Raw genomic sequence first — 72,089 nt, 5'->3', positions numbered from 1 at the left:
CAGGCAGAATAATTCAGAAATACCAGCCGAAAAGGCTGTTCCTTTGTGTGAATTCTAGCGGAATTCGTTGCCTCCAAGGACTAGTAATTCATTTGAACGTTGACTCAGAGATGACATTATGGGCCTGTCCTTCACAATTGCTTCAAGCGTAATTTTGGCCTCAACAGTTTCTTTAATTGAATCTGATTTAGATGGGAGTCCACCAGCACTTCATTTTTATTTTATTTTTATGATTCGATTTAGCATTTAGTTTCAGTTGCAATCTGATTTTATTATAGTTGTTGCTAGCGGAAAACGTATCCACCTATTACTAACACTACATAAATTCACATGCTGTCTGAAGAAACATTCTCACACGTATGAGTGCTAACATTTCATATATAATATGCCTACTCGTTGATAAGGCTTGCTGCATGACTCAGTGCCATGACCTTTCCAGAGGAAGTATTGTTTCAATGCATAATATGTCACAAAGGCAAAGAAATGCAACCTTTCCTATTGCTGTAACGCATGCTATCTTTGGGGTGTATCCTCAGAGAGCTGAAGATGATTCAACCATGCACTGTGCACTTGCTCCAGCAGGAGTGTCGATTTGAGAATATATTCCTTCACCAAGGAACTGGTATTCACATGTCTTGAGGACTTTTTTTTGTATGAATAAAGGGCTCTGTTTCACAGATCTAATTTCCCTTCCCGTGTATATTGTAGATACTGAAATAGCGTTGCACCCTAGAAGCAGCAGTTGCACTGCACTATTTGCTACTAAAGGCAGTCAGAAGAGGTGTAATATTCCTGGAAGACCTGAGTATTCCTGCTGCAACATCATCACATCCACTGTAGTTTCAATAGTAAGTAGAAGTGAAGTTTCAATAGCGTAGAAGTAAACTGAAGCCAGAAAGGCTGTGATTATACCTCGGAGGAAACTTTCTAGGCAGTGAGGATAGTACAGGATTGCATCGGACAGCCTGAGTAGGCTGCGGTGTCTCCATCACCAGCTGTGAGCCAGGACTGATGTGGGTAGAGTTGGTCTAACTCCACAGCTGAGAGAAGGAGGAGGTGACTTTTCAGGAGGGCTTTTCTAGCCCTGTGATTTTACACTTACACCCAGGATTTGAGTTTTGGGATCTACCTGCAGGAAGCACGAGTTATCAGGCACATCTACATTGCTGTATACCAACAGCAACTACTGCGTGAGCTGCCTTACCCGATGTACCGTCTGGTTTTCCATGCCACGTTAAGCTCCACACAGCTGTGGTTAGACTGCTATCTATCTAGTGCAAAACTGCCTGGTTTCAAATCGGATTCACTGCAATAGAAAGTGAGTAGATCAGGCCAGATTCAAAGGCCCGCAAGGCAGATCACTTTTGAACACAAACAAATCTAGAAGAAATTTAGATTTAATTAATTCTTTTTTTCTGATCTAAGCTAAGAGCTTTTGTAACATCTGAAACTTTTATCAGAATTGACAATGGTATAAATACCATCCTGCCAGCTCCTAGAGTACTAGCAAACAATCTTTCATCAACCAAATGAACTCTTACAGACAGAGCAAGATATAAACACCCATATGTAATGCACATTCTCTGGACTGGGTCCACCACTAGCAAAACCCTCCTGCTTCCCTGGAACCAGCAACACAAACTCCTTTTATATGTCTTAAGTGTCCACAGTACAAACAATAACACATTAGCATGCTCTGGACACTGCTGTCAAAATAAACAGCTATTTATTAACATCCTACAAGGCATTATTTTTAAAATAAATCAATCGAGCACTAATGTCAGAAAAAAATATATATCCCTCTGCCCCAGAAAACAGCATCTCCCTTTTACTTAAGACAACATCTGGTCCAGATAACAGCTGCCAAGGGCTAGAGCTAAGAGGCATAGTGATTGCTGTTGCTTGGTGGTTGCTCGAGTATTTTTGAGAACAGCATTTTTTCGCTGTATGGTATCACTGCCAACTATTCCCTGGGATCCCAGGAGGACAATGCATTCCGTTTCTGCTCTTACTGGGTAAAGAGAATAAAGGCTGAACATGATGCTTGCTCTCACCAGTCAAACCTGCACTAAATACAAAAAGATATTAAAAACTGCCTCCCCCACTCTCTTTCTGAGGTGAAAACCTCCCCATCTTCACACAGGGAGACTTCTGCTGCCTTTTGTTCCTGTGGTTAAAGCAAATTTAAAGATATCAAGGAACCTCTTGAGAAAACCAAGAGAGGAAGCTTGAATGCAAAGTGAACTTACAAACAAAAAGCTATTTTTAGCGTTGGGGGAAACTCTTAGCATTGAACAAACAATACAAGGAAGTTTCAGACACTGACTGCTAGGGAGAGCTAATATCCCCTTGTCGCTGCCCCACCTAGTCTGGATACAGGAACGCTGCTATATTCTCAGGCTTCTCACAACCCCCAAATTATCCACCTTCCCCTCAGCATGGTGCAAAAGTTCAGGGCTTAGGCGGAGAGCCACCTGGTTGGCTCATACACACAACCTCACCCTCCCGCTGGCATAGGTGATTTGAGGTCACAGCGTGGCCCTGATGGGACCATGGGCTCCATGGTGTAGGTGGGGATGGGTGGTGGGACTTCCATTTGCAGTACCACCAGATGTGGTGGCAGAGCACAGCTGGAAGCACGCAACAGGGCTGAGGCCAAAGAGCAAAGGAAGAGTCTTGTGTACCCCAGGCACAGAATTAGGACAGAGCAGCTGGGCAGAAGCAGAAGGAAAGACGTGAATGGCCTTGGGACAACCCAAAAAGGACCCTCCTAAACAGAGAGCAAAATACCTACCTGTGCTTCTGCCCTTCATACATTGCTGGACCCTGGGACATTGTCTGCAGTTAGTCAATGGAGTCACACTGGTGCTCAGCAGCTGGGGTCTGGCTGTAGATTCAGGACACACCAATAATGCTTTGGCAGTCCCCATTGACACTTCTTTTCCTCCTAGCAATTCAGCTTTCCAACCCCCCAGGCAAAACAAATATATATTTTTCAAGCGTTTATCAATATGCATGTTCTTTGGGGTGGAAAGCTTTTACACAGGAGTTTTTCTAGCTTATTCACTTCTTGCTCTAGCTGCATTCCTGTTTATTCATTTGCAACTAGAGTGAGTACTAGGAATAGTAGCAGCTAAGAACAGTCTGTCTTCCGAGATCAGTGAAATAGGACTAGACGTGAAGGACACTGTTTCCCTTGAAACCTCTCCCAGACCTTTGTATTGCCCAGAGACCTGAACCAGTGTTCAGGGAGCGGAAGGTCCTGGGCAAGTAATTTCATGGAGCAAACACATTTCTGCTTTTGTTGCTGCTTTTGCTATGAGCTTACAAGCACTTAAAGCAAGGCTTTGATGGACAGAGTGAATCAGAAACTGGATGCAAGGTGGAACGGTACAAAAAACAGAAGCTATACAGGATTGCTCAAGTCCTTATCTGGCCCTGTTGCCTCTATAGACTCACGAGAGGTTAGTCAGGGACATTTTGTAGATCTGCCTGCCAGTGGAAGAGAAGGATATTTATTACTTTGCAGCAAGCTGAGCCTCAGTCAGCAATGTGCCCTTCCAGGGACAAAGTCCAACTCTGTACTGGGCTGCAACAGCAAGAGCGTAACCAGCAGGTTGAAGGAAATGGTTCTTCCCCTGCATTCAGCACTTGTGAGCCCAAGTCTGGATACTGCATCCAGCTTTGGGCTCCCCAGGACACGACACTGACTAAGGGGAGTGAGCCAGTGAGCCCGGCTTTGCCCATCAAGATGGTCCGGGGGCCAAAGCACATGGCGTGAGAGGAGGGAACTGGGCTTGTTCAGGCTGGGGCAGAGACAGCGACGGGGAATCGCAGCTTCCAGTACATAATGAGTGGTAACAGAGAAGATGAAGCCCAGCCTCTCAAAGATGCACAGCGAAAGGACAAGTTGCAGCGAGGGAGATTCAGATCAGTTACAAGGAAAAAGACTTTTGCCCTGAGAGTGGTCAATCGCTTGGACAAGAACTCAGAAACCTTATATCCATGTAGTTTTTCAGTGAGTCTTTAAGTTAGATAGGGAAAGGCCTCTACACCCATCAAGCACTCAACTCTCTTTGACCTGCTCAGGGACACTAGAACATGCCCGCACCTGAACACCTTTGTCTAGTCTGCTCCAGAAGGTCTGCTAATTTTTTTCAAATGGCACTTATGGCACTGCATCAGTCAATTTTCAAAGAAAGTCACCTTTAATTTTGGATTCTGAGCCTCTCCTACAGGCTTTTTCAAATCGCTTTGTTCCACAGATACTTTGTCCTTGTCTTGCTAAATATCTCCTGGGTGAGAGGACAGGGTTGTTGGTTGTTGCTTCTTTCTAAATAATTTCCATATGGGTTTTGGTTTTTTTTTTTTTGGGGGGGGGGGGGGCACTCATTGCAAAAAGCCTCCAAAGAACGAATAGGAAGAATTTATTTCTGATCTGGCTCTTGGTTCCAACACAGGGTTGGTCTGTATCTGCAAAGGGTTAAGGATTAGCTGATGGAAAACATTTGAGAGGCTCTGATAACAGAGCATATGCAAACAGTGGGATCAGGCTCACAACACTGCTGGTTACACATTGCAAATCACCTGCTTTAGCACAGGCAGTACCAGCCTCGTACCCTGCACAACGTTTCTGCTTCTGGGGTGCACCAACTCCTGCAATAACTCACCTGTCACTCCCGAGAATACTTTGGGATCTCTTTCTTTCACCCACCAGCCGACAGGTCTGTAGACATGCACCCCAATGTCCCCCCAAACTGGTATCATACAAACCAGGGGAACATGCTGTTTCAGAGCAGGCACTCGAAAGTCCAGCACAGCCGAGATGATGTTTAATGGAAAATGTGCACTGACTCTGAAACACTTGGCTGCAGATTTGTTCAGCTTTTTGAGAAGAGAGATTGCTTGATAGGGCAGCATGAGTGAGCTCTCTAAGTATGCTAGGGAGTGGTGCACGGTTATAGCCGAGCACAAAGATGCTGCAGCTTAAAAACTAAAATACACTGTGAAAGACAAGACACTCGCTGTTTTCTGCCTGAGTCCCCAGCTCTGTAATGTAGCACTGGCTTGAGACACAGCAATGTTCCTCATGTGGCACCTGGGACTGCTACATGCACAAGCATCTTTGCACAGCCAGGACCAGCCTCGCACCCGGGGGAGCCCAGATGTGGGCACAGCTGGCACCCACATTAAGAAAGGCTCTTGAAGTAGCTGGGGAATTTGACCAACATCAAAGTCAAGAGTGGAGTGGACTTCCACTCTGTCTTATGCTTAAATACTGAGACTGCACCTCACTCCTCTCTGTTCCTAAAAGAAGTAACAGTGCCACAGTCATAATTAAATGCAGCCATTATTAAACAGTGCTGGGGATATGGTAAAAACTGGTGTTATTATGTACACATACTTCACCTCTGGGATTAAACTGCCTTGTTTCCTTCCACTAACATTCAAAACTTACTCTTTCCCATCTTCCTCCAAAGATGAGCACAGCTAATGGTTCAGGTAAAAAGCAACCTAATGACATCATTGACGTCAGTGGGAAAATCCTGACCCCCACAGCACTGTGCTGATTCACAGTGGTTCACTAAAAGTTGAGGATCAACCCCAAGAGCGTACAGAGCCCCTCTAACACAGACCTGACACCTGATCTCCCGTGACATTATTTGCTTCTTAGCCCAAATGGTACCTCCAGAGCCCACGGGTCCGTGCCTACAGAAGGTGACGAGGCGGTAGCAGTCGTTGCCTCCCAGGGTAAGGAAGCAGGAATTGTTAGTGTGGATCAGGTCCACAGCTCGTCTAGCCCAATATCCTGTCTCAGATGGTGGCCAGCACCAGATGCGTCAGAGGAAGGTGTGAGGGACCCCATGTAAGGCAGATGTCATGCCTCACTGCAGCCTGCCCGACTTAGGAAAAGATGAAAACAAATGAGTTTATAACCTTTGTCAGCCTGTCCCAAGGATGTAACTTCACAAATATTTAGGTCAAATGGGGCACACCCTGTGCTGCACAGAAAGAGAAAAGAAGAAAACCCAGTGCTTCAAGTCTTGGATGCCATGCTCTGTGTGCTAGATAAGATAAACTAGTGACAGTCACTTGCTATCGCTGTGGACGCTGGTCTGCTGGCTCAGCCCAGAAGCTGAAGGTGGCTTAGGACACAAGTGAAGTGAGTACTGCAGTCTCAGTGCAAGCCATCATTTTCCACATGACAGTCACAAAAAAAATTTAGTTAATCAAAGAAAAACAAGGATGAAGCTAAGCTAAACTAGGCTTCTCTCTGTAGATTTTTTAAAACTCAATCCAGTTTATACAAAGGATTCACCAAACTGAAAATCTTTCCTCGACGCATGGGAGTGCACCCACTTTAGCCATCGGTTCCCAAAAGGTCATGAAGAAGTCCCCACAAGCATGCTGTAAATGTGAAGACCAGCTATAGATGCATGTGGCTCCTGTCTTCTCCCAGTCTGCTCCTCCTTGGTGGGACCAGGAGCTGGTGACTTCTGCCAGGTCCCCAGCCAGAGCCCAGAAAAACTGACAGCCACAGACCGGTTCTTATTAAGAAGTCATAACAGGTTTTCTCAGGTATCACAAAAAGTATCAGTAAGGTTCCTAATCAGCCTGGGACTTTGTTTCCTCATGGCAAAGCCTGATTGAGATGAACCTTCTCATTTCTGTCTTGGCAGTGCCTGGGGCTCTCATCCTGCTTGTGGAAATGGATCTCCACTGCCCATTCCAGTGCAACACGATGGAGGGTGGATATCACCTGGCCCACAGGGATTTTGTCCAGGGCTGTCCTGAGGGCAGGGATTCAGTCTGGCTGCAGCTTCCCCAGTGCTGGTCCCTGCTGGTACAAACCCCAAACACTGCAAATGCTGGTCTAAATACTGGGCAGGGCAGAAACTTGCCCTCACTCCAAGGCTGGGTGTCCTGGCAAGGCAGGACGGAGGCAAAAGCAGATGAAAGCTACTGCCTGCCCCAGCCTGAGTGAGGGGAGAGGGAAATCTGTTCTGCGGTTTGGCACAGAAGGGTCTCCCATGTCCTTGGTATCCCCGGGGTGGCATCACTGATGGCATGCGAGCAAGGCAGAGACATCGCCCAGCTCTGTGAAGGGGGCAAGGGCCAGCTCAGAAGCACCCCTGAGAGCAGGCAGCCTTGCCCACAGCTCTTTTCCTCCATCAGCTGTTAATCATTTGCCTCGGCTGTGTTAATTCACAAATTTCTTTCTCCCAGCTCTGCTCCCATTGTTTCCAAGCAGGGCATTGTCATGAGGCCAGTTCTATATTTACAACAGGATGTCAGCCTACGCTTACAGTCACCTTCTTTGAACTGGATACTTTTACCTTCTATGTTGGCAATGATGCAATTCAACAGAAAGGTAGAAAAATAAACAAGTGTTTATTTAAGACATGCTTGGTTGTATCAAAACACACAAGTGGCACTTCTTCCTATTGGCTCTTCCATGCTCCCGGCCAGGAGAGCACAGGTTTTTTCATGGCATAAACAAAGGATTATTTCCTAAGAAGATTGAGAGTTTCCTTTAAAGGAAAACAAAAAAAGAAAGGAGGAAGGAATCTGCAGAATAGCCCTTAGGAAGTTACAACTCTGGAGGCCCTTTAGTCCCTCACCAGCAAAATGTATTTAAATATAGCATGGCCTGCCCAGAGCGCAGCCTGAGAAATGCCATATACCCAGCAAAGAAACAACTCTGCAGCCAAAGCCAGAGGGTGCCAGGCTTCAGGCACATGCCCCTTAATCAGGATCTGCAACCAGGCCTAAGAGCTGCATCTTTGACTTGAGTTGGCTGCTTCAAAAGGTTTGATTCTGCTTTACTATGTTTTAATTTCCACACACAGCCTAACTTTTTGTTTGTGCAGCAAAGCAGCCTGCAACCTTTGTCAGAGCAGGCATGCAAAAGCCCTTATCCACTGAAGGATGCCGCCAACTTCAAACGAGACTTGAGACTTGAAGCACCCACCTCCTCTGCTCCTCACCCAAGGACCACCAGGCTCTCTCCATGCTCTTCACGAACAGGAGACAATCCCAGGTGGACTACATTTCCCACTTCCCATGGTCTCCCCTACCAGTGAAAAGGGTGATGCTCCAGTGACATGAATGGCTGGGAGTTTACCCGGGGAGCCTGGCCACTGGTGGGAACAGGGACATGTGCAGTCAGGACTGGAAGACCCATGAATGGGAATTTCAGGACACAAATGTTTCCTCTTGGTCAAGATTACAGTCATAGTTTTGGTTGGGGTCATTCTACTTCCTGGCTAAAATTTACATCTTTCCTCTTCATCTCCCTGGAAAGCAGATCACTTTGTGATGGAGGAATAAGCCAAAACTCAGTCTTCTAGGCAGAACGCAGATAAGTGTGTTTTGTCCAATGTTAGTTTGGAGCCATCCCCTGTCACCGCAGCCTCCGTTCGATGCTGTACCTGCTCTGGAGCTACACAGTGACCTTGTGCTCCAGGACACTCTGACCTGTCTCCCACACACTCTTTCCAGAGCACAACAGAGTAGCTATTAATTGCATTCAGCTGTAATGAGAAGTCTGAAATAGCTCAGGCTCTCTGGCAAGAGACTTCTGTTGTAACAACAGGCTTTGGCTGTGGATTTATCTGCCATGGATCCTGCTTCCCATACAGCACAGGGTAACTGCAGCAGGATGAACCCTAGAATGTAATAATATAAGCAGGAAGGGCTGTAATTTGAGGACCTTCCCACATCAAGTAAGTAAAACAATCTCCTCTTTCAGAATGCAACATAATTCTTGCATAAGGGTCCTTTAAAATAATATACAGCGCTGCTGAACGGGAGCCGTGGGGGGACTCTCTGATCCTCAGTTCGTTCTCAGATTGAGCTGATAGTTTTGCTCTGACTGCTCTAATTCATACAGAGGAGCTCTAAGTTTTTCTTTCAAATGCAGAAAAGGCTGCACAGACCACTGGCTGTTTCCTGAGCCTTTTGCAAGAATAAAGGTACTGACATACAACATGTGAGTTCACCCCTTGCTTCCAAATAATCAGTGTCCTGGTACCTCAATTTCCCCTCCCCAGATGGTAGCAGGTTCTGCTCGTGCTGCATTTCCCACCCAGAAGGACTCTTTGGGGGACTCTCTTCAGATACCAAAGATCAAAGTTAGAATAAGCTGTAGCTGTATCAGGTGAGCTTCAATAAATGGTACAGCACATTCGGACAGAAATGATCATTTCCTCTTTTCACTGTGCAGGATTCATATTTGGGATCCAAAGTTAACTCTGGAAAAGGCAGAAAGCCACCTTATATTATTGTTATGTCAGACTAGCTATTATCCCTGGATTCAGGGCAAGTAGACATACTTTATGGAAGGAAACAGTACTCTCGGCCCTCACTGCTGTTTGCTCCCCATTTCCTTCTGTCTTAAGACCTGGCCATTTTTTAGGCATCCTAAAAAATCTGGGAGGTAACAGGAGACTAGAAGACCATGAAAAAACTGATGAATAATGAAATAATCTAGATATAAAGACACACCAGGGAACAGCTATATGTATTTTGCAATTATGTTCGTAAGGCAAGATCTAATATCAGTGCCCTGCTTCTAATTTTAGAAGAAGGCTTTCATAGTGCAAGAAGCCCTTGTTACCTCTCGCCCTGAGGAAATCACTGCCGGTCTTCAGAGAGATACATTACACAGAAAACCCTCTTTGGATTATATGTCACAAGAGCTATCAAAATTTCCATTACAACCACTGGGAGACCTAGCCCAGCGACAGTGAGAAAAACCTGCCTTTGTTTGCTGCCAAAGTCCTAAATATTGTTAGTCTACTTCAACAGCCAGAGATGTTGCAGGTCATGACAGAACAAGGAAGACCCAGGGCTTCGCAAATGGGAACACAGTGTCCACAAAAACCTCATGGCCCCATCCAGATGGAGTCTGACCATGTTAACTCTGTGCAGCGTGGCTCGGGGAAGGGATTGCTTGTTCAGGCACAGCACTAGGCTAGAGATGGTTTGACTGTCCACAGGCGAGCCAGTTCACATGCCGTAAACTGGGGTGTCTTTACATATGCTCTCCAGCAGCTCCAGCTCCACGTTAGCACAAGTTTGCATCTGCTAGCACCTACCATTCTCAGCCATAATACCTGTCACTGAAGGGGCTGTTGAACAATGACTTGTATTGCACAGATCATCAGATCAGAAGATTGCAGAAAAAAATATCTCACCCACTTATCTTTAATAGGGACTAAAAAATCATAATTCTTGGCAGAGTCCAAGCAGCACCAACATAGTGAAACTGTGTAACAGAAACAGAGCAGAAGAAAAAGGACCAGCACTTCTACAGGGCTATATTTCATTGCAGTACACCAAGTTTGGAACAGTGGAAACAATACAAGCTGTGCAGCAGAAATCACTCCCCATGGGCGCTCCTATTTCAGCAAGTGCTTCAGAGAAATCTATGGCTAATCAGGAACATGACATTATTAACGCACTTTGTACCCAGTCAAGTGCAGATGTGTGCTTGCATAAACATTTCCTTATCATTATTAAAAGCGATGTGCTGCAGTCTGTCACTGTTCAATAAACAATTCCATGTCCAAGATCTCAAACGTTGCCGCATTGCGTTCTGATGATCTGAGCTTTCCTTATAGGGTGTCAGACACAATAACAAATACATGACCACAGCCCCTTTGGGCTGATGTGTTTCCAAGAAGGGGCAAATGTTGATTACTCTTGTGTGTTATTTTGCCTACATAGTTAAGAGTCATCCAAAGTCTAAAGAAGCCAGTGGAAAACCTCCCACTGGCTTCACTGGGCTTTGCATCTAGCCATTAGTTATTCGAGTACGTTAGCCAAATTTATGCCTTTAGCGTAAGACAGCCCCTAAACTACTATCCAAGTGTAGCCTACGTTTTGGGGAAAGACAGACAGCTAGAAAACATTCTAATTCACAAGTCTGGTGATTTTGCTTTGTATTTTTGTTAACAACTTCTCTCAATTATTAAAAAAAAAAAAGATTGACCAACAAAATTTCTTGTGAATACCGCCACCCCAGTTTCCTCTCCATTTTGCAAAAAAAGAGTTGCAGGGCTGCAGGTGCATTGCCTTTCCAGCCATTTTTCCTGTTTAAAGTTACATTTGTTTTGGTTTTATTCACATTTCTTCAAGCCCTTGTTTTCCCCATCCCTCATGCCTGGCTGGTCAGCAGGCTGGCTTTTCTAGGATGCCGCAGTGAACGTTGCCCATTTAAATGCAGGGAGGGGCTGGAGAAGACATCTGGCCTGGATTCTGGTGATTTTCTTCCTGCAGATGTAAACACGAAAAGGGAATTGGGAAAAGAAAAGGTAGCCTTTCTCAGGCCATATCCTGCAGCAGCCAGGGACCCACCTGGTCCCTAGAGAGCATTAGAAAATCCTCAACATTTTGCTAACTGGTCATCTGCCTCACATGGCCCCTGAACAACAGAGAAGAGCCAGAACACAGTTAACTTTAGCTACACCCTAACCCTCACAATACCAAAGGTCTGCTCCAGGCACAGGCAGAGTAGGCAGCTGCCTGGGGCAGCCATCAGCTTGGGGCAGGCAGTAGAACCAGATCTTCCTTCTTCGCAGTGCTAGAGCTTGAACTGACTGGAGGGGAGGCTGATGGAGCCACAGTGCACCTCCACCCGCTGTTCATGTGCTCAGAGATCAAGGAGATGGAGGCAGGGGGAGCAGGGTCAGGCCAGGAGTGCAGGCAGGGTAGTCCTGGGAGGATGGGTGCAGAAGTGCTTCTGGTGTGCTAACCCCATCTAACTGAACCTATCTGGAAACTACTCCATCACTATCAATAAACTGCATTTTCTTGCCAGAAATGACCCGAACAAAATAATTTCTTTTTGCCATCTCCAGAATGAGGGACAAACTCAACTGTTATGGGGCTTGGATCTCTTTCTACCCTTTCCTTGATAGACAAAGGACCTTCACTGCATACGTGATCTGGAAGCCTTTTGTGGATGATTTCAGAGAATCAATCTGGAGAAAATTAGAGCTCTATTAGAAAAATTTCTCGTCCCTGGAAGTTTATTCAGCTGTAACTCTGAAAGTTATGTAAGGAAACTAGATAAAATTAGAGTATTGGATAAAAATAGCACTAAAAGAAATCTTCATCTTACTATAGCATTTTGAGACCACTTTGGGATCTTTCCTGCTTCTTCCCCTGCTGGCACAGGAAAGCAGCCTTTGCCCTAAGCTGGCCTCTGGTTGAACGCCATGGCATTTGCACTGCCAAGGAAAAAGTCACCTAGGATGGTAACAGTCTGGTTTCACATCCATTTGTGGCAATGTCGATGGCTGTACTTCCCAGGCAGCAGTCCTCACTGCTTTACTACAGAGCAACAGCAAGGCATAAACACAGGTCCTGACAGTGAGTCAGCACTGAGCTGTCAAACCAAGCTGAAATCTCCAGGAAGCAAAATGTTCTTTCTGCATATTTTTTGTACCACTCAGTATGTTACATAAACTCCCAATGGGTAGAACCATAGCAAGGGTTTGGAAGGATAAATTTATTACAGCAGTAATTCTAGCATTTAAACTTTCTGACAGCTGCTGTGGACAAATATGCAATAAAAATCAAAGCCAATTCAAAGCTAATATTCAGAGGTGGGAGACTGCATAAGCATTTGGGTTCTGGGCCATGTCGTGCTTTGTTTAGCATTCAGATGGTATGGAGGACTGCATCATCCCTTCTCCACACTCAAGTCAAGCTCAAGTCACTTTGGCTTCATTTTCCAAGCTTGGCTGCGTAAAGTTAGAGCTCTGTCTCCCATTATCTGAGCAATTGGCTGCCATGGTGTAAAACATGACTGGCCCATGACACACAGCTTGTAGGAACAAACAATTTGAGCATCCTCAGCTGCTCCAGTTCACACCTTCCCTCCTGCTGCTACAAGCATGATATCCTCTGTCAGAGACACAGGCCGATAGCTGAGGACAGTAAAAGCTCAGTTCACTGCCAGGGCTTGTCTGTCAGGGCCTTTGGGTACCCACACAATGTGCCTATTCACGTTAGGTAGAAATAAAAGTAGCCTGTGCTGCAGAGGTCCTGAGCTCGCTACCATTCACTCCTGGAATCACAGAAAAATGTAGGTCGGGAGAGACCCCTGGAGGTCACCTAATCCAATCTTCCGCTGGAAGCAAGGATGACCTGAAATTATTTCAGATGAGCTCACGATGACGCACTATTCCAAACATGAGTTAGGCCTTACACGAGGCCAGGAGAGAGACGCTACAACTGCTATATGGATTCCTGTTGGGAAGCCACAGGCTCCCTCCGCAAATTGCCCCACTGATGCCCAAAAGAAAGATGGCAGCAGAACTGCGTCTGTTCAAAGCTTTCGGAGGAGGTCAGGATATTTGCCAGTAAGCAACCTGCCCACAGTGCGAAGCAGTAAAAGGGACCCCACACTCGAAGGAGCCTTATCGATTTTAGCGTGCGGCATCCGTTGTAGTTACATGTGACTGACTCACTTAGCGAGGTTACATCGAACTACAGCTGTTCACAGTACTCAGAAGGGAATTCAAGTGATTTCTCCCGCAAAAGAGCTAGAAGTGTGGTACTTCTTCAGCCAGCAGAGTTGTTGTCAAAGCAATCATCTGTCCATGACTCTGCACTATACCCTTCCTGATCTATGAAAGCAAAATGACTGCTGTTTCTACTCTCAGAGGCACATAACGCTATAAAGACATTCACTGAGGAGAATGGAAGATCTCTGAAGTGACAAGCTTTTCACAGCATCAGCCAACACGTTAATTGTTGACTGTGTAGAGAAGGCTGTGTCTACACAGCAGGAGCTCTTTTGCACGAGGCGTGCACACTTTTTCTGTTCACACTGCTCCAGTTCAGGCTCAAATCAACCATCTTAGGCTAAGGAACAGCTAGTTTCAGGACATCTGTTGACATTCTTGCCTGCCTATGCTAGATCTGTCCAGTTTGAAAGAATTTAGTTCTCTTCTAAAGACATTTTGAGTCTCACTCTGCCACCCCTTCCAAGCGTACCATACCTGAGCCTGGTTTTCATGCCTATCTTAGCACTTTCTCTACAAAACTAAGCAATGTGCACAGGAGGCAAATCTGAATTGGGGAATGAGCCACAGCCCAAATTCACCTAAACGTACCCTAAAAGCCAAACCTAAATTCAAGGTCTGCACTTGCAACACAGGTGAAGAGCAAATGCCCAGGCCCACAGAGGAGTGTGGAATAACAATGACTCCATTGCCCACAAGATCCCAAGACTAGTTATGGTTGATAAAACAGATATTCCTGCTGGGCGTGCATTCAGGGAAGAATTACCCTAAGGAATGATTTCAGGAACTCAGCCTGTTACAGCCAATTCCCACTGAAATTTAGGAGAGTCTTTTGAGGGTCTGTGTTGTCTGCAGGGGTAAATAAGAACTCATACACAGAAGGTCTGGGCATTTTGTTAAGTAACAGGAGGTTTGTACCATATAGCCACGGAGATGAACGATCCAACCCATTGCTTTCATTCAAGCCCTTCTTTAACAGCAAGCAAGTCAGCGTTATCATGCTAGCTATGCCAGTATTCAAGCTAATTGGTTCTCTGGAGAGAACTATAAAAATGTTGGTTTCAGGACCTGCCAGGACAAATGCCCTGCAGTTGGTCTGCTGTGGAAATATTTTATTATCTTTGACAGAAAATGCCATTTTTATCTGTAATCTTCTGTTACAGTATGTCTCAACAACCTGTGAAGGAAATAAAAATTTGTACAAGATCTCTTACTGTTCTGAGCTGCCTTGCCAGTTTTCAGTACTTTTGCTGAGTTGGTTGAAAGAAAAATATACACGGCAGAAAAAGATCCGTCAGTAGAATGGGGAGGAAATTGCATCCTGGAGGAGAGAAGGCTTTGAGTGATGTTGTCTTCAGAGTCTCCTGTGAAGCCAGGAAATTCATGACCCCTTCCAAGCACACACTTTACCCACCTGAGCTATCAGACCATATTATAGTTGCCAAAGTTGTTCACTTTTTCCCTTGATCTGGTTCTTCCCACAATGCTTATCAGCTCTCCCTGCCATCTTTGCCTCCACTTGGATTCCCAGTTTTTGAGACCTGGCCCATTTTATCTTTACAATGCATACTAGCAGAATCAAATAATGATACCAAGAAATCTGAAAACCCACTAAGACAGCTGACTTATCTCCTGTGTTAGATTTCAAAATTCTCTGCAATTTAAAGAACAAAGGTCCTTGCTGAAATGTTCACACTGGTAGGTCTTCTGGGACCTACTTTATTTCAGAAGCTTCTGGAGGAACTGGATTCATCTGTGGTTAAGGACAAGATAACCACAGCAGGTGTATTCCCTTTCTCCAGCATCCTGGATCGTCTCCAAGCTGATTTCCATCCTCCCCATTCCAACAAAACAGTGTTCACAAGGGTCACTGATGACGTTTTCTTGGCCAGCTCTCTATTCTCTTCCACTTCGGCCTCTGTGTTTATGACACCCTTACATCTTGTCTCAGCTTTCATGATCCTGTCCTCCAGCATTTCTCTCCTGAGAATGCTTTCCATATTGAGCAAACCAAAGGGCCCTTCCATTGGCAATTTGATTCAAATCAAATCAAAAGGGGGTGGCAGGGGGGTGGGGGGTGTTAGTTTGTAATTTTCTATTTATTTTGAACCAAACTGACCTAGGAACTTCTAGCAGTGTATTCTGGATTATCAGACTGAAGACAACAGAGTGTTTCACAGACCCACGTTCTACCTGTGGTTAAGCTGCAGTACAGAATACAGCAGCACTGGAGGTACAGTTCACATCTCCGTATTTGCTGTCCTTTGCCCAACTCCAGGGAACCACCAGGCTGAGCCAGACTATTGATCAGAGGGAAAGTCCTTCAGAAGGTGAGCTTACACAGTCCGTTCTCATGCAGGAATGCAGGTTTTCCACTCACTGCAGGTTCCAGAGCCCCATCTTTGATCAAATGAGATAGCTCAGAGAAAAGTCTAGCAGATAGCAGCCAGATAGATAATCTTAAGGGGACTCCCAACTACCCCTAAAACTGCAAGGTAAGATTGTAAAGAAACTAGATAATAGAGCAATGACATGCAAACAGCACAGATTCACTTGTGGCAAGAACTGAAGGACAGCAGTTGACCACCTCTGATGAGAAAACATTACACACCCAGCCAACCAATATGTTGATGATCATACAATCACAGAACAGCCCAGGTTGGAAAGGACCTCGAAAGATCATCTGGTCCAACCTTTCATGGGAAAGGGAGCCTAGATGAGATTATCTAGCACCCTGTCCAATCATATCTTGAAAGCCTCCAGTGATGGGGAGTTTACCACATCCCTGGGGAGGTTTGATTGATTATCCTAGTGATTGACTGTTCTCACTGTAAAAAATTTCTTTCTTATATCAAGATGATGGGATCACCCTACCGACAAGAAAGGCCTTTTCCACTCCGATTTATTACTGACAATCCAAACAATGTGAGGGATTTTCTCATTTTTCTGCTGCTTTTTCCTACTGTCCATTTCAAGGTTGTGGAGCAAGATACACCCGGGTGCAGATTTCAAAAGCAGTATTAAGAAGGTCAGCTCTGGTCACAGTCGGCTCTAATTGCCAGTTGTAGCGGGATGCAGTCTTTTCCTTAGTCACAAAGCACAGCACTTGAAATATCCTGTAAGATGAAAACAATGCCTGCTACAGCATTTCTCTCCTGATTTTTGGGAAGAGGGCCAGACAAGCACCACAATTAGTTATACGTTCCAAATGCAGTCCCCATTCTTAGTTCCAACCTCTTGCCTGTCCTTATGCTAAGAATGAGGCTACGATCTCCACCCCGGAGAGGGTCTTTGCCTCAGAGTCACACACTATCAATCAGTCTGCTCCCAGTAATGAGGAAAGATGCTTTCCTTCCTTCCACCTTCTATTTGGACCTTCGCCTTCCTGGTGGGATCATTTTACTGGGTAAAGGAGGACGGAAATAGACGGAAAGAAACATGTCAATATGTGCATTGAAGAGGAATTAAAAACAAAACATAATGAAATATCTGAAAGCACATGGGAATTTGCTGGAAACTAGAGGAGAGAGGAAGAGAAGCAGCTATCAAGCCTTTTACTGCTGCACATGGAGTCAGTTTTGAAAAGTTCCTTCTCCCTGTCCTACCTCCCTCCCCCTGCTCGCCCCTCCCCTGGGGAGGGGAAGGTAGCAAAGGCATCATTACAAAATTAATCACCTTGAAAAGGGTAGAAACCCAAGATTCTAAAATCACTGCAAGAGGCAGAAGCGTCTTTGGGGGAAAGTTCAAACAGCTTCTTTTGCCTGACAACTGCTGGAAACAATATGGCAATCATTAGTTTTTCTCTCTCCAGTTCAGGGTAGTCCATTTAATTTACACATGATGAACAACAGACATACACATAGGTCCAATAGCAATATTAAGGTTGCCTCTCTTGCCAAGAATTATGCCACTAAAAAGCACATGTGCAAACCCATGTGAGTCTGGAAAGGGTTAATGGGCTGCTCGGGGCTCATGCTTCTTGAAGAGAGGTAAAAGGAGGGAGAGTAGCTCAGCTGGAGAACATACTTCACTCTCACTGTGTGACTATCCACGGGTATGGCGGGACGCATTGTCCGAGAGGGTGGACAACCCTCTCATCTTCAGCTGAGCCAACTGCGCTCACTATGGGTTTGGCAAAAGCCACCTGGAATGCATCTGAAAGGACAGCATCCGACCTGGTGTGGAGGTGCAATGATCTATGAGTCCTGCCTGATTTTTTGGGTAAACCCTGAAGCCCATAAGAATGCCTAGCTTAGGCATCAGTCCATTGCCCATTCCCGAATAACTCCAGGAAAACTGGGTCATTTTTTACCCTTTATGTGAGAATATCTCTGGTGACAACCAACAACACCTTTGCTCACCTCGGGCAAGGTAGATTTCCAGAACGACAGCTCCCTTTCTACATGGACCACCAAATACTTGGGACAGTCAACAGGGTCTTCAAGAAAACCCTGACTGCCAGAAGCCAGCTCTGTACTCTGCATTATCATGAAAAAGAAGCATGTCATCCAGCCAAAGAGTCTCCTGTTCTCTGGCATCAGACAGATCACTACAAAAACAGGAGCTGCTGTATGACCTGAATTCTTTTTTACATCTTCCCAGTGCCATGTGCTTGTTCTCCACATAAACAGTCCATGCCACTGAATTCTTGGTGTTATGCTGACCTGGAGCAATGAGCTCTGTAGCATAAAAGTAATTTGATTTTAACCAGAAGCCACTGCACAGTGTAGCAGGATATTTTCCACTCTGACTCTGGCATTGTCTGCTTGGTGACCTTGAACAGGTAGTGTTATCTTTCTTCGTCTCTTTGTTAAACAGACATACTGGTACTGACCACTCTTGTAAAGTACTTTGACGTCTACCGACGATAAAAAGCCAGGTGTTGACATTATTGTGCAGCAAGTATTTACCCTCATCTGCTTTAAATCTCTCCTTCCTTCATTTCATTGAATAACCCCTTTGTTCCTATATTATGAAACACTGTAAGTAGACTCACAACTGCTCACAGAAGTGAAAACGGATGGACACAGACTGACGGAGAGCCCCTCCTGCAGAGCAGGACTTCCAGGGGTGAAACCCTGGCTCCATTGACCTCAGTGGGAATGCTGCCAATGGGGTGACCACTTTATTGCTGATTCACAGTAAATGATAGTAAGAAAAGCATTTCGTAACATTTTCTAATCTGCTTCTTGAGGGTTTAGTCATCCCAAAAGTCAGTATGAATAAGGATTACTCTTCCTTTCAACAAATGGAGCCCTCATGTAAAAGTCTGCCCAGATAACAATTCCTTCACTGTATGGGGTTTTTTTTTGTTTTTCTGGTGAAGTTACCACCATCTGTGGCCAAACAACACACTCAAGCCCAGTAACCTTTCGGAAAAATGACAGATGATGTCTGCTGCTCATTTCATGTGTTTTTTGCCCAGTACGGTCTCTGAGGAAAGGAAGAAGGTGCCAAAACTGAAATAAGAAAGATAACATTGGTAAATGTCAGAGCTCCCTGGTGAGTGCAGAGGTCTCAAAGACTTGAGAATGCTGAACAGATGACTCACTGGGAAGGGTTGCCGCACGTCCTGTTTTCGACAGATGGGACACTAACTTATTTTATCTAGGATCCTACATTTTTATGGTATTATAGTAGCATCTAGAGGCCTTAATAGTGAAGGCAATGGCTTCTGGGACTGCGTGGGGTAGAAACTACCATGCAGGACAAGGGAACTGGATTTAACGTAAAACTTTGAGGCCAAATCTTTGTATGAAAATTTTGGAGCTGCTTACAGCCAGGGTCTGGTTTACAGGTGCAGAGGGGCATCTTCCTTACTGAAAAGACAGATTCTGTCATGGTTATACATATATACCTGTTCTCCATAGAAATACTAGATATATGCATCAAGTTTCTCATGGAGCCTGCTACATCTCCTAATCGTCTGGATCCTTCACACATTTCACACCTGTTCTCAGAGCTTAACTGGACAATGCAGAGATTTTGCCTTAGTCCCATGGACAGGTTTCAGAATTATTTCCGTTCAGGTCAGCCCAAAAGCAAAATTTTTTTATGTTTCTGGCATTGAAAAAAATGTCACATTAAAAACTAAACATCATTTTCAAGTGAATAGGCGATGTATTCTGTATTTGAAATGTTGAAATCACAGACTGACTTTCCCATATTTCCCTCTGCATTTTCAGCCAAAGCCACTGGCTGAACGCAAAAGTACATGAACAGCCCTAAATCCCACATTATTTGTAATTGAGTTTACTATTCAACAAATAAATAAAGCCACACAGCTCTAATGTAATGATGCTTGTGATGACATTTTCCACATCCTGCTCCAGATCTCCATGTCATTTGTCCCACCACAAGCTAGTGCAACATACCCTACAGCAGGATGAAGAGTTTGGAGTCTGCTACTGTCTGTGAACTAAAACAGACCTGGAGTGAAATCCTGACCTCAGACAATAGCAGCTTTGCCACCAACATAAGTGGGACCAGTTTATTAGCCCAGGATTTCTAACTCAGGCATTAGAGGCTTGTATTTTTGACAGTTTTAATCCAGAAGCCCTGAGCTCACTACCATCATCTGTGGATGTGATTACATGAGTAGACAGGATAAAGCTGGAGTACTCAGAGTATTTCTGCTCCACTTCTGCTTCCAAATTTGAAGCTGTCACTCAACCAGTCCTGTCCAGCCAACTAATTGTTCTTCTGGGGACAAAGTCCTGTGGCTAACGTGCCCCCATGGTCTCCTATTTAACATGCTGCTGAAGGAATACAAATTTGTCCACTCCCCCCTCCCCTTCTTATCCAGTTGAAATAATAAATATTTTACTCATGATTTATTGGATTTCAGTTTGTTGAAAAGATCCTCCAAACAAATGAAGTTTTAATGGCAACAAACGCCAGCCGCAGCGCATTAGAAAATATAAACAGCAGCGGAGACCGTTAAACAAAAACCACTTCGGATACAGCTGACATAGTGCTCAGCAATCTTCACCTCCTGAGGCCAGGGCCCTCGAGAGAGGGTCACAGCAAGTCCCTCACTGGAAAAAGAAATCTGGAAGTATCACAGATTTGAGTCCTTTGAATGCTGAGGGCTGCAAGAAAGACTTTTGAAGTGATCAGTCCAGGCTTTGGGCTATTCAGGACCACAGGCAAGACTTCGATGAAGGGATTCATTTCTAAAGAGGAAGAGCCGAGGCAGCCCCCACTCGTTGGTCCCTTCCCGCTGCCTTCCCCACTGCACACCACTTTTTGCCAGCCCAGTCCAGCCCTCCAGCTCCCCACCGCTGTCCTGTGCTCTCCTCCTAACAAACGGGCTCAGAGTTGAGCTCCATCACTGCACAGGGCACGTGCACAGCACCTGTGTTGGAGCCACCCAGCACTGTCCCACAGATGAGCAAGTTGCCCTGAATGACCCTTACTGGAAGAAGGGCTGATGTGCACGTCTTTGCAGCCCAGGGGAAGTCATTTAGGTCATTTTGCTGTGCTATGGAAGATGGATGTGCTACCTGTGCACAGGTCACAGGAGTCACTGCATGGCTGGGTACCACAGAGCAATTGTCACCCACTCCAGGAAGCATCCAGTGTGCTCAAGGCCCATGTCGGTCTCCTTCACACATCTGTCTTTGCATGGGTAGAAGCAAGTGAGTTCTGTTTGCCTGGGCTTATTCTCAGTACATCCCCCGGTACTCCTCTGCCCTCCCATCAGACCTGCCAGCACAAGTGATTGTGCAATCACTCTTAAAGCCAATGCTGTCAAAACAACCAGATCCCTCAACTACTTCTAGTAGAATGATTTTTTCTGACTGGTTTTGACAGTATCAGAGTAGAGAGCGAGTACCTATACAGCTATATCTGCATGCTTGAGGCTGGGGCATGTAGAGATCAGGTGGAGATCAGGTGGATGTGGCTGGGAGCCAGTAACCTCTTCAGTGAGCTCATCTTCAGCCAGAACAAGATGCTTCAGCATCGTCTCAGGACCAAATGACCCTAAACAAACACTCTAGTTACAGATACCCCACCCTATTGTGTGGGGAATGGATTTACATCTATTAACAGACCATCTAGAAAAGAAGTTATTTAGTTCAATGTACTGCAGGGGAAAAAAAGAGAGTATTTGACATATGAGGCAATCATGGTTGCTGCCATTGCTCATTTAACATGAATTCCTTTATCCTTTCTCTAGATACGATGATGAGGCAGGTAAATTATCCTCCAAGAAGTCCTTGTCCACTTACTGCAACTTTGGGATCTGCTACTGGACCCATCATAAAATATGAACAGAGGAAGAATCTTGCCCCTCTATTTTTGTTAGCTAACAATTTCCCTGAGGTCTCCTGCAGCTTGCCTGAGAAAGATGCAGGTGAGACATGCCTTTGAGAAGATGGTACACAGCTACAGTCCTAGATGAGGCTAACTGTTGTAGCTGTACTGAGGAGTCAGTGGATATCAGCTGATGCTCTGTCCTGCAGAAGTCTGACCAGTCCCCTCTATCCAGTATATTAGCTGGACTTAAGGCTTGTTTGAGGTTTTTATTTTAAACTTTGGGGCTCATCTGTCAAGGTAACAGACAGACTGAACGCTTATCAGGAGTCATTTGAGCCAACAGTGGCCTTCTTGAGCCTGAGCAGCAGTTTCTAGACCAGAGCAAAGACTCAATCTCAGAAGATTTTGATGGTTGAACACCAACCAGTAGCACACTGTCACCCACCAGGCAACCCTCCTGTACTCACCAAGCCAACACAGAGGTGAACACCCGCAGCACACCCAGACAGGCCTACTGTGAAGGGTCTCAGGCTGGCTCCCCTTTGCAGTGGTGTGACACAATGGAAACCTTCAGGGAAGCTCTTCAAGCCATGGAAGCTTAACTAGGCCATATAAGAGACTGGAGGCTCCTGCTTGAGAGATAAAACACTCTATTCCTTCACAGCAACCACATCAAAGTCTAAGTAGAAAGGGACTAAGAAGAGCTATCCAACAGCACAACTCCCTTTTGTCAAGCCCAGTTCAAGGAGGTTTTCTGCTGCACAAATCCTAGGGTCTCATCTGTCCGCAGCATTTTCTTAACTCATAGATGCTACCTAAAACAGCCTTGACGAGTGCACAGCCAGGATTGCCACCTTTTATTCAAACAGGGGAAGCATGGACAAGTAATGTGTTCCAGAGACTGGAAATCAGGATGTTTTGATTTGAGATAAAGTACAAAACATGTGTGAGTGACCAAAGACACCCTGCCTGAGCCTTTCAGGAAGTAAGTGATTTAAGATATTTTACCATAAGAGCAAGAGTTTACTGTCAATAAACCATTGTTTACTGTCTGCACAAGAGCTGTGGCTACTACTTTATTCAAACATTCATATTTTGTCTACTTAATCCATTCCAAGTCACTGCAAACAATTTCCCTTTCATCAGTCATGGATGCCTGGGAAAGGGCCCTGTCTGTCTATATGGAATCCAAACTGCATCTTGACATCCCAGCATGTCCAGGGCTCCTATGTGCACCTCCAGCCCTGCATGTGCACTGACCTGAGCAGACACCTCTTCCCTGCTCCCTTCCCAGTTCCAAGGGCAATCAGCAGGCTTCATACAGCACTTTGCTGAGGCCATGACATGAAGGCTACCTTCCAGGAGCATGGCCCCTGCCAGTACAGCTCATACAGACTTCACACTTGAGCTCATCTCTGGAGGCCCCAAGCTAAGGCCGTGGAGTACCAGCATGGTTCAGACAGATGCTAAGTATCTGGAAAACACTGAGTTTCATTTTAAAAAAACAACCATAAAGGCCACAACAATCTACATCAAAAAGTTAGTTCTACTCCAACCTGTGGGCTCATCATAAAAAGACTGACTGCACTGGGAAAAGTCATAATTCAGTTGATTGTAAACCACATACCGAATACTCACAATCAATCATCAGATTTATTTCATGATTTAGAAAATCACTAAATCATCACTACAAGCACCACGCTGTGTTGTATACTGAAAGACACCATAATTAAACTGCAGCAGACCATAATCGTCCAGGAATGAACAATGTCAGGAACACGAAGTGGCCAATGTGCATTTGCAAGAGATCATGCAACAATTGTTGCAGGGTAAAAAACATTTGTTTGTCTGAATCCTGAGCATTTTAATTTCATTTTTAACTGAAGATCAGGATAGGATTCAGGTTAAGGAGAAGGCAGCAAGCAAGGAGGATGATGTAGGTAAATGAGGTTAATAAAAATAATCATTGATAATAGCAGGGGAGAAAAATAAAGAAATCTAAATACATTCACTGAGGAGGATGTAGACATAACCAGAAACAACTCAAGGTTCTGCAGTGAACAATCCCACACTGGTAAAGAGCCTAATCCAAAGCCCATTGAAATCAGGGTCTTTCCACTGACTTTGTCATTTGTGACTGCATGACAAGCAAAAATTTTCCCACTGCAGACTGTCTGCCACAAAATCTTGTCTGCTTCTCTACACATTTTTCCACTGTTCTTAATAAAGCCATTTTCTTACATTATGTTAATATTTAAAAAAAAGAAAAGAGAAACCCTTCATAAATACACAATCAACCCTGAGGTAATTTTCCTAAAATAATTTTTTAAATAAACTGCTCTGTACAAACTTCAGTCACTTCAAAATGTGCTTTGAAACTGAAGACTGGAAAAGTTAAAGAAGTGATTGCTGATAAATAGTTCCATATGATTTATTGAATATAATATCCTTCCCCCTACAACAGAATGCTTTTTCAGATCTTGGGGCATGGACTTTTTGCCTGCTAAGAGATGTGTGCTAAGGTTTAATAAGATATTTATATGCTAAAGAACTTCCTTCAATTCTAGAACACCCTATACCTATTCAGCATCAGCAGTACTCTCGTAAATAGAAATATCCTTTAGGATGAAACCGAACTAAATTGGTGGAGTTGTATAGAAGTGACTTCTAGAAAATACTTGAAATGTTTCTCCTTGCTGTCAGAGCAGGAAGGATGCCCATTTTTAGTTAGGTTGTGGCAACATCCGAAGATTTATCAGATGTTCTGCTAAATTCCACAGGAATTTTCCTGGGGTCTGAAAGAGAATGGAAGTTGTCACTGCCTCATAGCAGCATCAAATACATATGATGGCAATATAACAGAAGATGGAGAGGTTTTGATGGCAAGATTATAGAGTACTGTGTCTCAATAGCGGCTCTGAGCAAACAGACCACCTCCCCTTTTTCAGAACAGGTCATGTAAGGCATTTCAGTATATTGCACTGGGCCTTAGCAATATGTTATCATCTGGAAAGACTGTGCTGGTTTTGGCTGGGGTAGAGTTAATTTTCTTAATAGTAGCTAGTATGGGGATTTGGTTTGGATTTGTGCTGGAAACAGTGTTGATGATAACACAGAGATGTTTTAGTTACTGCTGAGCAGTGCTTACACAGAGTCAAGGCCTTTTCTGCTTCTCACCCCACCCCACCAGTGAGGAGGCTGGGGGTGCACAAGGAGTTGGGAGGGGACACAGCCGGGACAGCCGACCCCAACTGCCCAAAGGGATATTCCAGACCATAGGACGTCATGCTCAGCATATAAAGCTGGGGGAAGAAGAAGGAAGGGGGGGACATTTGGAGTGATGGCATTTGTCTTCCCAAGTAATCGTTACACGTGATGGAGCCCTGCTTTCCTCGAGATGGCTGAACACCTGCCTGCCGATGGGAAGTAGTGAATGAATTCCTTGTTTGCTTTGCCTGCATGTGCGGCTTTTGCTTTACCTATTAAACTGTCTTTATCTCAACCCATGAGTTTTCTCACTTTTACTCCTCTGATTCTCTCCCCCATCCCATCGGGGGGGAGTGAGCAAGCGACTGTGTGGTGCTTAGTTGCCGGCTGGGTTTAAACCACGACAAAGACTCAGTGTGTAAAACAAACCCAGAACTAGGCACCTTTCCAGCTTTCCTGCATAGCTCTATTGCACCAGTTACCTTACAAAGCACTTGGAAAACCTCCCTGGGTAAGCTAATGCAAACTCTGGTTTAACACATGCATAGATACTTCACACTGGCTATATAGGATTAGTGCTTTCTGCCAGAAATTATCCAGGTTTAAACATACACAGGTGCATCCATATGCAAAAGCCTCAGATGTAACCATCCTCTCTCTTCTGCTAGAGCAGTGCGACTTTGTGCATAGAGAATTGCCTTCAAGACAACTGGACCAGGAACCCAAAGTTTGTGCCTGGCTTATTGCTAATCATGTGAGGAACAGGCCAATCATCCCCATATACTGGAGTGTAAAGACTCCAAATTGGCTTTACTTAGGACACATGTAAACCAACATAGGCCTGATGTCTATTCTACAGATGCACAGCAGCTTCAGGCCAGAAGCTGCATACCTTGGTAGGGTGAAATCATGTATGCGCTAATCCACCCTTTTACACAGCACTGGATCGGCCAGGATCCCCAACCCTACTCAGGCAGAATGCAGGCAGGAACAGGCAGATCTATCTGTACCAATTTGTCACATGCGAACTCAGATGCCTTCAGAGTGCTTGGAAGGACGTAAATGGTGCTCCTTTCCAAAACCCGTAGCAAGGAAATGGCTGGGCTGAGCTCTCTGAGCTCTAAACAGGAAACAGGTTCTTCGCTCTCAAGTGGCTCAATGAAAAATATCGTCCAGAAGTGGCAGTCACGCCTCTGTTTGCATGCAGCTAGAATATGCCAGAAGTTCAGGTGAGAACACATGAAAGCCCCAGATGCCAAATACTGACACTGAGCTGAACGGGGCAACTGAGCTTCAGGTTCCCCTTGATCAGCAGGGCTGATATCCAACTGCTAGGCTCTTGCCAAAGGTACAAAATACTGGGCCTTTAGGACAGTCTAGAAGGAAAAGTGAGAGGGCGGGGAAAAATACTGTAAATGTTCACCTTAAAACCTCCAGAACTATGACCAGTGTGAAAACTCCTTCTATAAGAAGAAAAGATAAGATAAAGATGCATTTGGATGGGGAACTGAACCACTTTGTCTCATTGTGCCACACATCTCTGCAAGGGCACATAAATGTCCCCAGATGTCCCAGCAGACTCAGTACTTTGCTACCAAACGCTCCTTCAGCTGAAAATGTAGCTGAGCAGGAGATGGACAGTACTGATCACAGAGGTGAGGAAGAAGTCAGCTGAGTACAAACATGTGGGACTCACTCATATGTTTTGTGTTCTTCTGTTTGTTATAGGAAAGAAAGGTTGTGTGTGGGTGGGCTGAGAGCCCCCCACTCACACAATGTGGAAACAATAAATCACGGGCAGCCCTGAAGAGCCACTTGTGATTTTTAAATGTGAAAAGCCCTCTTTCTCCTCTGGAAAAACCTCCAGTTTTACTCTCCATCTTAATCTCAACCCAGCACAGGTTTCTTGGGAAGGGTCTCACAACCCATGAAGCTTTCCCTGGGCAGAGCAGCCAGTGGGTCTGCGAGATAACTGGCTGAACCACTCAAGTCTGGTCTTGCTTGGATGATGTGGTTTTAGTCTCAACTCCACATACACTTTGTCCCTTGACTATTACACCACTAGATCTTGCTTTGGCTAGCCAAATTCCCATCACGACTCAGTACATGCAAGGAATGCCACATCTTTCAGCACATTAGTTCTGCTTTGCTGACTACAACAGGCTTCCTTAGAGGTAACTGTTGTCTTACCCCTCCTTGGCACTTTTTACCTGTCTCTGCTTTTCACATTTCTCTTTCCTCCCAAGATTTCCCAGTGGGGACTTCTGAAAGTCCTTATGGCCCAGCACTCAGCACGGAGCAGGGACGAGAGAAAGACGATGGAGTTCATTGATCCCATCATGGCCAAACACACATACACTTCAGACAGTGGTTTCTGTAATTCCTCAGCCATTCCTCCATCCTCTGGAAAGGGGTCACCATGTTGATTTATAAACTTAGGAACCAAATGCCTCTCACAGACCTGGTGGGTAAACAGGCCAGCCTCCCCAGTAGCCTTGTATAGCTACATATGGCAAGCAGAGCTTCACAAAGGCTTTTGTCCGCATTTCCCATCAGTCAGACTCTATGAAGACAAATGACTAAATCCAAACTATGGCCAAGGTTACCTTATCAGTGACCCCCAGCCTCTGGCCCTGCTTCAGTAGGCCCTAGAGATCTCAGAGTGTCCATTCCCAGCCACACACAGATACTCTCCCCTGCCAGGCTTTCTGCCCTGGTAAACATTTCAGTCCTTTTCCCTGGGAAACGGGGGCTGCAGAGCATGGAATTAGCTGCATTAGTCTCAGGGGCATCCCCAGAGGGAGGACATTAACCTGAAATTAGACATTTTCCACTTTTTCTCTATGCTATAGACTTTTCTAAGCCTACCTGCCATTTTGGTCCCAGTGCCCGAGGAGGTGAATGGCATCCTACTGTCTCCATCACCAAGACACATATGGCATGCCCTACATGCACAGGCGAGTCATTTCAGTCAGGGACAGGCGACATCCATCCTGTGCGCTTTTACCATGAATAACAACCTTTACTTGTCTTTCCTTTCTGCATGCTTCAGTAGAAGTCTGCTGTTGGTTACTGCTACCAGATACAGTTGTCCTCTCTGCTGTCTTTATAAATGTGAAATATGTGCTGCTACGTTTGCAGTTACAAATGTTTAAATGAAATCTTAATTGCAAGAAAAAAGTATTTTTAGTCATATGTACACTACCTAGAAGGAGTAATGAGAATTCATATTGTGTCAGATGTCAGAGGTTTTGTTGTTGTTGCTGTTGTTATTCTTTTGACCAGTTCTTGAGCACAATAATTGAAGCCATGACAGAAAAAAATTACACTATAGTCTCTCTTGTGTTCCATTTTTGCAATAAAAATCAACAAGCTAAGCTCAGCCTTTGCTACAAAAGAGTTAATGTAAAGAATAACAGCGGGAACCATGCTCTTCTCAAAGGGATATTTATTTGGTTTTAAAGAACTCGTTCTTCATGCAAAGAAAATGAAGGTTGGAACCAGAAGAGAAACATCTGCCTCCTCCAAAGTTATGAGAAACTGTGTTGCACATTCCTAACCTTTCTCCTGTCCTTTTGGCTAAAAATCAATTACTTTTCTTTTAAGGTAACATATACATCTGGGCAACTGGGCAACTAGCATATAAAAATCACTCTTCAGAGCTAAACACAAATAGGTTAACTAAAAAGAAAGGGCATAATATATTTTCTGGGAAGAAATATTTTCAATTACTGGAGAGACATCTTTCTGGAGGAAAGATCTGATCCTTTCTGGTCTTTAAGATCTGAGGAAGGTACAGGATGACTTACAGCAGACACTCAATTGCTTTGGGTTTTGGAGCAAAAGTAAAAAAAATTTCTTTAAAACACTTTTGACATAATTTGCCCCTCCACCACTCCTCTACATGAAAATACTTAGTGAAATGTTGGTTCCTTTGAGACTGACGTTTATCTTAGCAAAAGAAGTAAAAACAAAGACTTCAAATTTTTACCCATTTCTGCTAGGACTCGGGGTGGACATGTCACCCACAGCCCCTGCAACACAGGTTTGAGCCTTGCTCTGGGTCATTTGGGCTGAAGTGTCCAGTTAGATATGCCAAGAAATATGGAGGAAACTGGGCACAAACTCATACATGATTTACTAAATTCTATGGCGCTGGCAATTTCGGCAGGGGAGAAGTGGAAAAAAAGAGAGTGCAAAACTACACAACTGCCAAGAAATTCTAGCATATCCAAAATGTATTACCAAAATATTTTTATGCTTTGAACAATTCAAATTGAATGAATTTTTTCATTTAATCAAACTGCTTTTCCATTTTTTTCAGCTGCCCTTCCTATCTATTTAGAGGCGGTTTTCTTGACTGGCTGAATACAATTGTAAAAACATCAGACTAAAGCACTTAAAGACACCAAATAATGCTTTTGAGAACAGGTAGCTTTACAGAGTCCAGAAGGAAATAGCTCAAAGCTAAAATGTTTGGTTTATTCTGCAGGAGTGGGGCATAATGAAAACAGATGGAAACAATTTGGATGGCAAGCTTCTTTTATACATCTCAACATCTCCCTAACCTCAGCATTCACCTTGAGTACAAATTGCCCCAGCAACTTGCAGTCTAGGATTAAGAAACTATTGCTTATTTAAATACAGATTTGCTGGGGATATCCACAGGAAATTTGAGGAGCTACTTACTGAATGCAGACCATTGTTTGCATTACAGTAGCACTTAGAAGACTCCAGCAAATCAAGCACAGTGTGCACGGTACTGTACAAATTTTGGAGCTACTCTCCCTAGCTCAAATTGCCATAATTTTCCACTATTACTACATCTCCTAAGCGCTTAGATGTTCCTGTTGAGTTGAAAAGCTCCTTTTTACCCTGAAGCTGTCCCAGCCCCATGCAGCTAATAGAAACAAAAAAAGGGGTTCTCATCAGCTCTAGCAGATGGGCAGCTGTGGGCACAGAGGTGAACGTGACTGGTTCAAGGTTACACAGGCAATCTCTGGCAGAGCCAAGAGTAAATCCAGGTCTCTGGCACCACAGCCTGTGTCACAACCAAACCCAGTTTTTCTCTCTGATCCTGCTTCTCTCTTGCTCACATAAATATTTGCATGGCTAGAATGAAACCACATTGCATTTTTTTCCCCTTAGGAAAAACAACAAGCACTTAAAATATTTCTGTAGTTTCCCCCCCTTTTTAAGGAGTTGATGGGGGAATATATTTTTATTTTTCTTGGCAAATTAGAAAAGAAGGAGCAGGCCCAGGTGGAGTCAGACTCCCTGAAAGCCCTCCATTCTTCAGTTCTGCCTGCCCTGGTATCACCACAGGACAGCACAGTCACAGCTGCAACAGCTTGAGACTCCAGCTCAGGTGAGGGGAGCAGGTCAGCAGAAGTATGAAGGTTTTTGTAAGTAAGTAAGTGAGTCACCTGAATATTTTCATGGGAAAGTTGTGTAATCCATGCTGGATTACCCATGCCAACCATAGTTCACTTAAAATTGACCCATGTCTGATTACAGTACAAGCATACTCTGAATATCTTAAGCAGGATCATCACGGAGGATGAACATGATTAACCCAGGCCTCTCTGTCCTTCCCAGGAGCAATGAGAACAATTCAATCCCTTTAAAAACCATCCAGGGTCATCTCTGGCTCTGCCAGAGGAATTTCACCTGCTTGTGCCAGCAGTGTGTCAGCTCCAATAAAAGTACCAGAACATGCTCACATCCACGTGAAACAGCCCAAGGTGGAAAAATTTCCCACTTTGCCCCAAGCCTGCCTGACCCCTCTCTTGGGACGATGGCTGGTTGATTTTGCAGGCGTAACCAAGCCCCCTCCCAGTGAGGCGAGACACGAGAGCAGCTTCACGCCTGCTTGCCTGCGAGGGTGCAAAAGGGGGAGAGGGAAGGCATGTATGTCTTCAATATGTTTGCCCATTTCGAGTCTTTTATTCCTAACACATGTTTCTTCTTTTATGCAAAACATGTCTCTTCTGTTTTCTGTCTCCTTGATTTCATTTTAAAATGCAGTATTTTTATGGCATGAAGAGATAAAGATACGAAGAGGGGAGGGAAAGTGGTACAAAAAGCAATTAAGTCTGGTGGCTGGTTATTGTAATGCACTAAGAAACAACCAAAACCATTCCCTTTGAAAAGGGGCCACTTCTGCTGCTGATATGCTCAGGGTTTTCACAGCTCCCATTAACATGACTGGAAACTATCCAGGTAAAACTCTTGTCTCGGTCAAAGATTAGACTATCATGTCTGAGATGAATGGAAACCTTTCAAAGGAAGAACTAGCATCACTGCTGGATCACTCTAGCCTTGTCAGCCATTTATTTAATCCATATTTGTGCTCCAAAATTCTTGTATTAATACATGAAGGTTCATAACTGAGGCAATAAACTGCTTTAATGAGCTTTATTGAGTACATCTATGCTGAACGGCTGAGCAGAAAGAAGTACAGGGAGAGCCTAGAAGTTCTGCTCTGGAGTAAATGGGTCGCATGGTTTGGTTTTTATAAAACATGCTTTGGAGGTTTCTCAGATTGCAGGAAGTTCACATCTGTCTGTTGATCCAAACCCTGGGGCAAATACTATGGCACAACACTTCCAGGATGTTACCGTCCTCTGCTGTCCGACACATCTGATACCGCAGAAGTCCCCACTATTTGAATTAAACCAGTTTTGTTGGAAATAGAAAAGTCCCAGTCCACAAAATTTTCTATGAACCATGGATTATACAGAAGAACTAAAACTGGAAACTGAGATCAGCCTTTCTCAAGGAAAGCACTGCAGGTTGGGGGTATGTGATACCGCATGCCTCCACAGGACAAATTCTTCTTGCCAAGCTGCAGGCAGCTCCCACTGAGAACGTGCACCTGTATCCACGAGCATTTTTAACTCTGCTCAGGTACAGCCCAAGGCCTGCCGCGCTGGCCCAGACCCTGACACACCTTAAAAAAGTGCTGAACCACCCTGACTCCATCTGTGCCTGAGTTTTTCAGCTGCTCCTGCAGACCAGCTCTGCTGTCAGTGTTTCCAAAAGCAGCTGAACCAAGAGACTCCTCGGCACTCAGAAATCACCCTGAGCCAGAGGGTCTGCCAGATCCCTCACTGAGGCTGCTAGTGCATCGAGGTCGTCTCCCACGAACCTCGCACGACCTCGGCACGGGGTCCTGTTGGCGCCGGGGAGGATCTGGGGAGGTACGGCTCCCCGCACGCCTTGGGCTACGAGCGCATTCCTGAGCACGGACAAGCCGCTTGGTACTGGTGACGGAAGTTAACATGAGCTGCTACAAGCTGGGACTACTTTCCGTACTAATCTAGTCATAACGTTAAAACAAACTATTTCCGGACTGCAATTATTGCACCTCATAGAGAAATTGTACAATGCTGAAATTAACAAAATGCTCGAGTGTATTTAATTACTAACAGATACCTTTAAACTTGCGGTTAGGAAACTGTTAGCCATTCCTGAAGCATGTGCCCCGCAATTCAGTTCCACTCTGAAGCATTTTCAGAATCTGCTGATCCATAAAACGTACCATTGGAGAAGGTTTGTTTTGGCAGAGGTCTCAGTTTTGTCCAGCAAACTAATGGTGTCCATTAACACACCATTACATACATCGTTAACATACTTGGCAACTGGGATTTCCCCTCAAGAATAAAGAAATCATGTGTAAATCATAATTATTGTCCGCCTGGCAGTATCAATCATCACACACAAGGCACTTGTTCTATTTCTCTACCCGCAAAAAAGTTCCCTGCGAATGCAAGCGGGGTTGTCCTTGCACGTGGCGACTTACTAGGAATCGCCAGTCAAGCCACATACGCAGTGAGTTTATACAGTCAGTTCCTATCAGGAATGCAGAGCCATAGAGAAACAGCTTGCATTAGGTTGACAACAATGTACTGACATGATGAGTAAGAGACAGGGATTACCTATGGAGCAATCCTTGCCCTTAACATGCAGTACTTCCAAACAGCCACTGAAATCTATTTCTTTTCCTCTGTAGATGTCTTAGGAAAACAATGAATGCAAAAAAAAGCGCCTCATCTATAACCTTATGAGAATTATGGTGCTGAGTGTGCACTCCCCTTCGTGGTTTTTGCACACTCTTTCCTGTTTTATTCCAGGCCCTGTTCAGCTGTACAGGTATAGATCAGGACTGACTTATTTTCTTTGCTTAGACTGTAAGCTCTTTTGGGGTGCATTTGGGGAAACCTTGCAGAGCGGGTTCTTTTTATAGCGGAGTTGATTTTTGAAGGAGTTCAGCTCCACACCATGAAACCCAAGTGGCTAGGTGGGCTTTCAGCAGAGCTCAGAGCTGGTCCTCTGAAGCTCTACTAAGAGTCTGGCACTAAGAAAGGTGGCTGAGAGGTGACAGTGCAAACTACTCCTTCTTTAAGTGTGTACGCAGGAGGGTTTGGTCCCTGCTCCTAAAACTGAGATCTGGGACTGGTGGGTGAGATTTCATTCCTTGAGTTGATGCATCTAATTAGGCAACAAAGATTTTCTCACATCCAAAATCACTCTCAAACCTGTAGGTTGAACATTTAAAAAACATAGCAGTGATAAAATAATAATACCAACAATACCGCCAGCAGATGTGACTGCCAAGCAACATCATTATCTACTTCACGGTTTATGACATCCATTTGATAGAAAACACTTGCAGCAAGAGAGATTGGCATTACAGCCAAGGGAAAAATTCAACTGTGCAGTTAGCAGAAACCGGGGGTGGGAATCGCAAGCGCTGCAATTTTTCAGGAACAGGACAGAGTAACAACTGCCACACACCTCTAAGAGCTGACATTGCTTTGGGGCAGAGACGGCCTGGCTAACCTTGAGATCCTGCTTTCTAGGATTCTGTGATTTCCACTCTCTAATACAAAATGGCCTTATCCTGATGTGCGCAAGTCACTGCCTCGCTCATCCTTTAGTCCACAGGAAGGGATGGATCAGCATTCACATTAGGCAATGAAACAGTGTTCACAGTATGCTCCTGACAGCCCCTGGCCTTCACGGAGGAAAGTGAAGCAGCCTGGACTCACCAACTCCATTGCCTGTGCATTTACTAGAGAGAGAGAAGCTTCCAACGGAATTCATGCTTCCCCCACCACACCTCGCCTTGCAGTGTAATGGTAGGAAGTTGGAGGTAGTATTCAGTTATAAAAAACAAAAAAAAGGAACAAGGAATTTGCACTAGAAAGATAAAACCTCTTTCACAATTGCAGCTTGGGAGTCTCATGACAGTAAAGAATATATTTATTTTCTGTGTTTGCATTTACACTTCATCTCTGATTCCTTCCCAATACTCCCACCCTGTATTGCTTATATAAAAAGAGACGTACTAGAGACTCCAACTACAGTCTGTAGTATTTTCAGGCCTTGATGGAAGTCTGCAGTCTATTTTCCAGGCTCGTAAATCTCAAGAGAAGTGTTTCATTATTCTGTCCAGGCAGTGTGGAATATCTGAGCCATAGATCCTCACGGATGTTTCCTTTCTGGGCCATTCCATAGATAGGCAACATTTTGCATTTCAGAAGTGCCCTTAAATTCTTTCACCAGCCCATTCCTCTTCAAATAAGTTGGAACTGAAAATTCCTCTTTCAAGTCCCATACGATAAATTGCAACCTCAACATTCCAGCCTGAAAGGAGCATTTTTCCTCTTCTCTTCAAGCATTTTGCCTTGTAGGTAGAGGAGGACAAAAGCCATGACCTTCTTCAGCAAATTCAGGACACCAGAAGCCAAAGTAAACAGCTTTTACAGTGTTTTGTAGTGCTTAGGAGTAAAGTACACAGTCTTCTTGAACAAAAAGCAGCACTGTTTCTGGTACCTTCACTACAAGCTAATGGACACATTAATTAGCAACAGGTCAAAGTTGTGTAGTTCATGTATGGATCCAAATTAGCCTTGTATTTGGTAGTCCTGGGTTCAGGACCACCTCACCTAGGCACATGAATTTGTGAGATCCTTTAATACTTTTATATATGTGCAAAGAATATTAAATCAGCTTTGCTATTAAGCCATCTGGAACATGTAAGCTGCATTTTAGGAGTGACTGTACGAATTCAAGCATCTGTCCAAATGCAATACATTTCCAAGCTATTCTCGCTTAGCAAACAAAGGAGACAAGCGAAATACCTCCTAGAAAAAAGCTCTTGTTTCTGACCTAAAAATCACAAGGGTAGTGCCTTTGGTCAAAGAAGACCAAGAAGTTGGTGCAGAAACCAGACTCCTCACTGCGATGCAACACATACTCTCAGGACCAGCTCTGCAAGAGCCTGTGTTGTTCAGATAACCGTCCTCTTTCTTGCGTTGTTGTCACAGAAAGGCATTTCAACCTGGGAGGAAAGTGTTGCCAGTCAGATCTCCTCTCATGTTCCAAACCACTGAGGAGTCCCCAGAAAAGGGCCCAAAACGTCAGCCTGAAGGAAGTGGACATACAGTGATTTGCACAGTGGTCCAATGCACTTTGGGACCTCCAAAGGTCCGGACTGCTCATGCCCCTAGGTAGCTTGCAGGCTAACTGGGAGGCACGAGCAGTGCTGGTTTGCTTAAAGAGGGAGACAAGTGAGACAAGAGTACCCTCTTTTATGTCCTTGCTGTAGAGCTTCTGTCAGAAGAAGGGAAGTAGGGGAAAGCAGGGTAAACCGATTAGGACTAATCATCAAGAAACAGATGAAGATCTGCCTTACCTTTTCCATCTACCTTTTTAGAGAAGGGTAGACCTATACTGAAAGATGAAGTCTTTGACGTTAAGTGATGAATGAAAACATAACTGATAATTCAAACCTGCCATGTGGCAAGTTTAAAGGAGGGTTGCCCCAAATGGTTCCATTATGTTCAAAAGCTACTGCCAGGCACATGGATTTTTTTTTTCCGGTGTTTGTTGGTTGCTCTGCATTTAAAACATCTCTGTATGTTTGTTTTTCTTCCGGTCTTTTGTGGTTGCTTTGTAAACATCTGGGCTGGTTTTTTAGTCCTTTGTACAAGAAGCGTGTGTGTTGGTTTTGCCAATGGCTCTTACGTAATGTTTGTGGGGATGAAGGAATCGGTTAAAACAGCTCCTTTGAAAGGGCACCCCAACCCAAAACTATTATGAGAATATCTATCTCATGAAATGTCCTCTTCCCCCTTCCATACCGCACCATCAATTTCCCTGACTAGGTTAAAAAAGAGCCCTCTCTTTCAGTGGTAATTACTCAATATGACATTTACTTCTTGCAGTCCCATGTTTCTGCTGAGTTTCATGGTGGTTGTATGTCACCAAAGGACACCTATGCACTTTCAGTCTAAATGAATTGACTCATTTGTAGGGCACAGAGGAGTACATTTCCCAAGAATGAGAGCCATACATTTCTTCTCTAGTGTGCAACACTTAATCCAGCATAAAAATGTTAACCCCTGCCAGTAATGTAAGAGTGAAACTTAGCAGCTAGAAAATAAATTGTTCAACAGCATTTTCCTGCAATAGGTATGATGGGTTATTTGACAGCTAAGATCCCAATTCTTTTAAGCTCCTCTGAAAGCCCCTGCAGTTAACATTTTTATATTACTTCAAGCTAACTCTCCCCCAATAAGTGAAGAGTTCGGAGCTTTTAAGACCAAAGGAAACACTTTGTCTGTCAAACTCTACTTTCCTGTACAATCCAGACCATAAATTTTTACCTAGCATTTCCTGCTGTAAACTCAAGGATTTTGGTTGGTCTGTCACAGGTTTTCAACAAACATTTGGTTTGACTTGGACCTCTGTTGTTGGTGCAGAGGTCCAGCCCATTGTGCCCAGCACCCACCTGCTGATCCCTTCCCACTGCTTGAGGTGACAGCTGCCTCTTTTCCAACCTGAGGTGAGAGCCTACCTCAGTCTTGTGGGAGGTCACAGGGAGCTGGATTTTTAAGGAGGACCCCTCGCCTCATTTCCCTCATACCCCAAATGGAGGAAAGGCGGAGGAGAGGAGAGAGGTAGAGGAGAGAGGTAAAGGGAGGAGGCTCCGTGGGAGGAGAGCTATGGACGCTGAGGTAGAAAGATCTGCAGGAGAAGGGGAGCTGAACAGGCTGAGAGCAGAGAGGTCAATATTACGGTGCTACGTGGCTTGTACAATAAAATTTCTTAACAACGGCCTCTTTTCCTTAGGAAAAAATAATCCCATTTCACAGGCTTTCATGGTTACAGAGTTCCCTCCTCCCTCATTAAAAAATACCCCCACAAAGCTCAATCTTCTTAATTTGCTTGGTCACAAATAGGAACAAGCTGCACTTTCTAAATAAATATTTTACGTTTTTTTCCTTCTCCTCAACAACGGAGTTCATGTAACAGATTATCTGAACCAAATGGGTTTACAGTTCCCTACTTCCCCAGTTCCTCACCAGCAAGACTACCACAGCAGAGACAGACCACACTTCAATACCAGCAGAGTAGTTGATGGAAAATGTGGGGTTTACTCCACTTTGAATTTGGGTCAGTTTACCCACATTTTATTTACCACTAGACTACTAGTCAGTACCAGATACAGCCCTGCTTCTCAGGAGCCATACATGCTTTCATTTTGCACCCATGTCCCAAGCATTAGCCAGACAGGTACAGTTTTAGGGAAGGGAATGGATTTCTACATGGTCTGATCTTAGAGGACAAGTGTGGACACAGGGCTCTGAGACAAATCAATGGTTACCCAAGCACAGCCACTATTCAAACAGCTCGGTGTTTTACACCTTTGCTTGCTCCCTATGGTTGTGGTTGCAAGTTGTGTTTGTCTAGATACATGGGGGAAAGAAGAAGTGAAAGCAAAAAAGGAGAAAAATATGCTGTCACCAAGAAAACGTTATTCTGACTGTTACTGTAGTTAAAGGTAGCAGATAAATCTGTAATGATGAGGAAGGACAAAGATGGAGCACTACAGTCCTGACCTGAATTTCCTGAGTTCACACAACATCTTGAGCTTTGTTCTAGGTCACCACACGATGCAGGAGGTATCTATGCTGGTTCTGGCTTTCTCCCATTATTTCCCCTTCTATACCCCAAAAAACTGAGAAAAAGAAATAGGGTCATGATTTGGACTGAATATTCATAATATAGTTCTAATGAGAGAAAGATGCTCTTTCTACTTCAAACATGATTATCCACCCTTTAAAAACTCCAAAAGCAGCATCCCATGGTCTTGCATGGGCTGCCTCAGAAGATCCTGGAGGATTGATTCTCCCTCTGACACTGAGTTCTCAGCGTATATCCCCAGTATAAACTGGATCAACCCTTCTCTCTCTGCATAGGAAAGTGCCTTTCATTTCCCTGCATAGCACACATGTCTGTGAGCAATGGGGTCTCTAGGAAAATAAGGCTGCAATCAATATCCTAGCCAACAAACAGGAGATGCCCATAGAAGACTATATGACTTAACTATCATACCTATGCTTGTCTGCGTGTGCATGAATTTAAGCCTCACGTCTGCTTTCTCACTATGTTGGAAGAATTCATTAAAGAATTTCAGGATCACTGAAAGAAAGCAAAGGTAGTGGAGTCAAAACTTCTGGTTCTGTCTCAACTGAACTTTCTCCCTGTTCTTTTCTCTGACTTAATACAGGTGAAAAGGTAACACTTTTAGACAGCCAGACATTTCCCTGAATGGAGAATAAAACCAACATCAGCTGTCACAAGGGAAATAAACACACATTGGCAAAGACCACACAAGACTAAGACAACAAATATTGCAAGAGAACAACACCCCCCCCCTCCATGATGCCCTGTCTTGTTCATATCATAGATGCCAGCAGACAAGAGTGACAGACATACTGTTGTAACTCTCCGATGACAGAGATTCTCACACTGTTTTGAAAAACCTTGGATGATAAACATCATGGCTGACAAACACCCCACCAGTGACCCCTGCAGAACTCCAACCCCAGGTAGCAGAAGGTTAGAAAAATATCCTTTCATAATCACTGGCTGAGACTGATCTGATAAACAACCATTAATCCCTTCAGCAGCTTGCTGAGCAGCTCATTACTTTCCATAGTGAAGGTACATTACAAATCTAGAACCATGGGCTGGTTTGATGATGGCTTGATCAGCTCATCTGCTGATCACAAACTGATGTATCACTTACAACAGGAAAAAGGAAGAAAGAAAGAAAAAACTTTGAAGGGATTAAACCTAGAGCAACCAAGAAAGATATTAAAATGAACATGGAAATAAACTACAGGAGATTAAAGGGCTGTTAAAACCAAATAACTGAATTTTGGAGAGTGACGGTCACAAATGCAATTTGTCTTGCAATAGTCTTGCATACCAGTCACAGGGGGTCAAAACTCAGCAGTATGATGCAAAAGAATCATGAAGAGGTAGAACTTACTGAAGTAATAATGGGAACAGTGGCAAACACCCTGAGCTCTCTGAGCTGAAATGGAAATTCTGCTCCCACACATTCCAATATCAAATTTCTAAAAAAAATATATATCTGGAAGTAACTAAGCCAGGCTCTTCCTTGAGAAGTGAAGACTTTTTAAGCAGGAAACACGTTGGACTCTTTTCAAGAGAACAAGTGAACCTCTCTACCCCAAACAACATCTTCAGGGAAGTCCAACCTGTAGAGTCTCTGTTTCTGCTTACCTCAATTTTAGATCTGTTTCCGAAACATAGATAGGTCAAATGCAGACCAGCACCCAATCACAAGAGTAAAATTCCAGCTCTTCTGTCTGTACATAAATCCAAACTTTGACAAAATCTGGAGGAACCATAGATTTCACTTTTGTCCATCTCTGAAGATTTCCAGGGTAGAACAAACACGGCATGTTCAGAGTCTGGAGTGTGTCTACAGCTCCAGAAATGAGTAGAAAACATGTCTGGGTCCAGAGCTGAGGGAATGGGATCTGTATGTTTGCCAGTGGGAGAAGAAATATGAAATTCCAAAAGGTAATGTTTTTAAGCTTGCTTTTAGGCTGAAACCTGAAATTCAATAATTTACTGTAACAACCAATTACAGGTTTGGGTTTGTTTTTTTTTTTTAAAAAAGGCTTTAATTGGATCTTTTGCACATCAACTCTGTTCCCACAGAAGAGGCTAGTTTATTGAGAGCCAAGTGACTATTGAACTAAAAGTCTGGATTATGACAAGAGGTCTGACTTAATAACTTGCCAAAGCTGATCAGATTAGCACTGTTCCTTCACACAGAGAGTGCCGACCCCAGATAAGGCCTCAAATGTTTGCGAGGGGACCCAGTACCTGGGAATAACTAACACAGAGCCATTCAAACAGACACAACTTCTTTTCTCCTGGTGGAGACAGCAGGTCTCTGCTAATTCTCCCACTTCCGCTGTGGCTTTCCGAGCCACTCCTGATGTACATGGGCGCATCTTTGGCCAACTGTTACAAATAACATGATCGTGCAAGGGTAACAGAACAAATCTGGCCAGAGGTAACTGAATAAAACATGACTTCAGACAGAGTCCCTCTTGGTTTTGCACTGTCAAGCAGCCAAGGCTACAGCTTGTAGCTGCATGAGGTGCATAGCTGAGATAAACAACCACTGGTGACATTTTAGGCCAGCTGAGGTAATAAATTAACATTGACCTCCATTACTATCTCAGATGAGTGGAAAATATTGGCTCAATTGGCAACAAGTTTCCACGAGCTGACTTAGGATAACAGACCATGCCCTGCTTTTTCTGTGTTTTCATTCAGAGTTTTGAATAGCTTTTTGTTGCAGAAAACCTTTAAACCATGTAGCGCACACAGAGCTCCAAGCCATCCGAGCCAGAACTTGGGTCAGGAATGCTCTGACCTTGATACAGGACAGATACGGCAGCTGTAGATTACCATTATTTTTTTCCATGCCAAAACCAATTCTTCGTGCCGTGCTCACAGGACAGGAAGTCGCTGATAAGCAATGTTTACATGCAGTGCAAAGTTCTTCAACGCGAGGGCACAGCCGGTGATTGGCACCATTGTCTGATCCAGCACAGACAAGCTCCAGAGACGTCGGGGGGAACCATTACAAGACAATTTGCCAGGAGGGGTGTAATGCGCTCTTTGACAGAGCTGTGGAAAGCCCAGCGTGCACACTCCCTGTGGATACCTGCTCTAGCACTCGGCTGGTGCAAAGCAATCAACCACAGAAGTGCCCTCGGCCCACAAAACAGAGGGTTAAACAGGCCGGGGGCTGAAGCTGCAGGCGGAGAGCTCAGCTAGGAGACAGGTGCACACACACACGAAAAGGAAAAAAAACATGCTGGAGGGCAAGGAGGGGAGGTGTGTTTGCCTCCCACCAGCAGGAGCCTGAGTGTCTCTGGAAACCAAACGAAGCCAGGAATTGCTGTTGCATGCCATGGTCTGGTCTGCATTGACAGCCTCTTTTCCTCAAACCGGGTACCAATTGGTGAAACAAAAGTTTTGCCTAGACCAACTTCCCCAGAAGTCAGGATGTCCCCTTGCCCTAAATACTAAACAGGGTTGACCAGAAGCGACGTGCAAACTCTGCTGAGGTTCACCTGCTGCATGTATTGAGGTCTGCAAGCCAGGCCTGGCAGTGAAGGAGTAAACCTAAGGTCTTTCAGATGAAGCCAGAGGGATAAAAAGGCAGCATTTATCAACAGAGCTGCAAAACAGTATACCAGAGACTGGAGTATCAATGTGAGTAGTCTGGTACAAAGAGACCCTTGAGGTGAAAGAATCAGGGTAAAGAATGACTCAAACCTGGACCAAAGGGTCTTTCAGGTTCCCAGGTGGCCCTTCAGATATTAAACAGGAATGGGGTTTGCCTACAGATTTATGGATTAGATAAGAGTTTCACAATATGGATATGCTCAGGGATTACCTAACCATTCGCTCATACCTGGTCTGCATAAAGCATTTCTGCTACGGTGGTAGCCCAAAGCGGATTCTGTGCCTGCCTGTTCTAAACTCTTTCAAGGATGGGAATATTTCCTGCAGATCTGGGCTTTCTTTTCATTTGGAAATCACAGAAACAGAAACGTGAGTTTCTTTGGCAAAGTTTCTTGGTTTGCCTTGCTGGAGATGGAGTAACCAAAGCAAATGAATCGGGAGCAAGATGAGTAAGTACATATCTATCCAGTTGATAGCCATCTTACAAAGCTGTTGGAGGGCAAAAAAGTACATTCTCCTGGACTGAATCAGGACATCGCAACTACAAAGTGTTCCAAGTTAAACACATCCAAAAACTGTTTGACTCATGTTTCACATTTAATTCTGTATCTCTAAAAAAGTTTACAAAAGCAAAGCTCGCCTGGACTAAACAACTGAACTGCATGAAGCACGTGGCATTAGCTCAGGCTTCTCTGGCCAGCTTTCTAAATGAAGTGTTTGGAAATAAGAGAAACACACAGATTTGGGAGTGGAATGGATAAGAGATTTAGTTTCTCCTTTTATAACAGAGTCCTGTGTAAATCTGAAGGAGCCTGCAAAGCTTCAACAAGACATGCATTAAAAGCAGCAGCAGCTCTGTCCACTTATAATAGAATTATTAAAAGCAAGGCAAAAGAGAAAGATTGAACACACTGCTGGAGAGCTGCCCAAAAGCCCACAGTTGTGATGTAGTGTTTGGACTCGAATCGTGTTAACAGGGCAATATAAATCTGCAGAGAGTAAGATAAAGTCTGAAGAGAGCAGACCTAGCCAAGAAGGCCCAAAAACTGGTCACAGATTCAAGTGGTAGGTAGTTCAAAGGGGAAGTATTTGAAAATCTAATTCTATATAGTAAAAAGCTGGCTGTGCTCATAGTTTATTTTGAAGGTCACACATACATTATAGTACCAAGGGAGCAAAATCTGAGTGATCAAGAGAATGGCATAGCAAAGTGCACTATAAAGACTTCATTTCCCTCACAGGTTCTACAATGGGCAGTTCAGTTATTGGCAGTGATGATGTTATTTCTAATGTAAATATTTCACTTTCAGCACAGCTGAACTGGGAGGGATTATAACAAGTAATGAATGAACCTCCAAATACCTCTCCAAGCCAAAAAACCCCAGTGATGGCATGTGGAGCTGAATCTTTCCAATCATCCAGAAAGAAATAGAGAGGATTTTGCATGACTCTTAGTAATTACTACTTCCAAAACTGCCAGTGATGCCTTTTCCCACCCCTCTGTGGTCAAGGCAATTATTCTTCCAGGTTCTCACTCTTGGCCCACACCTCCATTGTCAAGTCAATGGAAGAATGACAACATCCACCAGCTGCCTGGACAACATCCAGCCTGGATTATTACAATGAGCTTGCATGAGAAACAGGATTAGAAAAGCAGAGAAGGTCTACTGATAAAGCTGCCCCATTTGTTTTGATTCAAGATATTAAGGTTGTTCAGTAAATATCTGTGGTACGTGGGAGACTTCCCTGCACCCTGAACAGCTCCATGGCATTTGATTAGCTTCTGCTTTATTGCAAAATCGGATAGCTGGGGGGTGATAGCTAGGTCAGTTTCGGTGAAGGTTTTCTAGGTTTAGCATTTGTATTATTTTCTCCTTGGTGTACTAAGAAGTATTCCTAGAGATCGCCTACAACATGATGGGGAAGGAAAGTTCTTTGTGCAGGATCTCACTGTTTAATTTACGGCATATCATAATGTTCCCATTCCTTGTAATAACATAAGCTAGCATCCATACTCTCTTAAAATATGGTCCAACCAGATGGGTTTGCATATTTACAAGTCTAGCAATGAAGTAGTAATTGCTTATATCACATCCATTTTGTTAAAAAGCCCTCTGGAGTATTCTTCCAACAACTAAAAAGACCACCCTGCTCTGAAAATGCAGGATATCATTTGACGGTGCACACTGACTTCGGCTTGATGAATTTATGAATTAAACTGTAGAGCATGACTGTTTATCCTGCAGTATGCACAGAATGGACCCAACGACCAAGGAGGTCCCCTCGAGTGCTGCATGCCCACCTGCCCACTGAGTTCATAAAGGATCACATCTAAAAGATTAACCAATACTGATGTGTCTGGTTGCATCTGTGGAAAAGGACACACTAAGAGCTTTGAGACAGAAGGGCCACTTCAGGCCTCTCAGGAAGGTGACAAATGACACAGTAGCAGACAACATAGTCTGTCTTATATCACTGTCATAATATGACCACCTCTCTGGCCTACTTTTAAAACCTTTGTAGTCTCACTGATATCACACCCAGGCAGATCCTGAACTCAGGAACTACTCTGTTCTGTTCTGTTCTGCTTCCCTTTTCTTATTTGTTTGCAAGCTCTTAGCAAAACAAATCTTGGGGAGCAAAACTCGGACAGTCAGATGTGAAGAAAAGAAGCAACATAAGAGAAGTCAGTTTTGAAGAAAACCAAAGATAGTGCTTGGCTGACCAAAAACCCTGGCATTGGAATCTTCCAGCGTTCACAATACAGGCCATTTTTGTGAGAGAACAGAGATATTTTCTACTGTCTTCCAAAGCAAGGTGTTTTATCATCTGGAGGATCCTGTGACCGATGTGGCTTTTGTTCCCATGCAAAAAAGCATTTAATCCTTGGCTCTAGCCCTGTTTTTGGACATGAGGCTGGTGAAAAACTGAAGCAGTGATTACAAACTATTCCCTGTTCTGGGAGGAATAATGAGTGTAAAAAACACAATCCCAAGTGCCAAGCAAAATGGCTAAGGTTAATATTATTTGTCATTACAAGTGCAGAAAGAATACTAGCTGCCAGAAGCTCTGTGCAAGGATGTGAAATCCATATTTCTTGTACTTTTTTCTGTTTTGACAACTAGAAATAATATTTTTCAATTGCTAGATCAACCTAAAAATTATGGCAATGCAGCCTTAAAAGGATTCACAGCCTGCATGACCAGCGTAGAGGCAGGGATTTGTGTGCAGCTCCACACACCAACTTTGACCATTCCTGTGGATCCTGGGCCAGGTCCTGACCTCATTCAGATCCATATAAATCCACAGCCGTTTCAGTGGGGCTGTGGGGATGTGAGATCAGAATTTGGCTGGTTACATTGGCTGAGCTGTGGCAGGTGGGCACTTGCCAAAGAACTTCGTAATGGATCGTGTAAACACCAGGATTGCTCACAACGATTATGTAACCTGCAGTTACACTGCTTTACAGAAAGATTTACAAAAGGCAATGGTCTCCACGGCTTTCCCACTCCACCCATGTGCCATCATAGAGATCCTGTGTCAGGTCCACCCCTTCTGAACGCAGGTGGTGTTGTTTCTGAAATTACAAAAGAAAACTCGGGCTCCTTACACAAAGGGCACTGCAATAGTTCAGATAGATAACCAACAAGCCCAGAGTGAAGCAGCTCTCCTGATCACACACTCTCGGTTCTCACCCTTTCCAACTCCTCACCTCATGTCTACTTGTCCCTCCTGGCCAGCATGGAGCTGCATCGTTTGGGAAGAGTGCTCAGCTCTGGACTCTCTAGAGTCAGCTCGGCTCAGCTCAGCCCAAGACAGCAAGGGAGAAAACTTTTCATGTAAAATAGCGACAAAAGGACTCCTTACGCCACCTGGCACACAGGTCGGCAGGAAGTGAAAGCAATGAGATTGGGAAGGGTACTTCTTGAGTTTGGTCTCAACTCTCAACTACCACCCTTGTTCATCCACTATATCAGCAAATTTCTGGATACCTAATCATTACATACCTGCTACTCACAATTTCTCCCTCCCTTCCATACATATCCTTATCACTATACCAGACTCTACCCCAGTCTTCTTCCCCCCCAGTTTATGGCCCATTAAGTCATGGCTGGTGACAAATAACTATAAGAAAGGCCCAAATTCAGAAAAACAGTATTTTACTCTGAAAGAAAACTGTCCACAATGCTCAAAGTTTAGTCTGATTCCTCACCCTTTTGCATACTTCGAGAAACATGACCATGTTGTAATATACTAAAAGATTTATTTCTAATATGAAACCCATATTTAGTATTGGTTTGGCAGTGGTAGGGAGGAAACCACAGGCAGCTGTCATGGATTAAGTGTTAGTTGCTTGATAAACCTGGAGTTGTCAGAACTTTCAACTGAGTCTGCTGCCATCCAGAGCTAAATATTTGAGAAGGGTGCCTTTGGATGAGCAAGGTTTTGTTCTTCACATCTTAGCTGCATGGATACCAGCAAGAGATATATGTTTGCACACATGAAATTTCTATGAAAAACAAGAACTGCCTGTAGCTTCTCTAACATTCTCGCTGTTAGCTCCTTGGTAACAGCTTTAGATGCATCAGCAGTATACTTCTTAATCCTTTTAAATTATAAATATTACAGACACAGTAGTTCACTGTTTCCTGGAATAGTTTCACTATCTGAAACTTCCACTGTTTCAAATTAGAGAATTCTGAGTCTTTTTCCTCTGAATGCCAGAGACTGTTTACTGACTAACATTCAACTATTCTCTGAGGGAAATGCAAAGAACTCAGGTTCATGATGCTGCCACCTGAATGAACGTGGTGCTTAACAGTGCAAAATTTGAATTAGATAGATATAGTCCAAATTACCAAATTCACTTCCAATGACTCACTGAAGTCTTCGATCTTTAAAATCCTTATTTGCTAGTAAAATGCTGGCACCCAAGTGTTTCCACAAAGTTAACATGCGAGGTTTTTGAACATAGGCCAACCAAATTCATTTTGGAATTTGAAATAATATCCATGAGGATTTTTTCCTATTTGCTCAGTTCTAGTCACCATTTCTTACTGACATACCATCTGACTTGAAGTAGAAATGAAGACTCTTTAAAATGTCTTGCAATTGTTCATTTATGAAGTGTGGGACAGAACAGTGAAAATTGAGATGATTGCCTGAAAAATGTCAGTGCAGGTGTCTTGACAATCTTCATTCTCTACCATGTATCCCAGACACAGGCTTTTGCTGTCCCCCCACTCCATGCAGAATTGCTTCCTCAGCCTTGGAAACTCCAAGCACTCAAGAGTCAGGATACTTTCTCTTTCTACAACTCCCAAGGAAATCATTCAGTTTACAGACCAACCAAAACCAATAACCACCATATTCGTAATTCTTGCCTTTTGTTTTATATGGCTCACAGGGCTTGTATTTTTAAGCGTTTTCCTGTAACTTTGAGAACAACAAACTTTTAGCTCCAACAGCCAAAAGCACTGCAGAATCATTTGATTCCAGGACATGGTGTTTTAAGGAAAAAAACTCCAGAAGTGGTAAGGAGACCCAAACCCGTACCAATACTACTGAGGTGTGTCCGTTACATTTCACAGCATAATCAGGACTTTTTCTCCATTTAAGCGAGAAAGCAGATTTACTATGGACGAAGTCACCTCTGACAGCCAGTCGCCACAAAGCAAACATGACTAAACAAAATCTGTCTTAAGAGATGCGGGAGGTTCCTAACAGGGCACACTGCTTGCTTGTCATGGGAGAAACATTTCAGAAAACAGGCTTATATTTAGCAAGTAATCTTGGATTTCACAGCTCTAAATGCAATTATATGCCAGATTTTTGTCATCCAACCTTCCATTAAACCTCAGATACTAATAGCGTCATATGCCAAACGGCCTTTCACAAACCCTCGAAAAGTGACTGCCACTAAAAAAACAGTTTGCTTTTCCTGGCAACATTACAAGTGATTCCCATGAGAATGGAGCTGCTTTGGGTTCATCCACAGCAGCTCAAGTTCACTGAGGGCCAGCGAGGAATTGTCCATACAGCACTAGTTTTGCCCAGGAACCTACAGAAGGACCATAAACTGGACATACTACTAGTTATAAAGCTTTTAAACCAGCTCGGGTAGGCTCAGGAGGAAAGCAGACATAAGCAAACCCCATCGGTCAGGGATTCAGTGCCTTCAACAATGTTAGACACAACTGGTCCTTGCATGCTCAGCCTGCTTGCAGCCTGATTTCTGTGAGTGGAGAAAACTTCACCCACCACCAGCTGCCAAGACAGATGTAGGTAGCCGAAAGGAAGTTGATCTGTGGGCATCCGTTGTTCAGGTGTGTTTCCAACAATAAAGTCACTGCACCAATTCTCTTGCAAATACTTCAGCCTTTGGCTCACTTCCCCCCCACACACCTTTCAGATGCCACTAAATTAGAAGTGAAAAATATAACTTGGAGAGCACATTTAACATAAGTAAAGAGATTAAGGAGTTTATCTGTCAACACTGGAGTCCAGATGTTTTTAAATTGAAGGAAAAACAGGAGATTGAGAGAGATGTTAATTATAAGCTCTTTTCTTCCCTTTAAAATGTTGTAAAATATTTGTTAAAATACCTAACTTTTCCTGTAGGTTTTGGAGAGAGTTTAAAAAAAAATACCAGCATAGATTTCAGACTAAACTTCAGTGTCTACACAGGCCTGAGGAGGCTCAAATCTGCTCCTCATGGTACGTACCGTCAGAGTTTCTTTGCATATCCAACACTCATAGAGGAGTTATTTCATAGAAATTTCTGTGTATGACTTCACCAGTACCAGAGCTCAGGCTCAGAAAGATATTGAATTCCACTGTTTTTCATCCTTGACTCTCAATTTCCATCCCTAATCCAGTTCTAGGAGTACTGAAATCATGGACCTACAGCTGGACCTACAGCAGGCTCCCGTGACACCAATCTAGCTTGCACAAGGATGAAAATAAAATTTAGTGAGTAAGTCTAAAAAAAAAAAAAAGATCTAGAAAGAGAATGGGACTTCTTTAAAAACAAGCATATCCTAATAGTGGTTAAATTCAAAGAGAGGCTCGATTCAGAATTACACCCGTTATAAAAAAAGGGAGCAAGCCCCTTTTGTTTTACCCATCTTTCATGTGGAGGACATCTATTTTAATATTCCTAGGGGCTGCACCAGTGGCTTCTGGGATTTATTTGATCAATTTGTGCTCAGTTCTTACTGCCAATTTCTCCAAGAGAAAATCTTGATTAATGTCCCATATCTAATACAGATTGTGCTCCTGTAGCCTTCGTATACCCTGAAAAGGAAAAGAGAAGACAAGACAGGACAGAATGCCTACTTCACTGGGATATCCTTTTGGAGATCCCTGTGTCAGGCACATCAGATGGCTGTTACTACCTCCCTCTTGGATGTGTCATGAATCAACCTGATAAAAATGGTGGGAAAAATTCAGCAGTTTGTGCCCAGCTGAACATGTCATAGTTCAAAGGATCTGATGCTGCAGGGCTGGGAGAGATGACTTTGGATAATAATAAAAGAACTCAAAACCATGGGTTCTTCTAGCACAGTAATTCAATTGAGACTGGACATTCTGAAAGAGCAATCATTAATTCTGTGACAATACCATGCTACTTTGATCAGTTAATGACCAAATACTAAAGAGTTGAGAAGCTAATGATTTTTTTTTATTGTAATAATTAATTTTAACAGGAAAGAGCCCATTTTATTTCCTAACCCTAGATCTGGGTGTAAATCCCCAACTTTGGGATGTGTAAAGAGAGAGAAAAGCTGTCTCGCAATACCATTCTGTAGAGATACAATGGATTATATGGAAGACAAAGACACGATCCCCAGCCCACATTCCTTATAAACCCATGTCTAGAAAAAACTTTGTTTTTTCTTACAGGAGTTTCAAAAGTGTTCTAGATTTCTATTTACACAAGTCAAGCCTGTCACCCAGTCAAGAACACTGAGATAGCTGAACATTTTCAAATGTTGGGTCATTGAAGGCTGTTGATGATGGAGTGGCTGAACACTGCAGCCGTTGCACAGTTCATTGGGTCAACATTGGAATGAGGTTTCATAAACAGACTGGTTCTACTGACTGTAGCCCCCCTAATGGTTTATTTTATCCAAATTACTGATCTTTATTAGACAAGGTCTCACCACGTCTCTCTCTACCAAACGATAAAAAATGCTCACCAGAATTGGGGACATATTTCTTCATAAGTTTAATACAAATCCTATTGGCTCTATTAGCTGTTACAGAAACACACTCCATTTTAATATGTTTTTTGGCTCAAATGACCCTTTTCTTTCCAGCTTTAGTGCCTTCCTGTCCTCATTTTATCAAACTCCTAAAAACATTTCCTAAAAATAGTCTATTATTGTATCTTTAAAAAATAATAATTTTTTAAAGCTATTAAAATTCTTGAAAAACTTAACTGTATTCTGAGTCCTTTCCTCTTACTTTTGGATCTCCTTCCTGGTCCCATATTCTTTTCCACAAACTGAGCAACTTTATCCCTCTTCTTGGCCATGGACAGTTATTGAGACTCCATATCACCATCAGCACAGACAAACGCTTGAGGGTCGCAAAAGTTGATCAGCAGGAGTGATGAGAGATGCCCACAGAAAGCCCCCAAATCAGGCAATACAACAGCATGTACATAGGAAGAAGGGTCTATAAAAATCTACCTACAACTGAAGACCTTTGCAGAAAGATGTGTTCTGCAAGGATGCTCACACAGTAACAACTACTCGTGTTCTAGAGTATTCATGTGTCGACAGACATACGGGCCACACCGCTAACCTGTTACACATGAAGCCAGTGATTCCCATTGGTATCACTGTTCCCAGATGGTAACACTGAGGGTACTTCCCAATGAGTCCTAAGCAACTCACAGGTCTTTAGGAATTCAGGATTCATTCTTTCATAGAAAAGTTCCACTTATAGAAGACATCAATTTCTTTTCTTACTGTTGATGGTATCGCAGAGTAATTCTGCAACAACTCTCATATGTCTCTTAACACAGTACCTTTAACTGGGCCAAAATCCATCTTCCTTTTTCCATAAAGACAGCTGACATCTTGAGTTCATATGAGGCACACTGTGCTTTCTCTGGCATATTCCTAGGCTTTACTTCATTATTTTATATTTATGCAACAGCAAAAAAAGCTTATGCCATATGGATGTGCTGGTGTGGGGAAAAGCAACCAAGCTCTGTTGAAATCAATGGAGTTAAACTGGCATACACTATTGTGTATGAAGTTGCAGAGCACCCTAGGCATATGAACTGATAGTGAAGACTCAGAGCTGGGCAACTAAATTGCTTTATGAGAAGTTTTGGATGGAGTACAAACACCCCTTTGTGTGCTTTCATGCCTGATAAATCTTTAAGTGGAGCAGCGTTTCACACGTGTACAACTGCAAGAAAACTCAGTTTTTAAATCTACAATTATTACAAAACACGGTGATCCTTCTTGCAATCCCTAAACACGTCCACATGCTACAACAATTTCAAATTGAAGTGAAAGAAGATCTTTGTAAAACTGCCACATCTCAGCCTCACTTACTCTGTTTGCAAACTGTGACAACTTAAAGCGATCTCAACATGGGAAATTGCTATGATATTGTCAGAATGGAGGGTGACTTTAGCTTTTACATATTTGGTCTGTTGTAACTCATTTGCTCTCTAAGGATCAGCTATAGCCTGAGAAGACACCAATGACTACTTAGGATATGGAATACAACCTGACTTCTATGCACACTCCAGGCATGAAGGACAGCAGTGCAGGACCATATCTTTAATGCCCATATGATGGGGAAAAATCCTATTCTTCTCGAGAGCTGAAGACAGAATGGGAAATGGGAGGATCTTTGTCTTTGAGAACGATGCCTCAAGTTCAAGCCAAATCAGTACATTGGCTCCTGTCTTTTCTAGCCAGATGCATTAAAACAAAAAAAAAAACCCCAAAACTGGAACAATGTCCCCTGGACAAAGAACATCCTGTGAACTGGAGTCCCAGCACATCTGGGGGCCTCATGTTGCTGCTGAGTAATGCATGACCTGGGGACACTGTCATTTTGTGCTTAACTAGTCTCCAGAGGGAAAGCTGACATTTGAAAGAGACAGAAAAGCTTCTTCATGTGATGCCAACGCACCCTCTCCTGTTTCACTGGAAAGTGGGAGCATGTGAACAACACAGACATGAGCTCATGTAGCTACACTGATGTGAGCCACAGCCTCCCGGTCTCAATGCCAATATCAAAAGCCATGTGTCAAGACACGTGGCATCTCACAGCACCTTTTATTTTCTATTATTTCTGTTCTGCCCAGATTTCCATTAAATTCTGGATTAAAATACCAATCAATGTAGAGGGACAATGAGAGAAGCTTTACAATCATTGCTTAGGAAGGCACCTGATTAGTTCATTTCTTAATCAATAATTTCCCTATAAGTCATTCTTTACAATCCACTCACCAAACAGGTACCATGCATGCAGATCTGGATTGAAAAACTATAGTATCAGTAAGATTTGCTTGAGATTTCACAAATCAACTATTTGCCATTGTGTTACACAGTGATCTAGACTTATAATTGAGGTGTGGAGATTCCCAGTCTCATGAGCAGTTCACATCCCTTGATGCTGGGCATGGAAAAGGGCATGAAAGAATATGACAGGCTGGGTAACTAGCTTCTTGATGGGAGTGTAGCATGTGCAGGGAGATGATGGCAGCAGGTCTGATTGAGAAGATCCTGGCTTTTGACCCCTCGATGCTGCAAAGTAACAGACCAGAATAAGTTGTCTGAGGCTTAAAGCAGAACAAAACTTTCCCCACGATACATAGAGGCAGGCACCCCGAGACTGTGTGGTGAGGCATTAACACTGGAATTCCTTCACATCTTCCTTAAAATCATCTTGAGTATCTTCGGGCACGTTCTAGATCACTGAAATGCTTCTTTCCATCTCTGCATGGTGGAAAATTTCCAACCATATGTTTAGACCTGGACTTTGTTGGAGTTGCTTACAGTTTGTGGCATCCACGTACAGTGACCTAATTACTATACTGACCCCTTCATGAAGGCTGCCTTGGCTGGCTACATGAGGAACTGATATGCTGTCTGGAGCAGAGAAAAGTCCTTAAGACCAGCTAAAGTTGTTTTCTGTCCCTGCCAGTTCCAGACGAAGTACTGGTAAGAAGAGGTTTCACTTTTTAAAAGGAAACATGGTCTCAACATGGTTCTTATAAACTAAACCACATCACTCTTTCAAAAGACAACAAAGGAACTGCATGCATGATTGATGAAATATCCTAAACACCCTTACAGAGGAAAATGTAACAAACGCATGGGCAGATCATAAGCAGCATGCACCAGAACAAGGCCTGACAAACAGCACAGTGCAATATGCATTTAGAACACGACAGTGAATATTTGCTTACTACATGTTTGTTTATTTTAATTGGAAATAAAGAAACTTGGTGACGAGTCTTTAGGTACTGGTACAGACATTTTCAAGTGTCACACAGGCCATGGCAGGCTAATTATTACTTGGTGTAGAGCATTAGAACTCCCCGGTTCTGACTGCAGACACCAGTTGAGGAAGTGAGCCATTGCTTTGGTTACAAAACTCATCTTGAGGAGATGATCAGGTTTCAGCAGTGCTATGCAGACTCCCTCTGGCTCACTGGGAAGCCAGCCGCCAGCCTGTGTGTCACAGTAAAAGCTGTGAGGTGGTTTGTTCCATGCGAGGGTGGGAGGCTGCCAATCTTGAAAAGATCATTTTTGTTATTTGCAAACACAAAAATTGCTTCAGGCTCGCTGGACATGCCAAAGCCTTGATCAAAATCACGTCCCTTTCATGGGGACAAAACATATGTTCACATTATCCCAAAAAGAAACAAGGGGGCATGGGGGAGAAAGGGGAGGGAATCTTTTTATCTTGGTTTAGCATGAAAATACCATGCATGGCTGCCAGTTGTTTATCAGCTTTTCCAGATCAACAATATGTTCTTTCTTAAGGTCTTTCATTAAAGAGCTTTCTGTCAATCTAACTTCTATTAAATAACAAAAACCAAATGGGGAACAGTCTCAGGCTCTGGGCTTGTCACATGACACTGCTGTTTAAAGAGCTTTTTTGGTCACCACCTCACAGCAAGAGTATTCTGGAGACTCTAATTCATAACTACTCACTGCTTTTGCTTTGGGATACTTCCCATGTGATTCCCTTTTTTTTCTTTTTTTTTTTTGCCTGTGACAGAGGAAGGAGTATGCTTGCTGCTTGGTCAGCCATCTCCACTTCTCCATTGGGTCGTTCTGCTGTTGGTCCCCTCTTTGCATGGTCGGTCCCTTCTTTGCATTGTGTGCCCAGAAGAGAATAAAAACTCAAAGAAGCATAGCAGGAGGGAATTTCAAGTCATGCAAAGAAAATCTGATACTGGCAGAAGAAGGATCATGGAGAGAGATCAGGGATCCCTCTTCCAGGATTGGAGTCGGGGGAAACAGCTAAGCAAAGAAAAACAAGGTGGCCTTATCTTCTAAAAAACACATCTATCCTTCAGCTTCAAAAGATCTTCTGCGAACAAATACCATAAAGGAGAAGATAGTGGTTTGCATAGGACAAAGAGTGAATCAAAACAGGGTTTTAACAACTCTCTCCTCTGTTCCAATGAGGGGGAAAAACTGTAAATACAAACACACAGGATGTATCCCAATTGGGGGTAGGAGAGAGAAGCACACAGGATATCAGCTTGTGTAACTATAATTACAGGGACTCTGTCAATCATTAAAGCAAAGTAACTGGTATTCCTTCCTGCTGAGATGAATTCTCACACACATTGTGGCAGGTCTTTCCAGATGGATGAGCCCTAAATTGCCACAGGCAAAGGAAACCATCCTTGCTGTTAAACTAATGCTAAGATGGAGCAGGATAAGGCTGTGAAGGGTTGGCATTTGGAGTGACAACAGCAACCAGAACAAATAAAAGGAGAAAGTCATCAGTCATCTCTGTTTCTCTCCTAACATCATCTTCCAGGTGGTCCCAAGCTTTAGGCATTTTTATAATTTAAGGGTCACTGGTATGTATTCTTTTATACTATCCATCCCTCTGGCAGTGGCTTCATCTGATAACAGCCACAGATAACAAGGGCAAAGAACCTTTAGTTCCTGACACCACCTGTTTTGCACAGGATGATGTTAGAGCTCCAAGCGGGGTTGTCTTTGGGCATTGTCAGCACTCGCAGGGCCGAGTCCTGCCACTCTGCTGTCAGCTGCAGAGCCAGAGGAGTTTTTCTTCCTATGTCCACTCCCAGAGTCTTGAACTACGCTGGATGAGGACATCAGAGGCCCTTTCACTGTGCCAGACGCATCTCTTCACCAAACCTGCCCCGCTGTATTCTGACTGGCCAGCATTCCAGCAACATTTCACATTTTTAAAGCATTAAATATATATATATATCTTTTATACGAGGTTTGAATTTGTCCATAGTCCCCTCCGGTCCATACATTTTACAAAATGGTTAATTGAGAAAAAGATTTCCAAGGCACAATATCTGCAATACCTCCCAACAGAAACTACTGGAAGTTGCCAGTGCTCAACTAATCTGAAAGAAACAAACCACACTGAATTTATACCAAGTGAGGAAGTTAGTTCATGTTTTGAGTTCCTTTTATCTTTATTACCAGAGCTATGGCTTTTTTGTCCTTACAGCTGTCTGTCAGCAGTACTAGAACAAAGAGGGCCATCCCTTGAATTTTAATCCTATATTCTGCTTCTTGAGAGAACTTTAAACACATTATTTAAAAATAAATGAATATCCAAAGAAATTTTTAGAGTCAGTGCAATTTAAATGAACTCACATAAAGTAAGGATGATGGAGAGACTCAGGTTTTAAAAAAATTTACCATATGCCTTAGAAAAGTAGATAGAAGTCAAAAGACCTGCAGTTCTTACTGTGCATTACTCACTGTTTTTTTCTCCCCCAGCGTTTCTATGCCCAAGGATTTGCTAGCAGAGAGAACAGTTTTCTTCTGGCCTTCTTCAACTCTGAATGTGGCTCTCAGTCTGCTGGTGAACATGTGAGCATCATAACTTCTACTTAGGACAGAGGTTGTAGCAAGTGAAACTACAGGACAGTTCAGTACCCTTAAAGCCATCACATTCAACTACTTCTCTATCAAGCTGTCAGACACAAATTAGCAGACACCAGCACGGAAGGGAAGTGTGAACAATCTCCATAAGGTTCAGGACGAATGGTCACTTCTTAACTCTTCAGATTTCTCATCTGAAGTAATCTACAATAGATATACTCGAGTTACTAACATAAGAGGTTTTCAACCATAGCAATAATCCAACTCCTTTAACATCAAGTGCAGACACAATTTTTAGTTTTCATCAAGGAAACTAAGGGAAGGATAGAATAAACTGATGCTTTTCCTCTGTCCCTGTACAAGGCTTTAAAAGTACATATCTGAAAAGCATTAGCAATAAAGCTGTTGAGCAACGTCAGCAAAAGATGCCCAGTTTAGCAATGTTTCTTACCCTAGAAGCAGCCTGAAATGCCCAACAGACATTATCTCATCAATTCATGAATGAGCAACACTGTAAGGACAGTCATTTAGAGGCCCTTTTAAATCTCATGACTATGGTTCCTGCACCTTTGTCCACAGTGCATATGCTATACACACTGCATTAAGGGATTCAGATCTCAGCCTGCAGAGAGTGATGGTGCTAAGCGCAATGGAAGATTACATGTCCCCTTCCTCCCAGCCCAGCTGATAGATGCTATTTTCTTACTTACTCCAGATAATCACTGCTCTGATAGACAACTGATTAAACCTCACAAAAATGCTATATAATGGCTGACATTCTGGCCTTCATTCCTGCAACAGTGCCTCTCCATGCCGAAGTTCTGGGCAGATCATCAGCCTTATCTTTGAGCTTCCTGCCTCATGTCACAACCCTACTGTTATTTAAACATAGTTTTGTATTTAATTTAATTTCCTTGTTTTTGTTCAGCTTTGATAAAGAAAAGGAAATCTTTTCTAATCGGTTCAAAACAAGACCATTGACTCAAGACCAAGTTCAATGAGCTATCAGGGGCAACAGGATACTAATGGCTAATGCAAAAGTCTGAGAAAGAGTCATGGGAACAAAAGGCACTGGAGGAAGAACAACTTGTCCTTTAAATCTGTAAAGACGAAGTGGGATGCGGAGAAAAGTTCTGAGTTGAAAAGCCATTGCAAGAGGGACTGTGACAGAGAATAAGCAAACGGCCAGGGTGAGCTGAGAGGGAGATCACAACGTAATGAACTGAGACTTGTGTGCATATATACACGTGTGTGTACATATATGTGCATATACATACATATGACAATGTTTGTATATGTACATATATACATAAATACATATATACAGATGATAATTTTTTTTTGCCAAGCAAGGATACTAGGAAGGAAGACTGACCTACAATCACAGAACATCAAGGAATTTAAACCAAAGTATTTCTGGAGTTGGGAAATGTCTACATATTGGCTCTCAAAAGATGTAATCACATACATTCTCAGAACACCAAGTGATCACTTAATGTTGACTTGACTGCATGTCAGTGTAAAATAAAAAGTTTTAAGAAATGGAAAATATAAAGGGGTCAGTTCTGCTGAACTAGGTCAACAGTTAGAGTTTGAGCCTGGCAGAGAATCGTGAAAATCTTTGGTCCTGAGAACCAGCCATATGGCAGAGCCTCACCCACAAGTCTTTCCATGAGCTTCAGAGAACTTTGGCTCATATCCCAGAACAGCTATTTTCAGGCTAGCTAAGGACAGAAGTGCTCCTGCAAGTGAACACCATAAAGAGTAAGTCCAAGTCATAAAAATACTGTGCTAGCAGTTGAGAAAGAATACAAAAGTAAGTGAAGAAACAGATTAAGGCCAAACAGTCATATCAGAATTATCCAAGTCTCATGCATTTACAGATCCTTATCTACAGCAAGGACACTTTTTATCTAAGAATTCACATGAAAACCAAAACTGCAGCCATCAGAACCCTTCCAACAATCACTGTCCAGACTTCCAGCCAAACTGCTTTCTCTCACAGTTGTTAGTCCAACAGCTCTAACTTTTCAAAATCCTCCCAAGTATATTGGCCCTGATTTTCTTATCTCCATCGATGCACAATAATTGGGTCAGATCTACCCTCTAACCTACTCCATGCAAAATCCTCAGTGCACTTTTACTGCATCGTATCTGCTATTACAGAGACACTGTTATGATATCTAGCTTTTAATGCAGTGTTAGTTACTTCTTTACTAGCTCTACGGACCAAAAAAATCCCTGGCTCTTTTCATAATTTGCTAAGACTGTCAAGGGCATATTTTCTCCATTGCTACTAATTCACATTAAGGGCCCTTGGTCATGCTCAGTAATAGCTGTCGCTTTGATCAGCACCCAGGTCAAATACCATGAGAACAGCCTTCCAAGAAATGTTCAGCTGTTCTGTCTTCCATCATCCTAAATGTAGGCTCTGCCAACAAAATGGCTAGGGATTTCATTACCTTTACTATATTAGGTTCTTTACAGACTTCACGCTCATCTTTATTAAATCTTCTCCACACATTTTCCCTTACATTCTCCAAAAATCTATCTCAGGGCTTTGTTCAAGTTATTTAGTGGTCATTCTTCCATCTAAGAAGAGGTCCAACAACTTGGATCTCTGCAGCTTGGTCTTTCTCACTATTTAGGACCTAAGAGTTACCTGCAGAAAAAGTAACGTCATTCTCACTTTTAACAAGCCTTAATTTCCTCTAAGGTGTTCAAACCATTTAACATCAACATAATCTAGTGTATTTATTGACTCCCAGAAAAGCTTTCCCAAGATGATCTTAAGCTAACAACTGGGTTTCATTTTCTTCAAATTTAAGCACTGTTTGGAGTTTGTTTATTTGCAGTACCTTCTGGTCTCCAACTCTCTTTTGAGCTATATTTCTTCTCTCTCATGATAGTTAACTCACCAGCACGGTCAAAAAGGAAATGTAAACCATTTAAATTCACACCATTCTGAGAATTTCACAATGAGCATATTAATCCCTACACAGTCACATTAAAAGTATCATGAATGATACTTCAGCAACTCTCTAGCTTAATCCTTCACTGAGGTCAAATAGAGCAGAATGTGTAACCTTTGCCATTTCAACCAGTTCACATTTGCACCTTTCTAATACTTTTTTCAAGCTATCCAGATGCTTTTTCTGCTGAAAGTCAATTTGTGACAAATACATAAGCTTTCTTAAACCTCCCTAAATGCTACAGAGCAAACATATATACATACACACAGAGAGATATATATCCTGATCACATTCCTGCCCTCTCTTGAGCACCTAACGGATCAAGTCTCTCCCCTTTGTGAAAAACATTTTTTTTTTATAAAGCAGATTGGACATAATAGGCTGTAGGGAGAAGGGAAAATGCTGCAACATTTCTTCCATTCTGGTTTCTCCCTTCTTCAGAATTGGGCATATTCGCTTGGAATTTGTTCAAGCTTCCAAACCAAATCAGTTTCTAAAGTCTTTGAGTTCGTGTAGGCCCTCCTGTTTTCAATAATGCAGCAGGAACACTATCTGCCCCTGGTGCTTTATTGGTCCTGAGAATTGTAATTGTCTCTCAAAGCTCCTCAAAATGTGGTATTTCTACAAAACAGCTGAGCTGTCTGGATTATAGCCAGTATCTCTTTTTTCCACCTCACTATTAAAGAGATCACAGTATTTTCTCTTTTTATAGTTACACTATAATTTCCACTTTCATCCTTAATCATGCTCACTCACTCCTCCACACATGGATATTCTTATAAAATGCATTCACATTATTAATACTTTTCTTCTCTTCTGTCATCTCTACTTTGTTTTATTATCCGGTGCGTCATTTAACTCGTCCTCCACCTTTATTGTAATTCTCAGCATAAGGTGGCTTCTCATTCTGAAGACAAATAATTGTCTCTGCAATAGCCCTCTCAGCTTCTATACATAAAGTTTCAGCTGCAAGTTTCCTCTCTATGTTTCTAAAAAGTCTCTTATTCATTATCAACAAGTTTCTAAAACCTCAAACGTGCTCTCAGCTATTATCAGCAATACCCGGGTTTTCTGGATATGTCAACTATTTTGTCTTGTCTCATGGGCTCATGCATTTTATTGTGTTAGGTCATTCTCAGCATTGCTGCTTTGAGGTTATACACTGAGCAACAGTCTGAAGACTCTCTGGATATAACTTTGTCCCTTGAATAAATAAATATAGTGTCAGACTGACTGATATCAGCTCTATTTAAGCTTACAGATGTTCTAGTGCTCTTCATAACTACGTTAGATATTGAAAAACTAACTCATCTCTGTAGTATTTAATGACATTAGAAGTTCATTCAGAATTCTTTTGAATTCCACATAGAATGCAGTTTTAATTTCATTGTGTACTTCTAATGTAAGTTCATATAAATCATTATGATCCAAACAAGCTGTATGTTATCCTTCTATTCTGAAAAAAAGAGACATTCACTGATAGCTTCAAAACAAGAACTTCTGAACGCTGTCACTCATTACAAAGACTTTACCCATTTCATGCCTTTTAGTCTTTACAATTCTATGTTTCTGGAGAGAATTATGCACTGTGGTTTTTTTGCAATGGCAGGATACTATGGAGGTCCAGTCCTTTGACTTAATGTTCCTTTCCTGTATTATAAAATTAAATTGGAGATACTCATTTTTCAAACAATCAAGGCTATGGATGAGCCTTACTCATTTCACATAATTTGGAGGCTTTCTGGCCACATCAACTCAGAAGTTCCATGCTTCCAAATTCCAGTCCTCTCTCTGTAGGTCCTCTATCCATAGCACCGACTGTTTGGGCGTTTGTTTGTTTGTTTGAGGGTTTTTTTCAGTATTTAACTGAGCTTTATTTGTCCTTTATCCTTCAAAATATCTGACTTAAGAAACACTTCTGGCCCCATCTCTACTACCAACGTTGTTCTTGCAGTCATAGGAGCACCTTTCAGAACATCAGGGAAGGAACCTTACAGATGCCTGAGTATGAGATCTGTAATGCATCTTTAAGGATTTTGATGCTGAGTGTTTATGAAAGCCAACTTAGATATAGTCTGAAATGCAACATGTTTGATCCAAGATTCACGAAACTTTTGAATATGAAAGCAAGTAAGTGACAAGCTTGATTCAAAGATATTTTCACCTCATTCTCCTTAGATGTCAGAAATACACCAAGATTCCTTTATTTGCCCTAAATGAAAAAGGCACAGCTCTGCGTCAATGTCCTTCCCAGAAGGAAGACAGGGGGATGTTTCAGACCACTTTATACATGAATCTGGGTTTAGAAACAACGTTACAATGAACAACTAGTGCATGCCTATACCATTGTGCCCAGCTGAATGAAAGCAGACCAGTTCATTTCAGTATCATAATAGATCCTTTAATGCTTATTGCTAAAGTAGTTGTTTCTGTTTCAAAGAACAAACTCCTACAGTATCAGAGAAAGAAGTTCTATCCTGGTACTGAGAGGTTCGAAACATTATTTTTCGGCCTGTCCATTTTCTTAGTATGATCATGTTTTGACCAAGGAAAAACATAGAAAATCCTACAGTTTATTTCCTTTTCTTTACAGGATTATTATTTTTTTGCTGTCCTGGTGCTTCAAATGAGACAGCTTCTGTGAACCTTGTTTGGAAAGAGACACCATGTGCTTACACATTTGGGGAGTCCAAACCATTCCTGCTACTACGCTTAAGATTCTTCATTAAAACCAGCTGAACACAAATAGAAGGGATTAATATATTTGTTCCCTAATTATTAGATCAATATCTATGTACAGCTGAGATTATTTAAGTGGGAAAAAGGCAATATCTTTTTAAGATGTTAAATGGCACTAAATGCATCCAAGCAGAGAGACTCACAAACTAGCTTGAATCACTTCTGTTTATAGTCGGTGGCACCTCCTAGTTCATGAGGTTTGAGAAGGCAGTACTTACTCCAAGAGGAAAGTGCATTCAAAATCTCCAAAACACTTTAAATCTAAAGTTTTCTGAGTTTGTTAGGTTGTGGAAAAGCTCAAGAAGAAGGATTTTCAGTTACGTATTTTACCTAAAAAAGACTCAGCAAGGCCCCTTGAATACTTCCTTTCTTTTCATGAAGATATCGATACAGAATTATTATCTAACCTATTTGTATAAAAACAATAGAAATGGCAGTGGGCGCAATTCTTCTCTCCCTTGCAAAAAGGCAGCATGGGATACCACCAAAGCCAATGGTTAATTCGCAGTGATCTCATCGGCATGAACAATGCTGACACTTTCCCTGCCAAGAGCAATTCTCTGCAAAGGGACTTCCTGGACAGATAAGGGTAAAGAAGCCTACTGCGTATGTTGTTATTCCAAAGCCTAAGTGATGAAACATATGGATCTTGAGCAACTCCTGGAGAGTAACTCAGTGCATGAGGCAGCTGGAGAGAGATCGCTTTAGAATTAGCACCTCGAGCTTTTGTACCAAGCACATGCAACAAACTCAGATTTTCCCCCTTCTCGGGGAATTTTTTCCCTTACAAATCCCTTTCTTTGGAATCTGAAGAGAGCTTCTACGAACAGGCTTGAGCAAGATAGGCCATGATGAAATAATTATGAAGTTTACGGTGTTAGTACAATCTTTCCTATATATTTTTAAGAGCGCCTGAGCAAGATTGTATAATGAAAAAATGACTTATAAAAGTGTCATTCAACTGCTCTGTATTCACAGTTGTGATCAGTGTTAAGTCCTTGACAAAGACAGAACTCAAATACTGTGGATACTTTGTGCCCACAGCCAGTAGTTTTCTTTAATAATTGTTTTTGTTTAGAAAAGTAGAGTCAGGAACAAAAGGGAGGCTCTGAGAAAAGTTGCAGTAATTCCTTGAAAATAGGAGTATTTTTCTTCTAGAAAGCTCCTAAACATCTTTTTCATAAAGAATCGTAGGGTCTATTAAAAGTTTAACAGGACTTTAGATAGCAGTTACAAATGCCTATAAAGTTTCACAATCATCTGCCTCGATTTGAGGGATTCTGGGACACTTCTTGCTCTCTGCAAGGTTTCATCCACAAGCTTGCTAAGGATGGCTTTGTCCTTCCCAAAGCCCCCTCTCTGTTAAGCCAGCCAGTCTCCATTTGCTTCTGCAAGCATCATTTTCCTATTAGAAATGATGTTTTTATTACTCTCCTATCATGCTGAGCAGTGGGGGATATTACTTCTCCAACAGCTGGAGTGCAAGGCCTCTTACCCTGTGGGGATTTGGCAGTTACCAGTTGCAAACTAAGTGGAGCAGTGAGCAAGCTCTGCAAAGAGGATGTCTTTACTGTCAGCTAATAGCACACAGATCACTCCATTCCTGCAGAACTAAAACCAGGCCACTATTTTGCTTTTTAAGAGACAATAGGTCTCTTTCTCCCCTCCTCCAAAACAGGCCAGGCACAATAGCTCCAAAATGAAAACCTTTTGTGCGCACGTATTATTTGATTTCAAGCTGCCTAGAGTATAATGATGATTTTTTCAGCTCCTCGCAGCAGCTGCCAGCATTTCTGACAGCCTGTACAAGGAGATGGGAGTACTGAATATCTTTGTGTGTGTTATTTGCTATGATTTTTAGTTTTTTTAAAAACTGTCAAAAGACCGTTTAAGAAATTGCCGCCAGCTTTCCTGGTAACCCCACTGCATTTTCCTTATGGAAGGAAGTTCAGCAAGGAGAGCCACCACTTCACTTCAGAGAACACTAATCTATTCTGTGCTAAAACAGAAACTTGCAAAGCCTAGGGGAAACTCTAGAAATAGAATAAGAAAAAAAACCACAAAGCCTCTCAGAAACAATAGAAAGACTCTTCTCAGACTCATATAAGAAACATTATTATTCAGAAAAGAATAAGACCCATACTTCCTCTCATCCTTTTCCCCCACCTCAGTCCTTTTATAAGAGAGAAGCTCCTGGAACTCACCTTTTATAGATTCCCTGGGTATGGTTACAGCCAAGCATAAGTAATCACTAATGCAGCCTCAGGTATCTGGCTACATAAGTGGCTCTGCAGGGCTTAATTTTTTTTTTTTTTTTTTTTTTTTTTTGAGGAGGGTGGGGGGAGAACTCTTTTCATATCTTGGGTAAGTACTAGCTAGGAAGGAAATTAAATATAGGAATTTTATTTTCCTATTTATTTTTGCTTAAGTTTTTTTAGTTGTACCACATCTTTATAGAGACTTTTCCAATAACTGAAGTTTTGCTGTAGATTGTCCTGGTAAGAGTGTCCTGAACAATACCTGGTGAACTACTAGATGACTACACTCAGATAGGCCACCACGTGAACAAATCCCTATACTTGCGAGAATGAAGACTAGGCCTGAGGTTTAATATGCTTTCCCATTCTTCTCACAGGATGAGCTCTGTGTTGTATTTGGGATACTCAAGGGCTGTGAGCTTGTGAAAAAGCAATCTTCTCAAATCTTGCTAGACCTATACATCTCATTGTAAAACTTTATATTTCCTTAGTGATTTTAGACTTCATTCATGGATAGCTTCTGTCTCATAGGAAAGGTTAGAAATCCAGCCCGGGGGACATACTGTAACTGCAGACACCTTTTCTTCCTAGGGAGCTGCTAATTCTCTATATCTTGCACCACTGTAGAGGTCTGTGGGTTCCTCACTTGTCCTGCTTTAGCAAACTCCTTGGATGCATGAAGGCACACTGCTTTTTTCCTCATTAGCTAAAACAGCTGTAGCAAATCTTCATGTGTTTCTCCAGGCACAGCTAACCTGCTGATTGTTGTCTTACCCTAAACCTGCTCCACTAACTTTCTGAAGCTCTAAGGTAGCTCTTTGGCCACCTCTCAGGCTTGGCCAAAGCAGTCTCTAGTTTCTCTGCAGATGATGCAACTAAAGCCCAGAAAGTTGGAGACAGGATCTCAAGAGTTGACAGTATATTTTAAGGTACAAGGCCCTAACTTCCAGGTACCTGGGTATCTGCACAAATGGCTTTGAAAACCCATGCTTTGGTTGTGAGAAGTACCGAATGTCTTGGAGATCTCAGAGCTGTGACATCTTTTAGTCAACAGTAATTGTCATGTTCTCAATGGTAGAAGACTCTAGAGGCCTGGAATGTGAGATTTCATCTTTAAACTTCTATATGCTGTCACTTGCTCCTAGGAAAGCCATTAATCACGACACTGCACTCCCAGACAGAACAGAGCAGGGGGTTCACTTTTCTGCCATGTCATTAAGCATGGGACAGGAGTGATTTTGACTTCTGGCACATGGATCCTTTATCAAAGATTAAACATCTGCCTTTCAAACAGGTTGCTGACCACTGAATCCAAGGGCTGCCACTCAATCATATTTGCAAAGGCTGAATTAGAGTCTTCCAGTGTTCAATACTTGTGAATAAACTGTCTCAACTGGCTACAGAAAACCTTCCCAGGGAAACTAAGGCCATACGTACACCATGAAATAGGGTTCTGTATTCTGCTTCGAGGTAAGGCTGACCCAGGCTGATAGAGTGCACCTCTAGAAAGCATACAGCTATATTGTTTTGGCACTACACTTAAGCTTTGCTCTTCCTAAGGCTGATAAACCTATTACCTCAAGTTTGTCATATGAAAGTGAAGTGGAACTGATTCATTCTGGGGAAAGGAAGAAGATGCTTGCAAAGGGCTTTTGGTTCTAGGTTTGGCCTGCTTGGAGAAGGGGAGAATCCAAACCCAGGGTGTTGCTATGCCCCGTCTTTCACAGCGAGAACAGGATCTGAGTGTGTTCTGGCTCACAGCACTGGAGTCGAACTCTCTCAACCTTGTCGAGTCCCAGGCTCCGGTGGCTTTTAGCTCGGGCCTATCTCTAGCAATCATTCCCAGTGTTTGCAAGCTAGGGAACAGAGCTGCCGCTATTCATGGCATGCTGTCACAGTCTAAGCCAGGGGCCTCCTGTCTTGTGATTGCTGATTTCAGTTCATTTCTCTGATTTACAGTTTCCTGATTTGCAGGTTGTTAAAATACTTGTAAAAAACACTGGTCTGGAAAATGTTCCTAAATAATTATGTTGGTGACTAAAAATCAGCCTGAAAGGGCTTTAATTCATAGCAGCTTATACAATAAGGGAGATTTAGGGAGAGCTTTTATTCTCAACTCATATTTTTAATGTTTCATTCATGTTCATATCCTGTACTACAGACCCCAAAGTGAGTTTATATGACTAAACTCTAATTCTACAGTCAGGAACTAGTTCATTCTCTGGAAAAGCTTTCTTAGGCAAATAAATTCTTCTATCTGAAGGTTAGTGTTGCGTTTATGTTCTGGAGGGCTTGTGGGGAATTAGAGTCCTTTCCCCTTTGGAAGGGGATTGTGGGAATTGAAAGGTTAGCGTTAAAATAGGGAGTCTAAGCATCAGTGAGAAACTGAGGTCTAGAGTGTGCCCTGTTTACTTGCTGCAAGTAAAGATCACAACTGAGTCTGTGCTAGGGGATTTGTGCAGTACAGCCGGAAACATCCTGGATCTGCAAATAAGCAAGACACATCCAAGACTATTTTGATTGTTACCTTTGGTGCTGAGAGGAGAGAGATCTGTTGTCATTAGCCCAGGCTAATGTTTAGGCCTGCAATAGTGTCATCGCAAGTCTCAAGTTTCTTATTTAACCAGTCCCAGCTGTGTCAAATCCTGCCTGCAACAGAACTAGAAACTGGAATTAACCATTGAACCGCCCAAAACATATGACTGACTGACTCTATTGTAAGGTCTGGTTAGGACCATTTTGACATGTCTTCTGCTGGAAAATGTCTTAGTTAAAACTCTTCAGAAATGCATCTGTTTGTTACTTAATGCCAAGACAACTCAGAATATCCCGAGTGAGGCCTGGTCAGGACGGAAGATGGGCTTTACCACATCCCAGGGGAATAAGTTTAGTCTATTGTGAGCTGTTTCTGGTTTTGTAACAACTCTCAGCAGGGAAAAAGCTTGAGATTCCCAGTTTTTAGAGAATGAGAGAAACATTCTCTGCTCAGCTCTGTTTGCAAGTCTTATGTTATTTAAAGGCCTCAGCTTGCAGTAAAAGAAGTTAACAGAAATATCTGACTACATTCAAACAAGCTTTCTTAAGCGAGGTGGAGCAGTTTCTGCATTAATGTAACGTAGAAGTACAGGAGTTTGCCTGTCAGATGCAGGCAGCCCTGAACTAACTGACACATCTTCATGCAGTGTTGCAGGCCAAGGCATGGGTGTTCATATGCTCCCATCAAATGCGACAGGCACTGCCCCGAGGTGCCAGAGGCTCAGGTGAGAGTTTACTCATTTATGGAGAAACAGAACTTCTGGAGGCCTTGCTAATACAGAATTCCTAAAAGTTTGGATCTTGCTTAGCAGCCTAATGTATTAACAGACGCATTAAAAACAAAACAAAAACAAAAGCAGCCCTGGTTAGTGCAGGTGTCTGCTTGGCCCGCCAAGAGGCAGGCATGTTTTCAGTTGAAACCAATTACCTTGATGAGTGAAGTAACTAGGGCTATAAAAACACTGTCTCCTGGTGCATTAGAAAGTGTGCTATGCCCAGCATCTGCATTTGTCAGGACAGATCTAAATGAGATGACCTACCACCTGCCATGACTTGCTAGACTCCTTTTTGTAGAGCAGTGCATCCTCCTTGTCCTGCTGTCAGGGAACAGTTGTTAGCCAACATTTGCTTTGTTTCATCCTTCTACTTCTCATCACACCTCCTTGTGCACAACAAGGACATGCTAAGATACTATGCTAGCTTCTTGAAGACTAGTGCAGTAAGATGATCTTGTAATGTGATCTTCAACAGGTAAGTAATCTGCAGGTAAGGTACTTCTGAGCTGTGGCTGCCCCAGCCCTTCTGAAAGCTGTTTTGAGATTGCAAATCCATTGTATGGTGTTTGGACAGTTTATGGGGTCTACTACTGCACAGTCATCCAAAAATGAAAGTAGGGTCTGGGTTAACTGTAAAAGACTCCACAACCTTTAAGTGTGCCATATATGCAGAACCACGTGCCAGCCTTCCTTGAGGGGAGAACAGTCGAATGATCCAATCCACTACACTAGATCTAAACAGAGTCAGAATTCAAGAGTTATAGACTTCTTACGCTATAAGTGCTCTGGGGCAAGTGTACCAGTAACTGAGTGGAGTTGCAAGCAATCAATCAGCTTGGAAAATGGTACATTGAAGGAATGTCCTTTGGTACTGTATTAAGTTACTGAGAAAAAAAATTACTATCTACTAGAGGAATTGACAAAGCAAAGAAGAAACAATGTCTTGATCAAAAGCTTTCATCAAATCTTGGCACGTAAAACAGTAGAATGGTGGAAGATGACCTAGTACCACGAAGGAAGAAAGTAGGATGTTTTAAGAATTGCCGTATCATGGCTACAAAGGTTATGATGGGCAGAATGGAAGAGAAGAGCAACAGCTTACTAGTAACCCAAGGTGAATTTGGAAACTAGATGCGCATATTTCTGAGGGACAGATGTGTAACGTGTGATACTTGTAGTGCCAAATAAACTGATCTGCTTGAACACTCTGAGATCAGCAAGCTCTACCCTCTCCTTTAGCAATTTCCTCAGCTGTAAGCAATTGAATTTGTAGTTATCTCCTTGTGTGCAAGTGAGGGTGAGAATATGGAACTAGTCAGTTTTAGGATGGAGGTGTGGGTCTTACCACTGAAGTAGAGGAGTCTACTCTGCTCTACCAGAACTTTTGCCACTTATATCCCTTAACAGATCCCTTAAGGAACTACAAAGGATGCAGCACAGACTGAGGTTGAGAGTTTTTAAAAGCCATTTCCACTTTGTTATTAACATATGAATATTGGATTTTATTATTTCCTCTTTGATTTTATGACTATTGCAGATTATTCAAAAGCAAACTGAAAAAGTTATTTATTGCCTGGGTTTGCTTTGTTTTTTAAACCTGTAGCACTTTAAAGCATCGTGAAGAGTTCTGGATCATACTCACAACAGGTAGAATGTGTAATGAATTAAAAGAATTTGTCTGCAAGTCTGAACACCACCATAAATGGTAGGGTAGGAGTCCATGTGGAGCTGTAAGGTCAGTTATGGTTCTGAGAATCCAGTGAAATTGTGCTGTAACTACTGACAGAAGCACCTCAAAAGTCTGCCAGCTTTGCTAAGACTTCCTGCCCTCTCCAGATGACCTTCTATAACTAGACTGATGATCTCCTGATAACAGGTTTTCTTGGTACGCTTCCACATCTTCCTGATACTTTGGGTCTTGCTAGAAAACAGATGTTCTTGTAGTACTTGACAATCTCACTTTGAACACTGGCAGAAACCAGAAATTGGAGAACATAGAAATAAGAAACCTTTTTTTTTTTTTGATTGCACCTGATCATTCTTGAGACTTGATACTGGGGACTAAGATTTGGGCAAGGATCCAAATTGGCTCTTCCCCACGAAATCCATTCTCATGTCCCTACATGCACATTAAGGTGAGCATTAAGTCTAGTGTTTCGGTTTTAAATCTCAATTCCCTTGCTTAGGTTCTGAGCCAAACATTTGCTAGGGGAGAGACATGCACAGCAGATGAGTAGCCTTCTTCCAGGATACCTGTTTCCACTAAATGTGTGATGAAAGTACAGATTATACTGAGTGGTTCTAGATGTTTTGTCCAAGAGACAAGCTCATTAAGCAGCAATGTGGCCCCACCTTGACCAAGTATAGGTTTTTGTTCAGCACTTTTCACAAAATATTGCCAAAGCGCAGGTGGCACCATGACCTGAAATTATTGCCCATGCCACCTGCATTTCAGACAGCCATTTCTTCAGGTCACAGACTAATTCTAATTAAGTCTTCTGAAGGAGTTGCTTCAAAGGATGTCTGAAATGGGAGAGGGATATGGAAGGCAGCTCAGTAAAAGTCTGTGCTGAAATGACACACTGCGAACTATAAAGTCTAGGCTTTATCTATAGATATCTAAACATTTTTTTTTTCTGTCATGCCTCCTTTCCCCAAACAAACCTCTTCAGCTTTCCACCCAGAGACAACTGCATTTGACTATTTGACTGTTTACATGATGCTTGACAACTTAAAATGCATCTTTTGTGTTGTAAAGTTTTTCCAGTATAGTGGGCTGCTAAGCAAGCTTTTAATGGCTTCAAGGATCATGCTATCAATGAGGAAAAAAAAAAAAAAAAAGCCTGTTTAGTACACAAATCATCATAACTTAAGATAATTGTGATTTGAGTAACTGGGAAACTCTCATTCAGTTGAGCAGACGGCACCTGATAAGGTTAGTACATATTCTTAAAATAGGCTATCATCAGCCGTACGCATATTGGATATAACAATAATGCTTCTGGTCCTCTGGGCTCCCTGAAAGAAACGTGAATCCATAGGTACTCATGTCTTGGCTACTGACCAGTTTAATATGAACTGAACACACTATCCAAACAAGGGGCTCCTAGGCAGGCCATCAATAATAGAGGTTGAACCTGGGGCCTCTGGAAGGGAAAGCAGTGAGCTCTGGTGCTCTCAGGTTAGAGGTGAACAGCCAGGACTACAGGAAAGTTATTCTTCTACTGCCCTGCTGAAAACAGTGCCCTGCAGATTAGATGCAGGTTATACTTATTGCTGCTTCTGGGGTGGTTGGTGGTTTTTTTTCACTTTATCTCACCGCCAGACTTAGGCCAGTACCACTGCTGGGGGTGGCAGGGTGACAAACCATCCCAGGAAACTGATCCACATGAAAAAAACCAGATTTTGTTTCACCAGCAGACAACACAACTGGTTGTATTGGCATACCGGAGGGGCAGTGTGGAATGGGCTTGCTGAAGTCTGTGCTGCTGTCACAGGCACTGCTCATCACCTGGGGGCCTTAGATTTGTCAGTCAGGTGCTGGCAGTAAAATCCTAAATTAAAAAGTGCTTCCATTGTGTCAGGCCGCTCCTGCAATGGGAATTCTGCACAAATCATGGCAGTGCTCTATGCCAAACGTTCTGTAGGAATAAAAGGCAAAATAAGTAGTAAGTGACTTAAGTGATGCTACTGGCTTGCTTCAAATTATTCCAAATTAAGTCATTTTTGAACTTAAAACCTTTGGTTTAAAATAAACCAGAGAGTCATTAGGGAAGAAAAACCTGAGTGCCATGAAAACTGAGCTGTGAGTTCATGGATATGATTCATTTTCCCCTTTCCTTTCCATCCATTCAGGGGCCAGCCAAATCCATCTCTTACCTGGCCTTTCTTTACCCTGAAACTCAGCGTGATGGGAGGAACAGAGGAGTTGATGTGACAGGATGTTTGTAGAAGGCTCTGCCATGGGTGTCCTGTGAATTGTTCTTGATATTCCTCAGCTGGTATGCTGTTTCTTTGGGTAGAGACAGGTATATTGTAGTGATACAGAACCTGGGCTGAAACAATACGTCCGGATGGTATTGACATGGGGTTTGGACAAAATCATCTCTCTCCATTTCTTCTAAGCTAGGGATGGAGAGATCTCTCTCACACACACACCCCACATACACATAACCCCTCTGGAGTATGGCATGAACATCTGAAGGCCCTGTGGTTACAATTTTTATTGTTGATGCTCACTTTCATCAGGTCTAACATTTGCTCTGAACTGACTACTTCTAAGAATGTCACTCTTCGCAATGTGTATGGATATTAATCTTCCAAAGAGGAATTTAAATGGCAGGGTGGACCCTTCAAACTAATATAAGGGAGGTGATGCCCTGTCTGTTTTTAATTAGAGCTAGCTTTCTTAATGAGGTAATGTTCTGTTGTGCTGGGTTATCTCCTAGAAGACAGGGCAGCAGGCGAGCTGTTGGGGAGGGACACTTGAAAAACATCACAGGCAGGCTGTTTAATGTTAGCGCTATCATTCATCACCCAGGCTCTTTGGAGAGCCTGACAGACGGAGCACGTCCTGTGGGGACTCCATCAGCCTCTGGCGTGCTGCTTAACGCAATTTAGCCAGATGTATCAAAGTGGCAGGCGAGACCCTGCTATTTGGACAGCATTTATAGCATCCTGGGCAAATAGTCAGGAAATGTTCAATAATGTGCCTTGCACAAGTGTGGCAAGAAGCAGATTCTTGGAATGATGGGTTGCCAAGAGAAATCCTGGCAGTGCCTCATTGCAGCTTTTAGTCACATGCTGGTTTTGTTGTTATTGTTTGAGGGCTTATTTTTTTAAAGGCTGTCTCAGTTTGAGGTTTCCAAAGACCAGATTTAAGGTGACTTGAATACACCCATCTGGTTCCCGATCAAGTGGACGAATGTGTACAGCAGAATCCCTGGCCCACTCATGCACAGCGTGGATCTGGGCACCGGGCCTGCTGGCGTGCTGCATTGTCTTCCCAGCAGACGGAGCAGTGCAGAGCTGACTGTTGCAGCAGCCCCAAACGCTCTGCTCGTGATGCAAAAGGGATCAGAGCTGTTTGGGCAACCGGAGAGCAAATGCC

This window comes from Gymnogyps californianus, chromosome 8 (genome assembly GCF_018139145.2).
Source record: "Gymnogyps californianus isolate 813 chromosome 8, ASM1813914v2, whole genome shotgun sequence".
NCBI classification, from domain to species: domain Eukaryota; kingdom Metazoa; phylum Chordata; class Aves; order Accipitriformes; family Cathartidae; genus Gymnogyps; species Gymnogyps californianus.
Note: the sequence above shows the minus strand (reverse complement) of the source record.